Source organism: Zingiber officinale, chromosome 5B (genome assembly GCF_018446385.1).
Source record: "Zingiber officinale cultivar Zhangliang chromosome 5B, Zo_v1.1, whole genome shotgun sequence".
Classification (NCBI taxonomy): Eukaryota; Viridiplantae; Streptophyta; class Magnoliopsida; order Zingiberales; family Zingiberaceae; genus Zingiber; species Zingiber officinale.
The window spans coordinates 14145876-14206823 of NC_055995.1; the positions used below are offsets into that span (position 1 = coordinate 14145876).

At 36.3% G+C, this 60948-nt stretch overlaps 1 protein-coding gene across 2 annotated transcripts; it reads left to right on the top strand.

Moving 5' to 3' along the window:
* The first annotated feature begins 32205 nt into the window (after positions 1-32205).
* LOC121984145 (PH, RCC1 and FYVE domains-containing protein 1-like) lies at positions 32206-46100 on the top strand. 2 transcript variants are annotated; one of them, XM_042536950.1, is made up of 9 exons: positions 32206-32636; positions 34906-34992; positions 37121-37210; positions 37344-37430; positions 37506-37622; positions 41863-43923; positions 44009-44155; positions 44983-45413; positions 45558-46100. In XM_042536950.1, the coding sequence occupies exons 1-9, from the start codon at positions 32589-32591 to the stop codon at positions 45658-45660; spliced, it is 3171 nt and encodes a 1056-aa protein (XP_042392884.1). In that variant the 5' UTR covers positions 32206-32588; the 3' UTR covers positions 45661-46100. The 2 variants fall into 2 exon arrangements, with proteins under 2 accessions (XP_042392884.1, XP_042392886.1); XM_042536952.1 differs by lacking the exons at positions 32206-32636; positions 34906-34992; positions 37121-37210 and having other exon boundaries at positions 41871-43923.
* The last annotated feature ends 14848 nt before the right edge of the window (positions 46101-60948 follow it).

Below are 60948 nucleotides of genomic sequence, written 5' to 3' on the forward strand. Positions count from 1 at the left end.
TGGATCGTACGCCATTAGTGCAAGGTAGTTGGAGTGCTTCGGTTCTCTGCCGTCTGATTCATCTCCGGACAATTCGTCCCACGTCACCTTGAGGTCCTTCTTCTTTTTCAGATTCAGGCAGTCGGTCTTGTAGTGTCCCTTTTTGTTGCATATGAAATAGGTCACGTTCTTGTTGTTAGAGTTGAAGGTGGAGTTAATCTTCTACAGGTCCTTGCCGGTGAAGTTCTTCTTTCCCCTAGTGAATATTTTTTTTACCAAGTTCACCAGATGTTCTTCATCATCTAAGTCTGGGTAAGACTCATCTTTCAGTTTTAGCTTGGATTTGGACATGTCTTTCGATGATCCTGAAATAAGAGCAAGACCTTTCTCGAATTTGGCATTAGTTTGTTCGTGCAGTTTTAGTTCACATAATAAATCATCAAGTTTTAACTTTGACAAGTTCCTTGAAATCTTATAGGCATCTACGATGGAAGCCCACAGTGCATTTTGAGGAAATGCATTTAAAGCATACCTTATCAGATCCCGGTTCTCTAATTGGTGGTTAAATGTGTGGAATCCGTTGAGGATGTCCCTTATCCTCGCGTGCAATTGACTGTCAGTCTCACCTTCCTGCATTTTGACATTAAACAATTTATTTAAAAATAAATCTCTCTTTGTTACCTTGGTGTTGTTGGTTCCCTCGTGCAGTTCTATTAGTTGGTCCCAAAGTTCTTTTGTGTTTTCATGTGGGTCGACGTGGTTCAGCTCTTCTTTTGTTAGTCCGCACTGAATTGTGTTAAGAACTTTGGAGTCGATCTGTGCTTTTATCTTCATTTCCAGATTCCAATGTTCCGGGTCCATTGGGATTCTGGCGTTATCGACTGGAGCCTTGTAACCTCTGGTGATGTTGAACCACTGGTCGAAGTCGGTCTTCAGATAAACTTCCATCCACTTTTTCCAGTATGAGAAGTCATCACCGTTGAATAAGAGAGGATGGACGGTGTTGTACCCTTCAAGTTATGTCATTTGACAGTTGTAGAAGAAAAACTAAAACATGGTACTAAGACGTGGTTTTGGATTAACAGTGTTTGAGATATATTTAAAACGATTCAAATGGAATGCGAAAAATCTAAAACGATTCCCCCATGGCTTGATTGGTGGTTGCATCAATTCAAAGCATAACCTGCTCTGATACCACTTGTTGGATCGATTATGCACATGAGAGAAAGGGTGAATCACGTGGTCTTCAAAAATTCCCTTTTTGTAGTTTTGAAATCACGAGTATGCGCAACGGAAATTAAAAATAAAACAATACAAGAAAACATAGGTGGGTTTTACTTGGTTCGAAGCCTTCGGCGACTCCTACTCCAAGACCCAGGTCCCGTGGGCCTATCGATGGGTAATTCACTAAAAACCTCTTCCGATACTGATAACCATGATTTTGCTACAATCTTTTGATTCATAATGCATGTTTTAATGATCTTTTCATAGATTGAACTTATATTTACATCATATTTCATTAATTGTATTTAATCTTGGAGTTAATTGCAAATTGGCTTATAATCATGGTATTAGATGCTAATATTCGATATATTCTTTGTAGACATCAAAAGGGTCATGGACCCAATCAGATCAGACCATATTTGGGCTCAAATCTAGGGCTAAACAAAGCGATCAAGCCTTGGAGTGATTTGGACCGTTCATCCATGATCGGAGCAGATTTAAGTCATCTACTGAAGATCCAGACCATCTAACCTAATGAGGAGCATATCTCAGTCATTGATGAAGATCCAGAGATTTTGATCCAGATCCGAGATGTTCTTACCGTTGGATGAGATCTGAAACATTCTGGACCGTTGGATCAGATTGGGAGAGATTTAAAACCTGAGAAGCTACAGTGACTTCGCAGAGTTCGGGCGACATTTCTTCCACGTGATTTTCTTCCATTGTTCATCTTCGTCCCTGCAGTTTCCCTTCTACACTCCAGATCCAAGATCAAATTCCATCGTTGACGGAGAGTCTTGAACAATCCGAGAACCAGTAATCAAGGAGCAAGGCACGATTTTAGGGCGTTCTCCGTTTCGTGATCTTGATCCTGCGAAGTTCATCCTCGCCAGATTTGAGGGTGTTCCCCGTTCTGTTGACGGCGATCTTTAGATGCTGGCGAATTCGGGCATGGTGAGCTTGAAGAGGGCGTTCTCCACAAGCTATGAACAACGTTGGATGAGCTGGGAGTTCAGAACTTCACCGCCAGTTGCTTGAAGGGTGTTCCCAATAGCATCTCTGTTTTAAGCAGAGATAAGGAGTTTGAACTAGGGTTTGGTTTGTGGAATGCTCTTTCATTTTGTTTTATTTTTGAATATTTCTACCTTTTGCTCAGATCTGATGATCTGATACTTCTTTCTGCAGTTTCATTTTAGCCAAGAATCTTTGAATTTAGATTGTTGCTTTTCATTCGTTACTTTGCTGTATCAGAAATCCTTGATCGTATCTTTAGCTCTTTGTAATTTGAATAGAATAAGCAATTGCAATTAGATTCTTAATTCAAATAAGTGTATCATGTCGAGATCAAGTTTGAATTCCTTTGACAATCTATTTGATCTGTTGAAAGAAATCAAAGTTTTACTTTAATTCGAATTGAAGATACTTACTATTATGTTGTTGAGCTAGCATGATTAGATACACATTGTTAGTTTAACTTTTGGACATTTTCTTTTAGCTAGATTAAGACTAAGGCACCTATTAATGTTAGAAAATCCCAAAACAACTTTAAATTTAGAATTCACATACATTTACTAGTTATCCTTGAAAAAATATGACTTGGGACTCCTTACTACAACACTTATCTTTAGTTTAGTTGAGTTCTCAATCTTTATTAATTTGAAGCGCCTTGTGACATGCGAAATGACGACTATCGATGGATAATTCACTAAAATCTTTTTCGGTACCTCCAGAAGAGGGAATCGAATACAAAGAAATTTAGAACAAGTGCAACACCCTGCACTTGTCCTTTTGCAGTAATTAAATACACAAAAATAAATGTTACTAGCACTTATAGATTGATGTTGAAGTGCTCGTGTCAATGTCGGTCTGCCGACCGTGATCGGAACTCCTCGGAGCAATTACCAGGCACAACAGATTTACAACAAAGTAGTAGCAGGAGCCCGGAGCAATCGGAACCTCAAAAGAACACATAGTAGCTCGTATGGTAGTTGTTATTGGTTGCTTGGTCGAGCCTACCTTATATAGGCTATGGAAGGCGCCTTCCATAGCCATGGAAGGCACCTCCAATGAGACAAACTTGATCCCAAATAGCCCAACACTTGTCCGCTGTGATGGTAAAATTTTATTCTGTGGAAGATATCTTCCATAGCCATGGAAGGCGCCTTCTATGAACAGTACGAAAGCGCCTTCACTTCTTGAAGGCGCCTTCGGCACTATTCATCCGAAGGCAAATCATCTCCTTTTGTCCTGCAAAATCACGTTAGTCCAAATAGCCTGCAAAACAAGTATTAGGACAAATAATAAATGATAATAAAGGATAGTAATTAGTTCATGACCTCCTAGGACCAGGAACTAGTCAAGGTCTCAGTCTAGGGATCCCAAATGGACCTAAACTGGACCAACGCCTACTATCCCTCTAACCGGGACGTGTCCTCACTCGGTCACTCTCCTCCAGTGACTTACCTTAACTTACCAGTTTGCCAGATATATGGTCAGCCCGTCGACCTGTCTGGACTTTGTGCCAACTATTCGGTCGGCTCGTTGACCTAGCTAGACTTCGTACCAGCTATCCGGTCAGGTCGTTGACCTAGCAGGATTTCATACCAGTTATCCGGTCAACCCGTCGACCTAGCTGGATTTCGTACTAGCTATCCGATCGACTCGTCAACCTAGCTGGATTTCATACTAGATATCCGGTCGACCCGTCGATCTAGCTGGATTTCGTACCATCTATCTGGCCAACCCGTCGACCTAGCTGGATTTCCTGCACACTCAATCAAGTGGTTAGATCACGGCAGAACCTAACTTAACTTACTTATCATTCATCAAAATCCGGGTAGACTGTTAGTGCGAACCGCACTAACATAAACATATAATATGCACTTAAATAGTGAATCTATACTTATTAAATAAATAGAAAAAAAATGTAAGGTGATTGCCTTAGGACTGTTGGTGCAAGTTGCACCAGAATCAAACCTGAGTTTTGATGTTGTCAAAGGTTCAAGTTAAGTCTTGTTGTGATCTAACAAGTTGACTGAGTGTGCAGGATATTTATTCAACCAGGAAAGACCTAGTTGGAGGCTAGGCAGGAGAAATCTTAGCAGATCGTGGAACCCAGGTGCAAATCCAAGTGGGTTGAGGGGACCAGATGCTTGGCGGTGTGATTGAGAGGTCTAGAGGATCGAAGATCAAAGGAAAAGTCCTGGGGAGCCGATCAAGGCTGAGTGAAAAGTCCAAACTAGATCTGGAGGATCTAAGTTTGGCAGGTAGGTTGAGGTAAATAACTGGAGGAGCGACGGTGAGGTCGGGTTCCCAAAGGGAACAACACTAGGTCGCTGATCCAACCAAAGAAACCGGAAAGGTTTCAAAAGTTGAGATCAAGACTGTCCTACTGTCTTGCATATTATTCCTGTTTTATATTATTGCTCTAACATCTATTTTGCAGGAGACTTTTTGGCTAATACTGTTTTGCAGATCCGAGCTGATCGGTCCATCAAACCGTAAGATCGGTCGACCGAACCAAGCAGAATCAACACAGAAATCAGATCAGATCAGAACTGAGTCCAAGTCGAATCAAAGCCTGATCGGTCGACCGAACCGTAAGATCGGTCGACCGAACCATAGTGACTCAGCACAGGACAGATCATCAGCATCGATCAGCAGTAAAGGAAATAAGCTGATCAGTCGATTGAACCTGGGGATAGGTCGACTGATCCAATCAGCATTAAATGATGATCTCGGCAAAATCACGACGAACAGGGAAGGAAGCTGTTCGGTCGACCAAAAGGCATGATCGGTCGACCGAACCATTAAAGACCAGTAAATGCAAAAGATCGAGCCAGCTTCGAACTTCAGCCAGGAAGGAAGGGAGCGGGTTCAGTCAACCGAACAGTGGGATCGATCGACTGAACCTCCAGTACACCTATAAAAATAGGCTCGAAGACAGAGGCCAAATAGAACTTTCTGATCAATTCTTGTGCTCCTCTACAAGCTACTCACGCTACTCATCTTCGTCAGCTTAGCAAGCAACATCATCCGGAGTACCGACCTACACCTCATCTGCAATCCATTTGTCGGTATAATTTAATTTAAGCTTGCATTGTAATTTTATTTAAGCAAGATAGTAGGGTGCTACTATCTTGCTCCATTGTACGATTCACTTCTTTCCGAGGATTTCGGAAAGAAGGATTATAGTGCTTTACCCATCGGTGCGGTCAAGGACCGCGGGCTTTCGAGTAGGAGTCGAGCTAGGCTCCGAACGAAGTAACCGAATTGTGTCTTTTTCTAATTTCCGCTGCTTAACTTTGAGTGTTAAAAAATGATAAGAAAAGTTTTAAAAGACGTGATATTCACCCCCCCCCCCCCTCTATCGCACTATTCGATCTATCAATTGGTATCAGAGTGGGTTAGCTCTGAAATTTCTTAACCGATTTTCAAAGTAATTTTTTTAAAAACTTTTCTCTTTTCTTTTAGAAACATTTTTTTATTTTTTTTATTTTCTTCTCAAGCACTACTAATCCCAAGACGAAAGTCTTGGAAATATTTTTCTCTTAATTCTTTTCTTGCAAGGATGTCGAACTCTTATCAAGAAGGTTACAGCACCGTAAGGCCTCCACTGTTCAAAGGAGAGAACTTTAGTTATTGGAAAAATAGAATGGAGTGCTACTTGAAGTCCGACATCGAGCTCTGGTTCACAATCCTAAAAGGTTACACTCTACCAACGAAAGACGGAACAACTTTAGAACCAGAAGAATGGACTCCTCAAATGATCAAGAAGGCTCAACTAAATTACAAGGCAATCAACACCATTCAGTGCGGGCTCACAATGGAGGAGTTGAACCGAGTCGGTCCCTACGACAACGCCAAGGAATTGTGGGACTCACTAGTCAAACTACACGAAGGAACCGACGACTCGAAGGTAAACAAAAGGGATTTACTTTTAAACAATTTATTTAATATAAAAATGTTTCCTGGAGAGACGGCCTCGCAACTACACGCTCGTCTGAAGGACATACTCAACGACCTCCACCTAATCGGACACAACCTGGAAAATCGCGACACGATAAGGTACGCTCTGAAAGCCTTTCCGAGGAATGCTTTGTGGGCATCAATTGTAGATGCATACAAAGTTTCCAAAGATCTTTCAATTCTTAAGTTAGACGAGTTATTTTGTGAATTGGAATTACACGAACAGTCTAACACAAGCCATGTCGAGAAAGGTGTAGCGTTGTATGCAGGTTCAAGCAAGGAAACAAAATCAAAAATGAAGATCGAGTCAGAAAGCGAACCAGACTCTGACTCAACGAACGAAAAAGAATTAGTCAACATGGTCCGAAGGTTATTAACTAAGAAGAAGTTTAGAAGAAGCACCAAAAAGATCCCACCGAACCAGATCCAAAATAAATCAGAAGTGATCTGTTATGGATGCAACAAGAAGGGGCATTTCAAGAATGAATGCCCAAATCGGAAAGAAGAAAGACCCAAATCAACAAGATGAAAGAAGGCTCTTCAAGCAACATGGGACGAAACTTCTTCCTACGAATCTGACGCAGAGCAAACAAAGCACTCGAGCCATCTTGCATTTATGGCAAGAAACGAAGATTCTGGGTCCGAGTCCGACGAAGAGTACGAATCCGAGATCGACATCGAGTCCGACAAAAGCAACGGATCAGAAGATCCAAATATGGTAACAATTTATTCCAAGTCTAATTTACTTAAAGTAGTTAAATGTTTGTTTAAAAAATTATCAAAATCTGAAAAACAAAATAACTTGTTACTTAGGGAAATAGACCACCTTAAGCAACAAGTTAACTTGAGTGACTCGACTAACCGAGTTCAAGTCGGAACTTCAACTCAAGTTGAAAACCGTGAGGAAGAAAATTCTGATTTGAAAGGTCAAGTCGAGCGACTCAAGAAAACGTTGGAAAGGTTCAAAATGAGATCCAAGTGTCTAAATATGGTACTTGGATAGCAACGAGCCGTGTACAACAAATCAGGACTCGGTTACAAACCCAAACAAACAAACAAATCATACTTATCCTTAATCAGTCAAAATACTAGAAGGCAAGTCCAAACATGGGTTCAATCAAAACTTTTAACCAAACTCAATACTTAGGATTAGGTTTATTTTCTGTTTAGAACGGTTAGATGAAAAGGTTTACCAAACCCTACAATAAAGCATCGGAATGGATTGGGATGATAGTACGTCAAGGAAACTTTGTCGAAGGCATGTCTAGGCTGAATATGGAATTCTACCTGGTGCACTAGACTTAGTGAATCTGACCGAAACTACCCCAGTCAAACATGAGCTAGTTAGACCAAAAATTAGTATTAAGTTTTTTGGGCGGGAACAGTTTGGAAGTCTTCAGCAAGTGGTCCACCGTTGATACACAAGAAGGTCATAAGCCTCGCCACTGAACTGAAAGCTTATCCTTATAAAGCCTGCTTGATAAACGCAAAACTAAGTTTGAATCTAACATGAGTTCAATAATCTTTTTCAAACCTAATTATCAAACCTAATCAAATTCAAACTTAATTCAAACCTAATTCTAACATAATTAAATTCAAACCTAATTAATTATCAAACCTAATTAAATTCAAACCTAATCAAATTCAAACTTAATTATCAAACCTAATTCGAACCTAATTAAAAATTATTTAACTACTAAGTTATTTAAATTTCTTAAAAATTATTTTAAAACTTATTAAAAATTATTTTAAACTTATTAAAATTTATTTTAAACTTATTAAAAATTATTTAAATTTATTAAAAATTATTTTTTAAATTATTTTTAAAATTATTTTTAAAATTATTTTAAAATTATTAAAAATTATTTTAAAACTTATTAAAAATTATTTTAAACTTATTAAAAATTATTTTAAAACTTATTAAGAATTATTTTAAAACTTATTAAAAATTTATTTTAAACATATTAAAAATTATTTTAAACTTATTAAAAATTATTTTAAAATTTATTAAAAATTATTTTAAAAATTATAAAAAATTATTTTAAAATTTATTAAAAATTATTTTAAACTAATTAAAAATTATTTTAAAAATTATTTTAAAATTATTAGAAATTATTTTAAAACTTATACAAAATTATTTTAAAATTTATTAAAAATTATTTTAAACTTATTAAAAATTATTTTAAAATTTATTAAAAATAATTTTAAACTTATTAAAAATTATTTTAAACTTATTAAAAATTATTTTAAAACTTATTAAATATTATTTTAAAATTTATTAAAAATTATTTTAAACTTATTAAAAATTATTTTAAACTTATTAAAAATTATTTTAAAATTATTAAAAATTATTTTAAAACTTATTAAAATTATTTTAAACTTATTAAAAATTATTTTAAACTTATTAAAAATTATTTTAAACTTATTAAAAATTATTTTAAACTTATTAAAAATTATTTTAAACTTATTAAACATTATTTTAAACATATTAAAAAAATTTTAAAAACTTATTAAAAATTATTTTAAACCTATTAAAATTATTTTAAACTTATTAAAACTTTATAAAACTTATTAAAAATTATTTTAAACTTATTTAAAACCTTTTAAAAATTATTTTAAAACTTAATTTAAAACTTATTAAAAATTATTTTAAAAACTTATTAAAAATTATTTTAATCATATTAAAAATTATTTTAAACATATTAAAAATAATTTTAAACTTATTTAAAACATTTTAAAAAATTATTTTAAAACTTAATTAAAAATTATTTTAAACTTATTAAAAATTATTTTAAAACTTATTAAAAATTATTTTTAAACTTATTAAAAATGATTTTAAACATATTAAAAATTATTTTAAACTTATTTAAAACCTTTTAAAAATTTATTTTAAAACTTAATTTAAATTTATTAAAAATTAAATTAAACTTATTAAAAATTATTTTAAAACTTTATTAAAACTTATTAAAAATTATTTTAAACTTATTAAAAATTATTTTAAACATATTAAAAATTATTTTTAAACTTAATTAAAAATTTTTTTAAAAAAAATTATTTTAAAACTTAATTAAAACTTTTTTTAAAAAAAATATTTTAAAACTTAATTAAAACTTTTTAAAAAAATTATTTTAAAACTTAATTTAAAACTTATAAAAATTATTTTAAATGTATTAAAATTTATTTTAAAACTTATTTAAAAACCTTTTAAAAAGTATGTTAAAACTTAATTAAAAACTTTTTTTAAAAAAATTATTTAAAAACTTATTTTAAAACCTTTTAAAAAGTATTTTAAAACTTAATTAAAAACTTATTTAAAAAAAATTATTTTAAAACTTATTTAAAAACCTTTTAAAAAGTATTTTAAAACTTAATTAAAAACTTTTTTTAAAAAAAATTATTTTAAAACTTAATTAAAACCTTTTTAAAAAATTTATTTTAAAACTTATTTAAAAACCTTTTAAAAAGTATTTTAAAACTTAATTTTTTAAAAAAAAATATTTTAAAACTTAATTAAAACCTTTTAAAAAAATTATTGTAAAACCTAATTTAAAACCTTTTTAAAAAAAAATATTTTAAAACTTATTTAAAAAAAACTTTTAAAATCATTTTAAAATTTATTTAAAAACTTTTTTAAAAAATTATTTATTTAAAAAACTTATAAAAAATTTTCTAAAACCCTGCGACTTTAAATGTTCCGTTGACCAAACAAATGGTTCGGTCGATCGAGACAACGAAACAACTTTTAATCACACTTCAATTATTCGGTCGACTGAACCGTTTTATCGGTCGATCGAAAACATAAAATTTCATCCGTTCAACTACTCTCCACCCACCCTATATTTGTGCCAAAGTAAATATATCGGTCGACCGAATAGGTTTATCGATCGACCGAACGTCTGCTCACTGGTCAAAAGGACGAGGAATTTAAGGGATCGGTCGACCGAACCCCTTATCGGTCGACCGATCGACCTCTATAAATACAGGTTTCAGCAAACCGAAAACCTCATCCCCCAAATCCTCTCTTTTCTTTCTTTCTTGCATACGAAGTTTTCTCGCCGGTTTCAGTTCGTCTAGTAGCCCGACAATGCCTCGGTAACGATTTTTTTGTTCTAAATCTTTTAAAATATTTATGCACAATTATTTATTGCTATTTTTTTATATATATAGTGAAAAAAGTAGAGCTATTGCGCAATGAGAGGCTAGCTCTCTTAATCCCAGTCAGGACCCTAGGTTTTCTACTGAAGAGTTTAGGCAATCTTTTCCTAATAAAAAATTTAAGGTGATAGGTACTAGTTGTCTAGATCTCCAATTCTACCAAACCTTTTGTCCTGAAGCCATAGAGATCAATCAACACTATCAACTTGATAGCATCATCTTTTGTAGACATGCATACAATCCTATTCTCTGTTCGGAATTTTACCACAACTTGTGCGAGCTTGATCCTCATCACTATAGGACTAGGGTCACCACTAGAGAAATGCTCTTTGATCTGGATATGTTTCTTAGGTTTTTACGGATACGACCCTCAGTTGATCATATCTTTTTCAGTGCTTCCATTCCAGATCCATTACCCGCTCCATTTGCACATCTTACTCTTGATATTATGTATGCTGACTTCTTTGAGGGACCACGTCCTAAAAAGATGTCTACTGCACCACTTAGTCCAAGAGACAATGCTTTTTATAAGATGGTTGTCTCCTGCATTCATCCCCTGTCATCTAGAGATCAGGGTATTTTACAACCGGTCCATCTTTTTCTTATGTATGCCTTACGACATAGACTAGAGTTTGACTTAGGCTACTGGGTGTTTCGGTCCATTATCTATTATTCGGGGTATAGCACCTCGAATAAAGTTCATATGATCCAGTGTCATATTCTTACTGCCTATATTGCTTCTCTGGGTGTGGGTGTTCATCGGGGTGAGTTGATTGAGTTATCAGATTTTGATCTTGTCGGGGTTAGGCAATTGTCCTTGGCTGGGATTAAGACTAGCGACGAGGGTCTTGTGTATAAACGGACTCATCCACACTACATTCCACCGGCTGTCGATGATCCTATTGCTGAAGATGATCCGGTCCCAGTTACTGCACCTCCTCCAGTATATATTGATCCAGGATTTGCCATGACACCCTACTTTGATTTTCCTCAGAGCAGTTCATATGCTCCTCCTCCTCCAACTAGTGACTTCTTTACCCGTCTGCGAGATGATATTTTTAGTCGATTTGACTCCTTGGAAATAAAAATGGATGATCAGTACAGCTCTCTTCAGGGACAAATTGTAGATTTTCGTCAAGAGATGATGGATCGTAATGATGCTTTAGAGAAGGAGCAGCGGAGGATATTTGACTATTATCGAGATGATGAGGATGAGGATGAGTGATTTTAGGATCTGTTGCTTTTGATTTATTGTATCTATTGACTTAGATTATGACTAAGTTTAATCTTAAGTAATTTCTAGTTAGTAATGTCTTTTGCTAAATTTTATAGAATAGGTTCTTTTGTTTTGGAAATTATTACTTAGTTTATTTTTCAAAATTATTTTTGTAAAAAAAACCCTTTCAAATTTTTGTTTTCAAAATTCTTTCAAATTATTTTAAATTTTCTGGAGTAGCCTAGGTCTTACCGTAGAATTGCATGATCATATAGTCCTAGGAGCCAGCATCTCACAAGCACAGTAGGATCCCTTGTTTGATAACTTAGAATGAGTGAGATGCTTAGGTCTTAGCCCTAGATTTCAGATGCTTATGTCAGTGTATCGATATAAATCTGGGCTTTAAACAACATACATGAATCAATTTGAGTTAACTAGCTAGTAAAAATCTAGTTAGTACTAAATACTCAAATTAACCAACCTGAGTCACCAGCTACTATCTCGTGGTTGTTAGCCTTGAACAAAGGTTGGACATTTCATCATAAGGACAAATTTACCTTAGTTTTCCTACCCATGCTTGGACTTTTAGGAATTTGTCAATTTTAGGGGGAGCTTCAAAACAAGATTTTTAAGTTTATATCATTTTTACTTAGTGACCCAATCATTTTCAAAATATAATTTTCAATTTTTTTAAAAAATTTATTCTTTTCAAAATATAATTTTCAAAATGTTTTTCAAAATTTATTCTTTTCAAAATATAATTTTCAAAATTTTTATTGACTTAGTAAATTTTTTTATCATTTTCAAAATTATTTTGCTTCGTAACATTTTTCAAAATTTTATTCAAACTTAGTAATATGTTTAAATTTTTTTTTACTTAGTAAAGTTTTTCAAAATTTTCATTATTTTTACTTAGCAAATTTTTTTAAATTTCCTTAGTAAATTAATATATATATATATATATATATATATATATATATATAAATATATATTTTACTTAGTAAATTTTTTTTCAATATTTCATCATTTTACTTAGCAAAACTTTAATTCAAACTTTACTTCAACAATTTCTTTAGTAAAATTATTTTTAACTTCCTTTTTTTTTGATGAGTTAAACCTTCCCGGTCTCTATCAATTTTAAGGTTAAAATTTTACTTGGTTATTGAATCTACCCCTTATTTTTGATGTGTGTCAAAGGGGGGGAGATAGTGAATTCAGGGGGAGTTGTTTAACTCAGGGGGAGAAAAGTTAAATTGTTTGCTTATTTACTTTTTGCATATGTTTAAACTTAACTTTGAACTTTGGTTGCCAAACATCAAAAAAGGGGAGATTGTTGGTGCAAATTGCACCATAATCAAACCTGAGTTTTGATGTTGTCAAAGGTTCAAGTTAAGTCTTGTTGTGATCTAACAAGTTAACTGAGTGTGCAAGATGTTTACTCAACCGGGAAAGACCTAGTTGGAGGTTAGGCAGGAGAAATCTTAGCAGATCGTGGAACCCAGGTGCAAATCCAAGTGGGTCGAGGGGACCAGATGCTTGGCGGTGTGATCGAGAGGTCTGGAGGATCGAAGATCAAAGGAAAAGTCCTAGGGAGCCGATCAAGGCTGAGTGAAAAGTCCAAACTAGATCTGGAGGATCTAAGTTTGGCAGGTAGGTTGAGGTAAATAACTGGAGGAGCGACGGTGAGGTCGGGTTCCCGAAGAGAACAACCTTAGGTCGCTGATCCAACTGAAGAAACCGGGAAGGTTTCAAAAGTTGAGATTAAGACAGTCCTACTGTCTTGCATATTATTCCTACTTTATATTATTGCTCTAACATCTGTTTTGCAGGAGACTTTTTGGCTAATACTGTTTTGCAGATCCGAGCTGATCAGTCCATCGAACCATAAGATCGGTCGACCGAACCAAGCAGAATCAGCACAGAAATCAGATTAGATCAGAACTGAGTCCAAGTCGGATCAAAGCCTAATCGGTCGACCGAACCGTAAGATCGGTCGACCGAACCATAGTGACTCAGCACAGGACAGATCATTAGCATCGATCAGCAGCAAAGGAAATAAGTTGATCGGTCGACCGAACCTGGGGATCGGTCGACTGATCCAATCAGCATTTATTCAGCATTAAATGATGATCTCGGCAAAATCACGACGAACAGGGAAGGAAGCTGTTCGATCGATCGAAAGGCATGATCGGTCAACCGAACCATTAAAGACCAGTAAATGTAAAAGATCGAGCCAGCTTCGAACTTCAGCCAGGAAGGAAGGGAGCAGGTTCGGTCGACCGAACAGTGGGATCGGTCGACCGAACCTCCAGTACACCTATAAAAACAGGCTCGAAGACAGAGGCCAAATAGAACTTTCTGATCAATTCTTATGCTCCTCTGCAAGCTGCTCACGCTACTCATCTTCGTCAACTTAGCAAGCAACATCATCCGGAGTATCAACCTACGCCTCATCTGCAATCCATTTGTCGGTATAATTTAATTTAAGCTTGCATTGTAATTTTATTTAAGCATGCATTGTAATTTTATTTAAGCAAGATAGTAGGGTGTTACTATCTTGCTCCATTGTACGATTCACTTCTTTCCGAGGATTTTGGAAAGAAGGATTATAGTGCTTTGCCCATCGGTGCGGTCAAGGACTGCGGGCTTTCGAGTAGGAGTCGAGCTAGGCTCCGAACGAAGTAACTGAATTGTGTCTTTTTTTAATTTCCACTGCTTAACTTTGAGTATTAAAAAACGATAAGAAAAGTTTTAAAAGACGCGATATCCCCCCCCCTCTATCGCACTACTCGATCTATCAAGGGCATCCCTCAAATTCTAACATTCCCACTTGGCCTAAAGTCAATTGTCATGGTGTCCTAAATCGTAAGCACAAATGTGACTCTCAAACTTACTTTATGGTAGAGCCTTTGCCAAAGGATCCGCTAGATTCCTTTCAGTGGGAATTTTCTCGAGTTATATTTCTTTCTTATTAACGATATCCCTGATCAGATGATAACATCAAAGTAGATGTTTTGATCGCTGATGAGACCTCGGTTCCTTTGCTTGCGCAATGGCTCCAATGTTATCGCAGTAAATAGGTAATGCTTCAACAATGGATGGAACCACTCCAAGTTCAGTAACGAACTTCATGATCCAAACCACTTCCTTTGCTGCTTCCTAAGCTGCAATGTATTCCGTCTCACAGGTAGAATTTGCAACAGTGGCTTACTTGGAACTTTTCCAACTAACTGCGCCTCCATTTAATATGAATCTGAATTTAGACTAGGACTTGGAGTCATCCTTGTTCGTCTGAAAACTAGCATCTATATATCCGCGTATAGTCATATCACCATCTCTATAAACTAAGAACATATCCTTAGTTCTTCTTAAGTACTTAAGGATCATCTTGACAGCCACCTAATGATCCATTCCTGGATCATACTAGTATTTGCTCGTAACACTCAGAGCATATGATACATCAGGTCTTGTATATAATATAACATACATCCTAAACCCTATTGCGGATGCATAAGATATCTTATCCATGCAAATCCTCTCGTCTTTTGTGCATGGGCACATAAACTTCGAAAGTTGAATTTCATGTCTCATAGGTATGAAATCTTTCTTGGATTCAGACATGCTAAACTGGTTTAGCACTTGTCTATATATGTCGACTGTGAAAGACCAAGCAACCTTTTTGATCTATTTCTATAGATTTTCATCACGAGGATGTAAGTTGCTTCTCCCATGTCTTTCATGGAAAACGTATTGGACAACCAAACTTTAACTAATTGTAGAACTGGAAAATCATTTCCTATAAGCAATATGTCATCAACATATAATATTAGGAATACGACTACACTCCCACTAACCTTTTGATATACACAAGGTTCATCTAGATTTTATGAGAAATTAAATTGTTTGATCGCCTCATCAAAATGGATATTCCAACTCCTGGATGTTTGTTTTAGTCCATAAATGGACCGTTGAAGCTTGCATACTTTATTCTTGTTGACAAATATGAAGCCTTCATGTTGTGTCATATACACATCCTCGAGCAAATTTCCATTAAGGAAAGATGTTTTCACATTCATCTATTATATCTCATAATCATGATGAGTTGATATAGCCAGGAGTATCTGAATGGATTTAAGAATGGTCATGAGTGAGAAAGTTTCATCATAGTTAATGTCCTACCTTTAATGATAGTCTTTCGCCACCGACCTTGCCTTGTAAGTAATAATATTACCATCCATGTCGATTTTCTTCTTGAAAACTCATTTGCGTAATGCCTTCAGGTAGGTCCACCAAGTTCCAAACTTTGTTTTCGTACATAAAATCCATTTATGACTTCATGGCTATAAGTCACTTGTCCTTTTTTGAACTATTCAGAACCTCTTCATAATCAGTAGGTTCCTTATCCTCAATGAGTAACACATCATTCAATTCTCTTATAAGAGATTCATATCTTTCAGAAATATTGTGTGCCCTACTTGATCTATAAGGAGGTTGTATCATAATCGATTGTGGTTCTTGACTAGGCATCTCATTAGTGTTTATTAAAGTCTCTTGAACTTCATCAAGTTTAACCATACTCCCACTTACTTCCTATAAAAGAAATTCTTTCTCTAGGGAGGTAGCATGTTTTGAAACAAACATCTTTTGTTCCAAGAGGTGATAGAATTGGTAACACTTAGTTTCCTTAGGGTATCCAATAAATAAACACTTATTAGACTTGGCATCCAACTTGTCTAATATAGTCATCTTCACATAAGTAAGACATCCTCATATCTTCAAATAAGATAATGAAAGTAATGAAGTAGCTATAACCTCCTAATGCATGAGTTGTCATTGGTTCATATACATCGGTATGTACAAGCCCAAGTAACTCATCAACTCATTCACCCTTTCGAGGAAAAAGTAACTTTGTCATCTTGCCTTTTAAACATGAATCACATGTATCAAATGTATCTAATTCAAATGATTCAAGAATTGTAATCTTTTGCAATTCGGACATGTGTTTCTTGCTTATATGGTTAAGGCAACAATGCCACAAATAAGAGATTAATTGATTATCTATTCGGACGCGTTTATTGCTCTTTTCGATATTGAGTACGTCACTAGATATATCTAATGCATAGATGTCATTGCATAAAGTTCCGGTGCTATAAAGAATGCCATTTAAGGTTATATAATAACAATTGTTACTAAAAATTAAATAGAAACCTTTTCTATTTAAGAAAGAAATAGAAACAATAATTTTTATTAATGCTAGAACAAAATAATTATTATATAGTTCTAAGACAAGTCCATTAGGAAGTTTTAACAAATATATTTCGATGGCGACTGTAGCAACCTTTGCTTTATTCCCAACTCACAGAGTTGTTTCTCCCTTGACGAGTCTTCTGCTATTCCTGAGCCCCTGTATGTCATTACATATATGTGAGTCGCACCCAGTATCCAATATCCAAGTGTCTGGGGAAATAACATGACAATTAATAACAAAAATACTTGAAGAGGATGGGGCATTGAATGCCCTATTCTTCTTCACGGACTCAAGATAGATCTCGCAGTTTCTTCGCCAGTGTCCTATCTTGCCACAATGATGGTATACGCCCTTTTGTGTTGATTCTACTGTCTTGGCCTTTTTGCTCTTCCCTTTAGCCTGATGTTTTGGCTTCCTCTTAGAACCTTTCTTGGAGGAGTCTACTAACATCACAATTTTATGTTCACCCTTAATAGAAGGCTCCGCAGTCTTGAGCATATTTATTATCACGGAGATGGTCAATTCCAAATTATTCATCTGATAGTTCATCACAAATTATGAATGACTTTTCGGTAAACTATGTAAAATTAAGTCAATACTTAACTCATGATCCATCGTAAAACCGAGTGATGCTAAACGCTCTATGTAGCCGCTTATCTTTAATACGTATTGTACTGCAGATGAACCCTCCTACATCTTTGAGCAAAAGAGAAGCTTGGAGACCTCGAACCTTTCAGATCTAGCTTGCTCATTAAATAGCTCACGAAGATGATAGACAATATCATAAGCATCCAAATGCTCATGCTATTTTTGTAATTCAGGAGTCATAGCAGCCAGCATGATACAACTAGTAAGTACAGAATCATCCTTATATTTCTGAAGGACCAACAGTTGGTCCATAGTTGCATTAGCATCAAGATTGGTGGGAAGAGGCTGATCAAGGACATAAGCTAGCTTCTCAGCTTTAAGAACAATTCTCAAATTTTGAAACTAGTCTAAGAAGTTCAACCCAGTCAGTTTGTTCGAGTCCAAAATCAAACACAGATTAACAGAAGTCATAATTAAATAATTAACCTAGAAATACAAAAACGAGAATGTATAAGAGACATGATTTTATTTATGTAAACAATTTATATAAAAGCCCGTTTATTTATCAAATTTAAATACCTTTATTTTGAATTCGGGAGATGGTAGGTTTTCTCCAAGTGGATTGATATCCACCATAGATAAGAATAATCTTGACTTTGGCCAACAAATCATTCTTAGCTATAGCGGTAGATAACATATTTACCGATTGCATATCACTTATATGCAACTATCACATTATGCTAGCAACTAATTGATCTTCACGTAAATATCGGGTTGTTAACACATTAATAAGTATACATCAAATACACATCACCCAACTTCACCTCTATCCACATTTATCATGGCTTTGGAACAGCAAATCAACGCTTCAAGTTTAAAACCAACAAGTTAATCATGAGATTGCATCTCTATGGTTTGAACATGTTTAATTTCAAGTTGAGCTTGACTTTGGCCAACAACTTAAACAAGAACTTAAACTCTGATTTTTACCATATTAACGGAAGGTGTAGGTTTTAATATTGAGTAAAGGATTTAGGTCTCATCAACATCATGCAAAATTCTATCTACATGACATTGCATGCATGACATAAATGATAACATGGCACGTCGCACGCATGACATAAATGATGACATGATACATCACACGCATGACATAGCATGACACATCATACATATGGTAAGATCTAATCATATCACACGCATGACAAAATCTAATCATGTCATAATTAATGCATCTACATGACATATAATATGGTATGTTCCTGGCATAAATTTACATATGTTATAATTCTATTTTGGAAATAAAAATATGTTATAAATCTGATTTTAATAAATTAAGATTTATCTAATCAAATTAGGAAACCAATTTTCAAATTTAATTAACATATCTCATCTAGAATCTTTAATTATTTTGTAAACAAATTTCCAAATTAATTTCCTAACCATTTAAGAAATAAATAATTAATATTTCTTAATTTATTACAAAATGATTCAAATCCGGATTTTTTGTGATTTTTAAAATCTTTCCAAATTTGATATTTCCTCACAATTTAGGAAACTTTCTAAAAATGAAATATTTTAAGAAATCCGAAAATTCTAGAAAATATTAATTCTATAATTTAATTTAGAATATCTCAAATTCAATTTTTTTATGATTTTTAAATCTTTCCATTTCCTAACAATTTAGGAAACTTTCCAAAAATAGAATATTTTAATAAATTCAAAATGTCACGCCCCGAGAGTAAGGTTGTCCGACAAAAATCGGACAGCACCTCCCCTGTAGCAGTGACAAATGAAACCGGTATACATCACCAACAGATAATACATATGCAAATTAAATCACAACCACGCAGATAATATGCAGCCCACACGGCTGGAAAATCAAACACAACGAAAAACAACAGTAATAAGTATAAAGTAACGAAAACTCACCGCGAGCCGGCCCGGCTTGACTCCTCGACAAAACAACCCAAATACAAAATAACAAGTCCACAGCCCAATTATTACAATGCTAAATTCAAAGGTTTAACTCACAATAAAATGAAAACCAAAATCATAAAACCGTCCTCGGAAGCGACGTGGGACCGGCAGTCGGGATCCTCCTCCAAGTGTACTAGCATCGCTATCAGCTACCTGGTGAAATTACCAATGTGGGTGGTGAGTATAAAGACTCAGCGGGTAATAGAATAGACAGTGCATGAGTATCATAAAGAACAGGAATACAAAAGGATACAGTCTCGGAAAGATAAATAGCAGATAATACTGGGTAAACAAAGTATATATCCATACCTGAAATCATATCCTAGGCTAACAGTGTAAGGTCTGAGATAACATAAACTGCTACAGTACTGCTCATAACTACCAGAATCACATATAGAGTATACTGTAATAGAAATCAGTGCCCAAGCATATATAACAGGTATGTGATAACAGAACTGCATAAGTAAGCATAAACAGCATAAGCAGGTATATCAAAAAGTAGCGTATGCACGGATGGTCACTCCCGCCCACCCCTCAAGTCCATGACCCCAGTATGGACGAGAGGCCGGGACAATGACAAACTATACATCACTCCAGCTACCACTACTCTCAAGTGGCCGAGGGGACAATTGCATGGTAGCTGAATAGCTACGTCTGCGACGAGGGTCCCTGCTGCTCGCGACTCCAGCAGACACTACCCATGAGTGTGCGAGTGGGGGGCATGACAGGACATGCGGCACGCTCCAAGCTACCACTACCCATGAGTGGCCGAGCGTGCGACCCAAGCCAACAACCGCCTCAACCACAAGGGAGACAGGATCGTCGGCAATGCATGCAATGACATGATGCGAATAATGCAACAGTCATCATATATATATAAACAGAAACAGGTATGCTACATGAAGCCAGCAGGCTCAGTAAGGTGTGTAAATAAACAGCAACCAAAGCATGTAAACATGGTATCAGGTGTCTATATATCCAATACCTAATATCTAATGTCTGGCATCTGGTATCTGGTATCTGGTATCTGATACCTAGTAATATAGTATCTGCTAGTTATCAAGAATAACAACGGGAGACTGTATAGATATGAAGGTGAGCATCTCGAAGATTGAGTGGGTAAAGTATCAAGCACAAGAAATAAAATGAGTGGAGTCAAGATAAACACTACTTTATCTGGGCTACTCATGCACCAAGAACAATAACTAAAGAAACAAGTAAAAAGTACCCGCCTCTAAATGTAGGTTGAATCCAACGCCAGTTTCATCACGACACCCGCCTCGATCAAAGTCCTGTGTCAACGTATCAATTTTTAACTATATACATAGGAAACAGAATAACTAAACTAGTGTACAAGGCATGCAAATTTAAATCCGAGTTCCAGTCATTATCCAAACGAAACCGCACTGATTTGCACAACCTAAACCAAAACCCTAGTTTATGTCTTCAGATCAAACAATTCCCAACTGAAACTATGTCAACAAGAATTCCCAAATCATGCATTTAACTTCCAATCACTACCGAGCAATTATAGTCAATTCTACAACATGTATCTATATTCCAAGATCTTTCCTTAGAGCATTAATTCCTTCTGTTAACCCTCTGTTCGACAGTGAAGCTGCTGACAAATTGCTCACCAGTGGAGTATACTGCCACAGATCCAGCACCCCACCCTCTTCGAAGCAAGGACATTAGAAATGCCTCTAATCAGTACCACGCCCAAATCCACAACCATACATAATCACTTCAATCAACACCAAATCCCTACTGAAATCTAACACTTTAAACTTCAGGCTTACAATCGAAGCTAAAGGTGACTTACCCAGTGACTCACGGCCGGAAAATCCCACTGCTGAAGATATTGCTGGCACCGTACAGTGGCACTGTCTACTGTCACAAATCAATCATAGAGCCTCTACAGGGCTACACACATACGAAATCAACTCAATAAACACATGCTCACTGCCAAAACCCAACATCAACACTACAGATTTGTAACCAATACTAAAGATGCCTCACCTAATGAATCGAAGCTGGGAATACACTGTTGTGGAGACCCGCCGGTGATAACTTGCTGCTAAAGGTCCTTGGCCGAGCCTTCACAGTGATCCCCCTGCCAACTCCCAAACCAATCAGTCGATACTCCCAACCTGACATCAAATCGCAGATCTTCTGTATCCAAAGAACTCTAATCGTACACAATACCTCACTTACCTTGCTGCCGAAGACCTCCACAATCGGCGGAGAGAAACCCGACCCGATCCACTCGGCTCCAGCCTCAGGAAGATGAGGAAACTGCCTGAGGTATAAGTCCTCGTCCCTATCAAGCTCTGGAACAGGCGTTACCACCCTCGGAGTCACCGGAGCTCAGATTTGCTCCTCTCAACTGAAGATTCCCCGTGTGCAGCTGAAATTCGAGGAGAGGAAGAAGCTCTGGTGACGCTGTCGTCGAGGGTTAGAGGCCTAGGAGGTTTCGCCGACCGACGGATTCATGTCGCCGTGAGCTCGGGGGTGGAGGCGCCGTCGCGAGGTAGGGTTGGCGGAGATCGGGCGAAAGGGGAAAAAAGGAAAAGAGACGGCGATAACTTAGGGCTACTGTAGCTTCTGGATAATTAGTAGGGTTTGATTTCTCCACTTAGCATAAATCCCCTTTTAAGCCCCTTTCAAATGATAACTTCTGTTACCTTATTAGACTTAAACATTTTATCCCCTTGAACTCCTCCATACCACCTCCAAATAATTCCAGAAAAATACCTAAAAAGTCCCATAAATCAGGTTATTTTATTTTGCCGTATCTCACACAAAAATTATAGAAAAGATTAATTCTATAATTTAATTTAAAATATCTCAGATTTGGATTTTTTTTTAAAAAAATTTCAGAATCTTTCCATATTTGGTATTACCTAACAAATTAGGAAAATTTTCAAAAATAGAATATTTCTTAAAATTTCAAAAAATTCTAAAAATGATAATTTCTAAATTAACAGAATATTTCTAAATTTAATTTTTCAAAATTATATCAAAAACTTTCTAAAAATATAATTTCCTAACAATTTAGGAAACTTTTCAAAAATAGAAAAATCTTAATAATTTTTTAAAAAATTCTAAAATTAATTACAACAAAAATTATGAACCATAAAATAATTTTACGATCATATCGAAGCATGATCAGGCTCTGATACCACTGTTAGGATATGTTCGATATGATGTGTGCTAAAAACATATTTCGTAAACATGTGCAGCGGAAAATAAAACAATAATAAGTCCTAAATTATTACATCACACGCACCACATGCATACAAGGATACAACATGCCAAACATGATCGCATAATTAAATTTTTACGAAAAGTAAATTTACGCTAGGTGTACCTTACGGATGACCTGTAACAAGAAGGGCATCAACCGTAGTGATGTTATTGAACCTCGCCTCTATTCGTATCCATGCTGAGCTCTTTAAGACAACTCTTTGAGTACAAGCCTCTCCTTCGGAAGTTACTAGCCATGAGAGAAGAAAAGGGATCAAGAGGAAGAGTGAGAGAAGTACACTAGGGAGAGTTTTCTCCCTTATGGTGGTCATGGCAACAAGGGGAAAGGCTTCCCCTTGTTGGCGGCGACAAAGAGAGAGGGGAGAGGGAGAGGAGAAGAGAAATTGGGTTAAGATTTTCCAAAAACCTTACAAGCTAATTAATGATCTCATGTGTATAATTTTCTCTCAACCATATCAATATATAGCCCTCATTAATGAGTTGGATTAGAAAACTCAAATCTAACTCATTATCTCTTAACTAAAAATTAGCTTATTAACCACTTGGTTTGGTTCACAACTAAACCAAGTTAGTTCATGACTAATTCATGATTAAACCAAATATGGTCCAACTCTTCCATAAGAGATGTGACTCATCCGTGCTTCCATTGCGACAAATATTTTCATATTTGTCTTATGTATGGTTCAATCAAACATTTATCTCTTGATCTAAGAATCATATTCTTTAACTTGTTCTACGTCTTTTAAAGACTCGTTAGTGTGTGTGACCTAATAGGTTCTCAGTTTATCTTAGTCATCCATAATTAATTACTTAATTATAGAACGATCATGAGTGACACCTAGTAGTACATCATGATCCTCAATTAGCCAAAAAATTATAGTTGATCCTAGAATTAATTCTAAACCCTTCAGCAACTACAGTGAGTCGTGCCTCGTTCATTTCACTCGTCTTATACCCACTTGGTTCAGGACATGGTATATGTGTCTTGTCCCCACTAGGCTCACTACGTCACACCTAACCCAAGTAATACTTTCTCATTCTGCAGATTCAAATTACTCGTACATGTGTACAAGAGTCTCTCACTCTTAACATGTGATGCTTTTGCCAAAGACTTTGAGTAATAATCTTAACGAGTGGTTATAGGGTATACGTCTCCTCGCAATGAGCGATAAATCCTCTATGGGCTATCCAAACACCTTCGGACACTTTAACTTATACCCAATCATCCCGGGTCCACACCTCAATGAGATAATTGCTTAAGATGTCAAAGTATAAGTCTCTAGGGGTGTAATCGAGCCGAGTCGAGCCGAACTCTTGAATGTTTGAGTTTGACTCGTTTAATCGAGCCGAGCTCGAGCTTTATTTAACGAATATATTTATGACTCATGATAGTCAACGCCCAGTCAACAGTTTTCACAAGTGACTGGGCGTTGACTATCATGATACATTTAGCCCTGTTGTCAAATCAACTACAGATTACCTTATTCTCTCTCTTGCTGTCAGCCACAACGTACATCCTCCAACTTAATGTTAATAATGCCTTTCTTTAATATACCCTGACAAAGGATGCCTATATGAAGCAACCATCAGGTTTCATTGATAATATTATCCTCAACATTTTTCAAATTAAGAAAGGTTATCTATGGACTCAAACAAGCTCCTCATGCTTGGTACAATGAATTATGTGAGTTTCTCATCACTTTTGGCTTTTGCAATTCCACTATAGATACTTCGCTCTTTAGCATCAACTGTACAAGTTTCATGTTATATCTTCTTGTGCATGTTGACAATATCATCATCATCACTGGAAATGACATAAGAGTTGTTCAACATTTCATTGATCTACTAGCCAGGCAGTTCTCTCTTAAGGATCTTGACACCTTGACTTATTTTTTTGGTGTCGAAGTACTCCCTCATCCATTGGGTTTGTTACTTTTTCAACATTGTTACATTTCTGACCTTCTTGCTCAATCCAAGATGATAGATGCTTGTCCAGTTTCCATACCACTACCTACCACGCCTACCCTTACACTTCGTCATGGCACAACCCTATTTAATCCGTCTGAGTATTGTACTACAATAGGTAGCTTTCAGTACTTATCTCTTACTCATCCTGACATTGCTTATGTAGTTAACAAGCTATTTTAGTTCATGCATCATCTTACTAATGAGCATTGGAATGTTGTCAAATGCATTTTAAGATACTTATGTGTCACCATTGATTAAGGTATTTTACTTCATCGTCAATTGTCTCTTGCTCTACATGCCTTCTGAAATGCAGACTAGGCTGGAAATAAAGATGGCTTTACTTCCACTAGCACGATTGTATATCTTGGATGAAATCCAATTTTCTAAAGCTTGAAGAAACAACGCATTGATGCTCGATCCTCTACTGATGAAGAGTATCGCTCTGTCATGTCCACATCAACTGAACTATGCTAGTTGTCTGCCCTTCTTGGTGAGCTTGGCTTCTCTTCCTCCCCAAAACCAGTCATTTACTGTAGCAATGTAGGTGCCACCAATCTCTGCTCCAATCCGGTGTTCCACTCTTGTATGAAGCATATGGCTCTCGACTATCATTTCATTCATGAACAAGTTTAAAATGGTGATCTCCGATTTACACATGTGTTCTGAGGATCAACTAGCATATGCTCTCACCCTGCATACGCTTCTAATAGTTAATGACCAAGATTGGTCTCTCCTCTCGAAACTCCATCTTGTGAGGGCATATTGGTGAATCAGATACAGAGGTCTGATTGTGATTTGGTTTTTGAAATTATAAATATTATCATTATAACAATTTATATTCTGCTATAAATTTCTTATAATATATAGTTTAATTTCCAGATTTAGTTTAGTTTCCATATTTAAACATTTGTATTCTTTATATAGTTTTCTAATTCAATAGAAACGACGCAAAAAAAATTTCTACCAATTTGTTTTGTCCTTGATCCTTCAAGGGCTAGATGCATCGACGGGAGCCTCAGTAAGATTTCTTATATAGCTTGATCAATGAGTCGCTGAAAATCTCCTCTCGTCATGGTGCAGTCTCCTCCCTAGCTCTATTGCTCACAATCTGTTGGTCTTCATTAGTTCTCCCAGTTTTCATCATCTTAGGATCTCAAATCAAACATTTCCCATAGATTACACAAATTTTTGCCTATCAAAGATTACGGTCGAGTGAGTCAACGAAGAGCAACTATGAACACTTTAGCCAGAGGTTAGAATTGGCATTGAGGTTGGACTTAATATGACTACTTCTATGATCAAGTTAGCACATAAGCTACTTGGAGGGGAAAACAGAGACAATAGTATAAAAGGGTTTGGATGTGTATGTGTGCATGTACCTGCATCTGCTGAGGTGAGCCTGCTTTTATACCTTGACCCACATTCGCATCCTGAGTTGCCACGTAAGCCCCCACTCTACTATTCACGTCCTCCGTCCCTCCACGTTCTCCACTTTTCTCGATACCCATATTATCCTCTTAATCCTGAGGAGCTCTAGCACATGTAGGATTAAAGGGGTCGAGAGTGGCCAAGTTGAGGGAGCCCAGGTAACAAAGCTGAGGGAGTCAAGTGAACCGAACTGGAGGGGATCAGGTGAACTAGATTGGAGGAGTCGGGTGGCACGAGCTGAGGGAGCCGGGTGAACTAGACTAGAGGGGCATGGCTCTCTTGGGTCGGAGTTTTTAGACTTCAACTATCCTAACTTGATCCGATATTTTTGACTTACACCTTGACTTGACTTTTGACCGAGTGGCTTAACTTCTGACTTGATCTTGCCATGTGAAGGCTTCATTATCCACCACATCACTGAAGGCGTTGAAATTTCGTTCTGTTTCAATTTCCCTGTACAAAAATGGTACAAGTACAGAACTTTTCCTAGCAACCTGCATGCTCGATCAGACATGTATTTGATCAATCAAGCAAGTTCTTGACGGATCAAAGCACACCTTGATCGAAGTATAAGATCGTTGGTCTCTTGTGTTGGTATTCAAAATCGATACAAAGAAAATTAAACTAATTATGCAGCGAAATCAAAAAACTAGTTGTACCTTTTCTTTGTAGCTAAAGACCTCTCGATCTTCTGCTGTATTCCTCTCCTCTTCTTGGATGTCGTGTGGGCGACGATCTACCAAGATAACAAACACCCTTCTCTTATTTGTTTCCAAATCTCCGACCACCAAGAGAAGCTCTAGGATGAGGCACCTTCTCCTCTTCTTCTTCTTTTCCAAGCCACCGTCCACAAAGGATGCTAAGCAAGGGTCGCCGGCCCCTAGCAAGGAGAAGAGGCGCCGACCCCTAGCAAGGAGAAGAAGGTGGCGCCGGCCCTAGCAAGGAGAAGAGGAGGTGGCGCCGACCCTAGGAGGAGGAGGTGGCGCCGGCCCTAGGAGGAGGAGGTGGTGCCGCCGGCCCTAGGAAAGGAGGAGGCTCACCAAAAACAACAACAACGATGACGACTCATGGATGGGTGGATGCGAGGCTTTATATAGATGCTACAATAAGGACCTAGAGGGGGAATTGGTTTAGGCCTCCTGATGGGCTTAGGCTTCCTGTGTTCGACCCGAACACTCAACTCAAGTCCATCAATAATAACTCATACCACTAAAGGGTTATTATTGAATTACCGCACCAATCCCATATTACAATATGAGTTCTTTCTTATCATGAGTGTGTTAATCTCTCTGTGTTTAAGATATCATATGTCCATTAATTAAATGAGTTATTGACAACTCAATTAATTAACATATGATTTCAAGAGTAGTACCACTCAACTTTATTATCATGTCGGACTAAGTCCACCTGCAGGGTTTACATGATAATTCTTATGAGCTCCTCAAGGGGACATTATCAGTCTAAATAATTAGGACACAGATTCCTTCTATAATCAATAACACGCTATATAAACAGTACTATTTCCCAACTCATCGGGCATATTGATTTAACGAATAAATCTCACCCATTGATAAGTTAAAGAAATAAATACTAAGTATACGTGCTTGTTATTATATAGGGATTAAGAGGGCGCACATCCATAATAATAGAGGTTTTGTTCTTTTATTTAGTCAGTACAAATCAAACAATCTCAAACGGTCCTGCTCAATATATACATAATGTAATAGTGTAATTTTATAGTTAAGACAGATTAATACCAAATTGCACTACAACCGTTCCAATGATTTGTCCCAACCCATCTTGGTTGTGAGCTACTATTTATAATTTATAAGGAACCGATAACATGATCTTCTGTGTGGCACCACGCACCATGTTATCTACAATATAAATTAAATGGATAACTATATATATATATATATATATATATAAAATGTAAATATTTGACTAAAGTGATTTCTATTTCAAAACAGATATTCATATAGAAACTAAGTTTATAATATAAACCCCAACAATCACATATTAAATGCTTTAGGAATCTGGGTGCTTGGGAGCCTCCGAGTGCTTGGAGACATCAACTACCTCCAAAAACCTAGTGCTCAGCCGGGGAGCCAATTTGAAGACCAACCCTTAATGCTCAAGGATGTCTATCCGGAGACGAATCTTTAGTGTTTGAGAAATGAAAATGTAATGCTCTCGGATGCGTATCTAGATACGACTCTTTAATGTTAGGCAATGCCAAGTATTTAGGAATTGAGTCCGACCAATCGAGAAATAAGACCGACCACTCAAGGATTAACCCGGTACCATCAGATATATATAAATTTATTAGATACAAAAGCCCGTGCTAAAATTTTTTAATATTAAACTCTTCTACTAAACTTAAATTAAAAGTTCATCCTCGAACTCTCAAACTCATAGTAGTGGGCGATTTACCCACTTAGTTTAACAAATATTTACTAAAAGGCATCTTTTATTTTCTAAAATATATCTTCTGCTTGTCCCCATCTCAAACACTGAACTGATTTAGCTATGATTTTGCCATTGATCGGTGTAATTAGGCAACTACAAAATTATAATAGTGAAATCATTGGACGAAACTTATTAAGAGGACTAAGATTTAATTTGTCAAAAGCCGATTTCTAAATATGTATAAATTATATTTCAAATTTATTTAGTATATGAATCAAAGAAAAATTATTTACTTTTAATATTAATCACACGAAATTCGACCATCTAAATTATAAAAAAGAATAAATAAAATCAAATTACAAAAACACCTTTGCAATTGAAGGATCCACTTCCTTCACTGTTGCGGTCGCAACGATCAACTCGACAATTTGTTGGCCCTGCACATGCAGCCAACCAGTGGCACCAGAGCCATTGTAGATTCTCCACTACTGTTGGCCGGGCCACACCATGAGCAATTGAATTCGAAGCAGAACAAAAATTGTCGTTAAAATTGGGACAAGCTTTAGTTTAATTTATGCTGTATTCCAGTCTGCAAAAGTAGTCCCCCAAGACAAAGTAGCCCCTCGCTGTACTTGGCTAGCTTAACCATCGTCGTCTGATAAATAAAGCGGACAATCCCCTGCTCTGCCACCCTTTCAACGTGTCTCCCCAGACAAAGCAGAGGCAACGAGACGTCGCCGATCGCTGAGCAAAGACAAACCCGTCGTCGCCTCAAATCCGATCGCTGGAGCAGCTGCTGCCAGATATTCTCTGTGTTCCCCTTGTCTTGTTTCCTCCCCGGCCCCGACTGAAGAGAGAGGTGCCGAATAATTGTGCAGCAAAGCACGACGGCTTACAGATGCGCCCAAAAACACTGCAGTCTACAGCAGTGTGTGCAGATCGCAATGCAACCCCAATCAAGTCTTAACAAAAGAATCAGTGCATGAAACGTGAACAGTAGACGAGCTATCGAAACGTTGTCGCCCAGAACAGAGCGTCCTGGTTAATTAATTGGATTTGTAATAAATTTTAAATATTAATAAAATGACACGGGGAAATGAATTGCATTAAGTAGGAATGCCAATTTCCGTCAACATATTTTTCCATCTTCTCCATTTCTTCATTGGTGCTCCGTTGACATATTTTTCAAATAAACGTAATTAATAATGATGGGAAATACGTAATTTTGGAAAATATATTTTAATTAAAATAACATATTAGTGGGCACCTAATTTATCTAATCTCCGTGTTATTTTATTTTTTTTCTTCTTATCATTATGATTTTTTAGGATATTCACAGTCGTAAATCTTTTAAAAAAAAATTATGCTCTATCATATCATTATCGTATCAAAAATTAAAAATCTTATTTCTTTTAAAAATTATTTTCTATTATCATAAAATCGCTCTCTTTTAAAAACTTCATTTCTTTTAAAATTCTCTCTCTATTTTCTTTCTACTAATTTTTTTATAAATCTGATCTCAAGATTTTGATACAGATTTATTATAAAAACTATAAACCCCACCTATATAATATAATGAGGGAGAGATTTATATTGAGAAATTTATAACATAAATTACATACTATAAATTTCAAATTTCTTATTACAGATGCCTTAATGCAAATTCATTCCTAGGGTAAATAATAATAACAAATATTATAATAAAAAAATTATTATTGCTAGGGACTGGAGCAGAGCCAGTACTAGATATCCAGGGCTAATAACAAACTTTAAAAGTTTAAAAGCATGATTGACACATAAAAATTATAAAATCTATTAAAACCTTCAATAGACACTAAAAACAGATCCAAGACTGTACCATCTTCTCTTTATGCGAAGATTAAAGAGAAGAGAGTTATCATATAAGGAATGAAAATAGCGATCGACAACCGTTTCTAACGGAGTAAAAAAGTTTGAGAGGTACGTGGCCGGTGGCCCTAAATCCTAACTTGATTCATAGTTCTCGCCTTATTATAGAGAATGACGCTTCAACCAAGTCTCTTATATGATAAGTATGATTCGACCTGATAATAATTCAAAATTTTGATGGATGATTTCAAAATAATACTATTTAGTAGGACAAGTACTCAAGGAGGGATGATAGAACAGTACAAGGCACCAACGAGACCATTTTTATCGATGATGTGATTAGTTCACTGTCGACAAAACGAGCATATTTTTGAGGATGTTTTCCTCATCCTTGTAGAGAGAAAAGGGGGCAATATACAAAGTCCCTCCGCCCCTTGGCTAGGGAGGATAGATATATAGACATCTCTATTAGGACGGAAATAAAATAAATTTAATTAAATAATATTAAAATATTGATATTTAAATTTAAATTTGAAAAATATAAATTAAATATTTTTTTGACTTATAAAACTCACGAACAAGTTAGATTAATTGGCACCCTTTCTGTTGGGTTGATAATAAAATGATCTAGCTGATCTATATTTGATTAATTGGCACCCTTAATATCTATAGTATATAATCTTATTTTGAATAAAAAAATACTTTATATTCCTTTAGTGTTAAAATATAAAAATTTAAATATAGTTGATAAAAGCTAGTGTTAGTTTACTTTTTAAATGAAACTCAACGTACCGTGCCACTATATTTATTAGCTTTCTCATTTGTGTATATATGTATATGGATCCTTGCACCTTATTAGCAATATTTCCTAATACATATATACAATTTTTGTCAATAAATATTGCAGAATCATATTTTATTTAAAAATCTCTTTAAATATATTTTACTAAATATTTAAATGATAATTCTATGTTATTCATCGTCAAAATCCATGTATAGATGTTGGGTAGCGGTAGGTGTAGTGATGCATAAAAATAATAAATAAAATACTATATATTCTTCTGAAAATTATAGATAGGCTCTTAAAAATAAAAATATCATCAGTAAATACTCTATTTATAATAAAACATTATAAATATAATTATTGAGGTACAGTAAAAGTATATCGGTAAATTAGAGAAAAATTCCCAATCATAATGTTAACTTTACATGCAATCCCCATATCCAAAAAACTTTGTTTCCACTCCCTGCATGCAAAGTATTACTTGTTTCAACTCTCTCATGCAAATATTGATACCTAAATTGCCCCTCAGATTTTTTAGTACAAAAATTTCAAAATTGAGTACAAAAAGTCCAAAAATGAGTATAATTCTTCTTAAAGTCAGTACTTTATATTAAAAATCGAGTATATTTTCTATCAAAATTGTTCCTCTTATTTTTTAGGGTTTAGGGTTTAGGGTTTAGGGTTTAGGGTTAGGGTTTAGGGTTTAGGGTTTAGGGTTTAGGGTTTAGGGTTTAGAATCGTACTCAATTTGATAAAAAATATACTAGATTCTAAGTTAATATACTCAATTTAAGAGGATTTATACTGATTTTTAGATTTTTTGTACCTAAAAATATCATGGGCAATTTGGTAAAGATGCTTAACTGGGGAGTGAAAACAAAGATTTTAATGGATGGAGACTGCATGTAAAGATTTATTTGTCATTAGGGACTGCATGCAAAATTACCCAAAGTATATACACTTATATTATACGGGAGTAGGAAAGGCCTCAACGGTATGCTACTCTCCCCACGCCTTTGTCCGCTCAACTACTGTTTCTTCCCAGCGGAAACCTCCGCTTCCTTAACTGCCCTTCCGAGTCATCGTTTTCTTACCGCCACCTTGGTGGTGACCCTACCCCGATTTCCTTTCTTATTCTTCCTCCACTTTTACCGCCCCCTTAGCGTCGTCGCCTTTGACTTGCCTACGCCGCCTCGAAATTTCCTCCGTTGATCGCTCGCCGTGCTTGTAGCCGTCTCCGACTCGCTTCCTGCTCTCTCAACCGCCACCACGTCTTGCACTTCATCGGCCGAGGTCGGTACTGGGTATACCGGCCCCCTTCTGTTCAGGAAGGAGCCTAGCGGTGCCTTGTGTGCAGAAGCCTTGTTTTTCTTTTCTCCTTCTTCTTTCGAGAGGAGGAAACCCTAGGGTTCGTGTAAGGCCGGTTGCCGCGGAGATCGATGGTAGCTCGGCGTAGTTTCCGCTATGGATGACTCCGGGAGCACCCCGAGGAGTGGTTCCGGCGTCGGCGGTGACCTTCACATGGAATGGCAGATCTCGTTGGCTCTGGAAGCGCTGACCGGGACATTAACAAGGTGTGCACTTCGCTTTTTTTTCTTTTTTTTTTCTGCTGGATAATACTCCTTATCCGGAAATTGCGTCTATGCATTCTGTTTTTGATGAGCTTTAGCTGAAACTCTGTCGTTCTTGCTTTACGCCCGATAATTTTCGGTGAAGTGAAGAGGATGCAGGCTGCTGATTTTTTTTTTCTTTATGTTTTTTTTCCTTTGCAAGTCTTGTACCTGTTATACTTTCCAAAATTGTGTCGTTTATCTCAGTGAGAACGTATTCTTAAGTGTTCAAAATTTTTGTATGAGGTATAGTCTAGCGATTGCTATGATTTCAGAGACTTAGCTCTTGTAAACTGGGGATTCTGATCACTGTATGACAGAAAGGGTTTCTGAGCGGGGCATGATTGTTATTGCTGATACGATGACCCATATGTGAATTTTGTCAGTTGTTATGCTGCGTGTTAGCACGTGCAAATGAAGTTAACATGGATAGTTTTGTGAAAACAAATCTGAGTGGTGGTTTCATGTTGAACAATTTCTATGTGTGACGAAGCAAACCAATGACTTTCTAGAGGAAATCTGAGAATTTTTTGTTTAGGACCACTCCCGCTTAACAGCAAAAGTTGGTTGTTTGTTACCCTTTTGGGGTAGCTAGTTATATTGGTTGATAAGACATTAAATACAAGGATGTAGGTTTTCACGTTGAGATTATTAATTAGTTATGCCCTTGCCACACAAGGATTTTTAAAAAAACTTGTAGTCAGTTAATTAATTGTAGTTATATAATTAATGTATTAATTATATATATTTCTAATCAATTTAATTCAATATTTATTAGTAGTGTTCTAAATGCTAGGCGCTAGCCAACCACACCAAAAACATGCTAATTGGCCAGCCTAGGCGGCCTTGGCGCCTAGGCGGGATTAGGCGGCCTTAGGCGCCCACTAATTGGTCGAATCGTCTAAGTGACGCGGAAATAGTGCAAGATTTTCATGTTTTTTTTTATTTTGGGCTTTTAAATTTAAAGCCCAATTAAAAAAAAAACTGAAATGTTACCCTTTTTTGTGTTGGGCTTAAGTTTTATAATCCCTAAACTTTGGTCCAACAAGAAAAGAAATAGACTGGATGTCAACAAGTTGAACAATCTAGTATTTATCCAATTTAATGCTAGATTGCTGAACAAACAAAAAAGAGAGAAAGAAAGGAATATCGATGTCCTTCTTGCAAAAGATGTTTCAAATGCACAAGGTTGGATTGTGGATGGTGGGGAAGATGATGAAGTTGAACTAGGTTTCGTGATCACTTGGCAAATAGTTGATGAAGGAACTAGAGCATATGAAAATCTACCACTTGGAAGAAGCCGAAGAAGCTCTGGAGGTGAGAGAACTTTACGAGGATAATTTTGCATCTGAAGAAGAAGAGGAGGATCACAATGATGATATTGAGTTTGTGTTCGATGAAAAACAAGTGTTGAAAATTATTGAGAAGAAGAAGTAGAATAAATTTGTGATATTTTATTAGTTGTGTAATTTTGAACTCATTTGAAATTTGATGTTATTGTGTTGAAGTTATAGAATGTGATTTATTATGTAATTTATGTTGATACAATGAAATCAGCATTCGCGGCGCCTAGTCCTCGCCTAGGTAGCCTAGGGGCGCGCCTAACGAATTTTAGAACCTTGATTATTAGTATATTTTATTAATACAATATTTATGATTCATGCAAAAGGTTTGCATGAGGAGAGATTTGTTTGGGAAATTTTGATGACGAAAGATGAAAGAATGTGATGGAATATTGAACAATTTTGACTATTTTTATTAATGATTTGAAAATGGTGAGGTGGCAATGCTATTTTGTTTACTTGCGTATTTTATAACATATTTATGTAATGAGATATTAAAGAAATGATTTCAAGTCAGGCATATGTAAACTCATTATTTTTTTTGTCTTGGGTTCTTTCGTATCCTCTGCGTCTTTCGTCACTCCTTTTTTTTCTTTCTTCCTACCTTGGACTACATGAAGGGGAGCCTTGGCGCAACAATGAAGTTGTTGCTTCCTGGAAACAGCCTCTTGCAAAAAGCAGGGTAAGACTGCGTACAATGGATCCTTCCCTAGGACCCCGCATAGTGGGAGCTTCAGTGCAGGGCTGCCCTTTTTACCTTGGACTGCATCTAAACTGTGTTATATGCCTCTACCGAAACAAATTTGATGTATTACTTATCTGATGCACTAGTAAAAATCATATATGGCAAGTAATCGTCTCTATGTTTCAACTATTGTTTCTCTTCATAGATATTGATCGCATTGAAAAAGGGCACCCAATTACTTAAATATGGTCGCAAGGGGAAGCCAAAGTTCTACTTGTTTCGTCTATCCAATGTGAGTTCGCTTTAAACCTGCCTTTTATAGGAAAAAACTTCACACATTTCTTTATTCATGATTGTATCTTTGCCCTGATGTATTTTTATAACTGCTTTAGTTCATGTACATGTGTGATTAATGTTTGAGTATATAGTGTATACAATTTCCTCTAGGATTTAGATTTGTAAATGTTGCATCTTTATCTTACTGGATTCCAGTTTCATATTCTGAAGATGTTGACTGATAGGCATGGGTATAATCAATTTTCTATCATAATCGAGCATAATTGCATTATAAACAAATGTTGTAATGTAAGTGTAAGGATTCTAGGAACAGAAAGTAAAAAAAAAATTACATAATTTTATTAAGTAATCCCTTTTACATATTAGAGGAGATAAGGTTCATAGTACCACAATAGCAACTCATATTAGCTATGTATTGTAACCTTTGTGGAAAGGGGTGTCAGAACTCAAAGAGATCCCATTCTACAAAAAGGAAAGACACATCAATTTCATGACAATTCACATTGTACAATCCAACTCGGCAATAAAGTAAAGAAACATGTCTAAGAAACAAAGGTACTGCAATTATATATTTCATCCTTTTAACAAAAACATTGATTCCAACAATAAAAGCTTTCCATATGTAAACAAAGACACAAATTAATCCATGAAATCAACTATGTAAAAAGCTGCATAAATGAACAACTACAAGAAAGTTAAAGCTCGTATCCCACACGAGTCCTTAACTATCTCGGAGCGACTTTAAGAAATAAACTAGAATTGGTAATCTATGTTGGAGGGAGGTAAAAACAAGGTAGTTTATCCAAATACAAATAACAATTAAGATTTACAAGATTCAAATTTATCATAAAATATATCATTTTTATTGGGTGTACTATAGCATTTTTATTGGGTGTACCCTATAGCCATGATGGCTCAAGAGTGTGTCATTTGATACATTGGTTGAAGCCCCAGTTTAAGTACATAGATGGGCTGAAGTGCACTAATAGTTTCATCATTGCCACTTGAGAATTGGATATATTCAAAATCATCTGCATTAAGTTTGGAAGTGAGGAGTAGTCAAGGTGGTTGAGTTTGAAGAGGGAAAGGTGTATAGCTAAAACATCCAAAAACAATGGAGTCACATTCAACTGATACAACACACGCTAATTACCTTGTTTGTCTTCAAATCCTGAATAGAGTGACATCAAAAATGATAGAACAATTTAATAATCTAGTAAGTCTACTAATAGATAATAAATTCAATGGAAACTTAGGGATATAACATATTGAAAATAGATGCAACATAGATGACAAGAGAACATATCCAATGTTTGTAGCCAATGAAGAAGATCTATTGGCAATCATGTCATTAGTGGACATGTGGAGAACAAAGAAGAGAGGAAGCTTTGGGCAGGGCCAACGGAGACGAACAAATGGCCTTGGTGTGGATTTGACTTAGCCTCGGTCATAGTGTTGTAGGAACATTTCACTCATTGGAGATGGCATTGTCATTGTTGCTAGTGAGCGCAAAAGTGGCAAGGTGGGTGTTGGACTTTGACAAATAGAGAGGAGGATGATAATGTGGTGGTTTTGTATTGTGGCTTTGTCAGAGGCAGAAGTTCAAGACAATGTGAGGCAAGGTGTTGTAAAAGGGCGTACGGTAGGACGCGAGATGCTGGGATGAAATAGATGTTGGTGGGTGTGGATAGATATGTGGACGGCGACGATTGACTTGGAGATGTTATAACTGGCTCATATTGAAATTAGGGGAAAGAATTATTCCTCGTTTATATTTTAGGTAGTCCCTCTATATTTATATATGTATTATTGAAGAATAAGGAATATTACAAGTAATCCGTTCTTACATATTCGCAGATAATTCTCTAACACAATGCTTATTGGTTATAAACTTACTGCAATCAAATCACAGCAGAGGAAGGTGGAGAATTGGTACCCAAATCCCACAAGCGATCTTAGCTACAATCTACTCAAAGAGGGCTGTTAACCAACTTGGTGTCATTAATCAATAAATGAAACTGAACAGAATGTTAGGATCATTGTAGTCACATTTTATGGGTTTGACAAAAAATTTTGACCTACCAATCATGCTTATGACACTTGTTTCTTGGTTGTTTTTGTAGGATGAATCAACATTGATTTGGTTTTCTAGTAGTGGAGAAAGACTATTGAAGCTGGCTTCTGTTTCAAGGATTATTCCAGGACAAAGAACAGTATGATCTTCTCTGTGATTTTCATTTTTGATCATGAAGAGATTTAATTTTCTTGTACATTGATAAAATTCTCTATTTTTTTGGTTCTAACTATTTGGTAATTAACTATTTATTGACAATATGTCTGCCATAGTCTGTTTTTCAGCGATATTTACGCCCAGACAAAGACTACTTGTCTTTTTCACTCATTTACAATGATGGCAAAAGATCTCTCGACCTGGTAAGCTCAGAGTATGGCTATTGTGACTTTTTTTTTTTTTAATTCCTTATGATGTGTACTGGTTCTTGTTTACAGATATGTAAAGATAAAGTTGAAGCAGAGGTTTGGTTTTCAGGCCTCAAGGCATTAATTTCCGCAGGACAATATGGACGCCCAAAAATAGATGGATGGAGTAACGGACTCTATTATAATGTAAATCTTTATATTGTTATACATTATTGCCAATTATTCTATTCTTTAATGTGGTTTTTTTGTGGTAACAAAAGCTTCTTGAGTAATTGTGCAAGTTTTCTATGTTCATATTATTGGCCAGGTCTAGTGCATTCCAATCTAAGTTCAGCACAATGTAAAATTTAATATTTTATCTCATGTAGTTTACTAACAGTGGCATCGTTTGATGTTGACTTGTTTGATTAGGTGTGAGTCAGTGTTATGATGTTCTAATGATGAATTATTGTAAGTTTTGATATGGTAAGTATTTACATGTGGTGTCGAATTATGGGGCTCATGGAAAATGAGCACAGGAAACTAACTAATATAGATGATATTTCCACATGCATGCATGATAAAAACACCACCAGTTTCAGATCAAATAAAGTCCTCTCTCTTCACCCTCTTTTTCAAGTACATTTTTGGTTTCTTCTCTCAACGATCACTTTATCCATGTCTATAACAGCTATCAATATTAGAGAATATCATTTTCATATTTATTTTGCTGAGGACCTATTTGCAAATATATAACATACAGGAGTCTATTTGTAAAGATGTTATAGAGGTAGAAAGAGATTAGGTGAGAATTTGAATTTTCCCATTGTCATGGCACCAGAGCCCTAAGTGCCTTACTGTGCCACTTCTTTCCCGCTTTGTGTTTTTGTCACCAAGTTTTCTCTGTCACTAGGCACATACATCTCTTTCTCTGTCATCAGGCACTCCTTTTGTTGTTCCTCTTGCAGTTTCCTTCTCTGGATTCTTGTATAGATGTCACTCTCTGTCTCCTGTAGGTGCTTCTTGAAGAGGACACATCTACGATAGTATCCTTCTATAGTCCATGACATCAAGGGTCTCTCAGATCTTTTCACTTTGCAATCTCCTTTTATAGGTGCTCCTCTACTTGACACCTCTTCGGAAGTCTCTTGTAGCTACTTTTATGAGAACTTCTCAAATTTTTTCATCAACTTGGTCTGTGAGTGTGAGCTCCAGGTCTTCAACATTAGAAGACCTTTTGCAGTTGAGTCCTACAGCGCCAGAAGCTATCTAATTTTCCATTTGCTTGCATCCCACTCAATCTTCTTGATTTCAAAGTTTAAAATTTTGATTTTGGTACAAATTTCAATGTCTGGACAGACCAATAATGTATCAGTTCCAATTTGTATTGAAGCACAATATAGGTGGGACCATGCTGATCTAGTTTTGGACTAACTTCATCTCGTTAATCTCCTCCCACATTGCTTATTTATTACAAAATATTTTTTTTATCTATTCCATAGTCAATTATGCTGATATTATATGAAATCAACTTGAACAGTGATATTATTACCCAAATTATCTTATTTATTTGTAGTTATGTCCTTAGTTTTGTTATATCTGAATCTTTAATCAACACAAAAAGGATGGTTAATTAGGTAAAGCTAATTAGGTAAAGCTAAATTATTTTCAATTGTGTGTATTGACAAGAATTAAGTTCAATATGCTATAAGGTGAACTGAAGGGGAGCCTTGGCGCAATAGTAAAATTATTGCTTTGTGACCAAAAGGTCACGGATTCGAATCTTGGAAATAATGGTAAGGTTGCGTACAATGGATCTTTCCCCGGATCGCTGCCCTTTATGATATAAGCCGAACTCCCTAGGTGAAATAGGGTTGGTTTCACATTGATAGGGCCTAATCTGGTTTTCTATTTAGGTTCAATCATTTTTAATTAAACTGGTTTCTATTTTGTAGTAGAATAATTAGGTGTGGTTTCAGATTGATAGGGCCCGATCTGGTTTTCTATTTAGGTTCAATCATTTTTAATTAAACTTGTTTCAATTCTGTAGTGGAATAATTTTGATCCTGGTAAAATGGGACAAGGGAGGATACTAAAGATTGAGTCCTTCCTTTGCCTTCTTACTTCACATGTATATGAGATCTAGTCAATGAGAGACAGTTCTCACTGTGACTTTGACTGATGAGTGGCAAGAGTTACAATGATTTGATTATGCATATGACTGATGAGGAGCAAAGGGAGATCTGATGTGGAGCACAGACTGATTTGGTGAACTAGAGGGATAATGGGAAGACGAATAAAAGAATTGGGAGAAGAAGAATTCTGGGTAGCTCACTAACCCTTCCTCTATGTTGTCTGAGTTTAGCTCCATACCGGCCAAAGCAAAGATCTATCTGCTGATACTAGCAATACAGAATTATAATCAGGCAATGTGATCAATATGGGTGCTTTTTGCTTGTGCTTATCTGGGTTTGGTTGTGCCCATGCCAACTGAAACGGAAATGAGATTTAAAACCATCCCTTACTCTGATTTCGATTTCTTCTTCATGCTCCAAGTATATCTTCTATGGAAGTGATAAGAAAACTTATTTTGAACTCCTGGGATTACATTCTTGTTCCACCTGAAAACTTATCTGCGTACCTATTCCAGTGTCTTCTACATCTTTTGTTTAGTTTCTTAGTGCTTGATTCCTCATGTGCAAGTATCATTGTCTCTCTACGGGACCTCCTTTTTCCTCTCTCCTTTGTGATATCTCTTTCACCATCTTGGGTGTCTCTACGTGGGAATTCACAGTAGTAATGAACTCTTCAATCAAACATAGAGGCAAATCAAAAGAATACTTCAGTCAAGGCAAAATTTTAGAATGGTCTTCGTAGCAGTCAACCTTTCACTAGTAGATCTAATAATATTAGAATACTTATGCTTGCTTCAGTTGCAGGCCTCTTTGACTGCAGCATCCTAGTTTGTGCTATCCTTAATTCATTGAGGTACTTCGTTTCTTGTTAAAAGCGTATGTTTGAGTCAAAGTTCAAGGGTTTTTGAGTATGTCTAGAAATATCTTCTCTCCTCAATCCTCACAGCATTTTATCCTTCCAATATCTCATTGGTAAAGGGCATTTGTCAGGTTGTACTCTGTTTGGATAATTTTCCTCTGTACTATATATTTGTGATATTCCTGAATTTATTATATGTGAGCAAACTAAGTCATTGAATTGCTTTGCAATTTATTAGAGATTCTACTTCTATTTATGATTTGTAAACTGGGAAGGTGACTTGTATATGGCATGTGTCTAGAGAACGTTTTTTTACTTGCCTATAGCTCTCATATATATGATTGACTGATTGTTGGACCATTGATGGAAAAAAAATCCAGATCCAAATTAAGATCTTTAAAATGTGTTTTTCCCTTTCTAGATCCAGTCATCTTAGACATATTCTGTTTTTATTTGTTTCAATTTGGTTGTAATTGTATTTAATACTCTTTTAAAGAAATCATCCAATTACTTCCATCAGGGAAAATTCAGTAAGACAAAGCAATATTACCCAACTTCATTTAACTTGAAGGTTGACTTATGAAAAGCAGTTTTCTTTTACTATTCCTATCTCAAGACTTGTTTTCAAAATAATTTATTTATTTTTTTACTCTGACCAAGAAGCCTTCAGTTTTGTCCAAAATAAAAAAGTTTAGACTTTCTAATAAGACACTTCCTAAACTATTCTCCCACGAGTATTCCTTTTTAATTATCAGCAATAACAGGATTCATATATGGATCTTCTGTTCTGATGCCATGTTAATCTATTTACATGATTAATTATCTCAAAATTTATGCCGAATCTAGATTTCATTTATTCTTAGTATCCAGTAATCTGTGTATTGGATAGTCATATCACTTAGATTGATTTAACTCTTTGGCAGTTTTGTTAATTATACCACTGGAAGAATCAGTGTATTTTTTGGTCAGGATTGAATTAAAAGGTTAAGCTATTGTGAATTTCTTGCCATATACTTTTATAGGAGTCATATTTCTTTTCACGTGTGAACTAGCCAATTGGGTTTGCCAAAGCGGATATGTGGATAGGTTTCTGACTTGATTCGAGATATACTTTCTCACTAATTCCATTATATTCAAACATAAGATCTGCTTGAATATGATCTAATATTTACTTATCCAAAAGCTTTTGGTGTTAGGAAGGGCAACATTTTGATAAGTTGTCAACATGCTCATGGCAGCAAATTCAGCATAAGGTGGTATTTATAGTAAGGTTAGCATTCTAAGGCTATGATTAAGAAGAGATTTATGAATGATCAGAATTTTCATGAAATACATAATATGTGCTTAAATTTGTGGTTTTTGAAAATTTGGGCTTAGGTTTACGGTTTACCAGAAATCATAGTGTACATGTCAGATTTAGTAATCAACATGGTTCTCATATATTTTTTTTCAGGAAAACAGTAAATTTGCATTGAACAGTAGTAGCAATCATTCTATCAGTTCCATACTTGATACTTCTGAATCCAGACTAACTACAGATAGTTTGCATTACCAATCTTTTGATTATTCAATAAACTCTGAAAGATCAGATGTGACAAATATGCATGTAAAAGGAGCTTCTTCAGATGGAATTAGAATTAGCATTTCCAGTGTTCCTAGTACATCCAGTCATGGGTCTGCGCAGGATGAATTTGATGCCTCTGGAGATGTCTATGTTTGGGGCAAAGTCATTTCTGATACCTCTGCTAGGGTAAGTACTGATAGAAATAGTAATCCTTCTAGTTCAAGGACAGATATTCTGCTCCCCAAACCACTGGAGTCCAATTTAGCATTTGACGTTCATTATGTGGCCTGCGGAGCGAGGCATGCTGCCCTTGTTACAAAACAGGGAGAAGTGTTCACATGGGGTGAAGAATCTGGTGGGCAACTTGGTCGTGGAGTTTCTTCTGATACTGGTCATCCTCTCATTGTGGAATCTTTAACAATGTCTAATGTTGATTTTGTTGCTTGTGGGGAGTTCCATACCTGTGCTGTTACTGTGTCTGGTGAACTTTATACATGGGGTGATGGCACACATAATATTGGGCTTCTTGGTAATGGTACAAATTTAAGCCACTGGATCCCAAAAAGAGTGTCAGGGTTATTGGAAGGGCTTCAAGTTTCTTATGTTTCTTGTGGCATTTGGCATACTGCCTTGATTACCACAACAGGGCAATTATTCACATTTGGTGATGGCACTTTTGGTGTTTTGGGCCATGGAAATCGAGAAACAGTTTTATATCCTAGGGAGGTGGAATCATTGATGGGCTTGAAGACAATAGCTGTTTCATGTGGAGTGTGGCATACTGCAGCAGTCGTAGAAGTTATTGTAACACAGTCCAGTACATCATCTGGAAAATTATTCACATGGGGTGATGGTGACAAGAATCGTCTTGGCCATGGTGACAAGGAACCAAGGCTTAAGCCAACCTGTGTGGCTTCACTTATTGATTACAATTTTCACAAATTAGCTTGTGGCCATAGCCTTACAATTGGCTTGACCACTTCCGGACATGTTTTAACCATGGGAAGTACAGTTTATGGCCAACTGGGTAATCCCCAGTCAGATGGAAAGCTTCCATGCTTAGTAGAAGACAAGCTAGTTGGTGAAGCTGTCGCAGAGGTTTCTTGTGGTTCATTTCATGTTGCAGTCTTGACTATCAGAGGTGAAGTTTACACATGGGGAAGAGGTGCTAATGGACGGTTAGGCCATGGAGACCTTGAGGATCGTAAAACTCCTACATTAGTTGAAGCTCTCAAAGACAGACATGTGAAACATATCTCCTGTGGGTCGACCTTCAGTGCTGCAATATGCCAGCACAAGTGGGTATCAAGTGCCGAGCAATCCCAATGCTCATCATGTAGACAGGCATTCGGGTTCACCCGAAAGAGGCACAACTGTTACAACTGCGGGCTTGTTCATTGTCACCAGTGCAGCTCAAGAAAGGCTCTAAGAGCAGCTCTGTCTCCAAATCCTGGAAAACTACACCGCGTTTGTGATTCATGCTATGTAAGATTGACTAATACTGTAGATACCAGTGGATTTGTAAACAAGAAAATTTCTAAGCCCCGTATTTCCAGTGAAAGCAAAGATAGGTTTGATAGAATGGATACAAGCTTATCCAATGCTCTTTCATCCAGTAATTTAGATTTGGCCATCAGTTCTGATGCTAAAGTGTCCTTTGATGGGGACCCTTCCTCTGTGACTCAATATTTTCAAATCCCTCAAGTTTTACAGCTGAAAAGCACTTCTTTCACTGGTGGTGCAGATGTGCATCAAACTGTTCCCAGACCAACAACTAAGTCTAGAAATCATTCTAGAGCTGTTTCACCTTTTTCAAGAAAGCCCAGTCCTCTGCGTTCTACAACTCCTACTCCTACGATGGCTGGCCTTTCATTCTCTAAAAGCTTCTCGGACAATCTGAAGAAAACAAATGATTTTCTGAATCAAGAACTTCTTAGGTTACACTCTGAGGTAATCTATCCATTTTGTTAACTTAGTTAAGTATCATTAGTTGGCAGTCACAGCTATATCTTTACATGCTATTCTTATTCACTAGGTTGATAATTTGAGGCAACGTTGTGAGCGTCTAGAATTTCAGTTGGAGAAATCTGAAAAGAAAGCTGTAGAAGCCTCAAAGCTTGCATCAGAGGAATCTGCAAAATCCAAAGCTGCCAAAGAAGTTATAAAATCATTATCTGCACAGGTAGTTTTCTGTGAGATTCAGTATTCTTAAATACAGACTGGAGTAAGCTTCAGAATACATGCTTTTGAACCTTGCGTTGTGACTAGACTAGATTATTCTTTATAGTGTCCACATTAAACTTATACCAATAGTGGCTTAAGTTCATGTTTCTATGCTAAGAAAAGGTCTTGACCTTCGTTTGAAATCTCATACCATGCTAGGAGAAACAGTTGAAACGTATGATTCTAATAAATTACAAAACTCGATATTACACGGCACTGAATTGTCTCAATGAATATTATTTCATGTTAATACTTGATACCCTAATATTTAAATAATGTTTTTTTTGTAGTTTATCTCCATATAAGCTAATGTTAAAGTCGTAGCATTCTAAATGGAAAATATTTCTTCCACTTCTGATTTACCACTGACACTATAATAGCAAACCAAAAAAAAAAATGTTGCGAACCACCCAGTCATCCACAGGCGCGCATTGCGCAACGTAACAACTGTGTATATATAGAGGAATGTTACACCACAAACCCCGTGAGCGTCTAATGTAATTTTTTTTATTTGAAAATTCTTTTAGACTTAACACTATATCCTAACTCCTAAACTCTAAAGTCAAAACCCTAAATGGTTAAACCAACCACGTAGTCACGCACTATGTGCTGCACAACATAACATAACTATATATATATTCCATTAAAATTTTAATTACCACACTGCTATGTGAAATTAATTCTTACAAAGTTACCTCATCTTTCATTATAATACTGATTAACCTTCAACTGGCTTCTTCCACAAGTTTTAACTAAAGTGCACTTAAATTTTTCTTTGTTTGACAGTTGAAAGAAATAGCAAAAAGACTTCCTGAAGGAGTCGATGAAACTGATCTGATAGGATCCGTGCATTTTCCAAATGGCACTGGATCTCAGGCAATTCAATACTCTGATTTGAGCTCTGAAATCCCTCCAAGTAGTGAAATATTGGAGGAGACAAATACTATAGAAGAAATTGTTGAAGCTAATGAGACAGCTACATCCTTTCCAGATCATGCAGTTGCACACTTCTCCAGATTTGAAGATGCGTCTAAAATTCAACATAATGGTAACAGAGAAATACCAGAGACAAACACTAGTGTAGATGACCTTGATAGCCCCAAGTCAGATGGCAATCAAGTTGAGGCTGAGTGGATAGAACAATTTGAACCAGGTGTATATATAACTCTAATTGCACTTCGTGATGGAACCCGTGAACTGAAGAGAGTTCGTTTCAGGTAATTAATGAACTGTTGGGAAGATATATCTGTATTTACAATCTTAATTTTCAGTGAGTTTGTAGCAAAGATTCATTGTATCATATCTGATACCTTTTAAATTACCGTTAAAGATGGAATGCTAATGTTGATAGTTCTTTGCAGTAGGAGAAGATTTGGAGAGCAGCAGGCAGAAGCTTGGTGGTCTGAAAATGCAGAGAGGGTGCATGATAAATATAATTTCCGTGGGTTAAATATGACTTCATGAGTAAGATACATGAGTCCTATACTCTAGGAAGTGAATTCTACATTTATGATCCAAGTAAACTAGCCATTGAGAACAGCTGGAAGGGAATTCAACATGACCTAGTAGTATATATTCAAGTTAACTTTGTGAAATAGATTCTTGGAACCTTATTACAATAAGTAATCTACTTTTCCCACCACATACGTTCTCTGGAAAGTCTGCTCCCTTATGTACCATCCACGGATCATAATTTCCTTTGCGGCTTCTCTCAAATGCTCGTTGTTTTTTCTGCATTCTGCTGCATTGTAACATAAATGACACGGCACACGAGCATGGTCAGAGAAAAAAAGGGAGCATCTTTCAATAGGAATCCCTCTTTTGTTAATTTTTTTTTGAATTTCATCTCTTTATTAAATGTAACTGCGCAAATTTAATGAGTTATATATAATGATGATTTCCAAGAGCACTGCCAGTTTCAGTCTTGAGATTTTGTCGTGCAAGAGTATTCTTGCATGCCCCACGGCTTACTAACTTGTTAGTCAACTTGTGCAATGGCTTCAAGCAATCAAGTTTTGGAGAAAGCTTGCAGGTACCTTAGTCTGTGATATATGCATGCTGATTTTCTAGACACGGAATCATAATTATTAGTTTGAAGTTGTCTTATACCTTGCTAAGTTCGGTGAAAGCGATATCACATTAAGGGTAGTCACCACCATACGAGTACCTCCACAACCATTGCATAGTGCAATTCCGTAAACTGATAAGACTTACTGTTATGATTTTTCCATCGTAGACATCATATTTAATTTCTCAGTTCCTTTTTACTTGTTCTTCTTACAGCACACTATTCTCTGAAGTGTACTATCACTGTTCCTGACTTTTATCTTCCGAAATCATGACCATATTCATAGAAAGATATTGCTTTTGCTGCTTTAACTTTGAAGAAGATGAGAGATTGCTGACTTAGTTGACATTGGCACAGGAGCACAGCCTCCTTCAACAGTAGTCAAATGTGTATATATCTATCATTAATTAATTATAATAAAACATGATTATATTTTATGTCTTTATCTATTTTCATATTATATGAAAAAAAAAAAAATTTATAATATCAATTTATAATCGATCAATCCTCAAATGATCAAGAGTGGAAGGAATTATATACCTACCACTAATATGTTTACGTTGTCTGCTGTGGTTTGCATCATCAGGGAAATAATTGTCCCTTTGTTTCCCACAATTCCTCCATTTGAGTTTTTCAACCCTCCTACTTTTAAAATATCAAAATCAAGCATTCTATTTATTTTGATTAACAAAAAACCATATCAAAAGCATCTATTAGTCAAAATGGTCAATTAAGATGTAAAATAACTCATTTTATTATACTAATGGATGCTAAATATCCTGATGCCCTAAAATGAGTTATTTTGGTTAAATAATTATATCGCAGGGTGTTCGAGTATTTTTCTTCAACTTCATTCAGTACTGAACAGGGAAAGGTACCTTGTTACAATGACAATGTTGCGATGTAGGAGCCGACATAAAATGGAAACTTCCATGGCAATTTCTTTGCGTCTCCACTCAATTTAATCTCCGATTCAGTAAATCATAGCATTTCGTTAAAATATCAAAGTTAAAAAAAGAAGACGAATAAACCCTGATTTAGCACTGCCCTTTTACTGATCTGACCCAACAACGCAAACAAATCATATCAAAAAGCTTTTATTCGCTCACAGGGTTTCAACCCTCAACGCTGACCAAATTAGGCATGCACATTGCTTGATACGCCAGTGGCGTGTTGGCCCGGCTCCAAACTTTTATCCAACTGGTAGCTAAGTATTTCCAACACCATACCCTCCATCATACAATACTGCCACAGATCGTACCCCCCAGCACAATATAAATGAACACCTCCCCACGCACACTCGAGAGTCATAGTCTGACAACTCGACCATTAAAGCTTTATTTAAATCCAAACACCTTCCAACTCCCTCGCCTCGACTCACAGCTCTCGTGAAATGGGAGAGCCCTGCAGAGGCTCGGCGATGGTAACGCTGCTGCTGCTTCTCCTGGCCATGGCCAGCGCGTCGAGGCTAATATTGCACGGGCCCACCGATCATGAGCACTCGATGGCCGTCGGGCGGACGGCCAAGCCTTCAGCTGCCTTCTCCGGGTTCCTCCCGAAGGCGATGCCGATCCCTCCGTCGGGGCCTTCGAAGAAGCACAATTCCATCGGCCTGCGTTGGTAGAAAGATCAACACACATATTCTTATTTTGGCCTCTGTCTCCTAGTCGATGTACGCCTCGAATATATATATGTGCGAATGTTAAAAGTTCCTTTTTTGATATTCCTGAACCATCTACATCTTTCAAATGCTAATCTTTGCACACTCGATCGTATATGTATATGCATTTCACATATGTGCATGAAACAAATTAAACACCGCAGTTAGCTTCCTTCCTTCCATCCTGCCTAGTGAAGTTCCGGAGCAGAGACGATGGAAGGGTGGTGGTTGGTGGGCCTGGTAGTCCTGCAACCGTCTTCTCGCTCGCAGAGGGAGCAGGTAAGGCGATAGCGTAGGGGGATGGCGCGTGACAAGGCATGGCTGTCGTCAACCACGTACGTAAACAGATACTCCACAGGTCTTTCAAGCTGGTCATTGATCTCAATTCTCAAACAAATGGAAACTTAAGTTTATTTATTTATTTTTAAAAATAAAGGTTTAGTGTTTGATTCGATCAGCTAAATCGGGGCTTCTTCCAGCGTAGCTCCTGCGACGACGTACTGCGCTAGCCGTGAAATGATGGGTCGTCTTTTTGTAAACTGCGAGTGGAGTGAACGGGGTATGGGTGATAATTAGGGAGAGAAAAAATGAAAAATTTAGTCATTTTTTACCGTGGATATTTTTGTAATTGACAAGTTTTGTTTATTTATTCTCGAACGAAGAATCGATTAGTTTAGTATGGTCGACTAAACCATATTTTTTATTGTCGATTTCATAACGACACGAAAAGTATAAATTATAGTAATTGAGTGACCTTAATTTTTAGATGGGAAAATTTTTATTTCTTAAGAGATTATTTTCTTAAAAATTTTATCTCTATTTTTATATGATAATCTATCATCTTAGTACTAACTTGGTTATGCCTCCGAGAACGACCAAAAATATAAAATCATATGTGGTTGTTATTCACATCTAATCACGTGTTACGATAAGTCATCTAACCATAATTAAGGGTATTGATCTGGCGAATTCCTATAGTCCATATGTGTCCCGTGTCATTAAAAGTTATGTTGATTATATAGACAACAATGGCAAATATTCTAGAATATATGGTATCATGTGAATGGAGAAGTAATTATATGATTGTCAAACTTAGTCTCCTAGATACCCTCTGTAATGTCCTATGTTTTTCTTTCTTTTTTTTCACACACAACACATATAGATTACCAATCCTGAGAAGAAGAATCCGACCAAGGACCCTTAGAACCTTCATCTTTTAATTTATTAAACTACACAGGTCTGGTAAGACTACTAAGGTTAAGAATATGCAGTAAAGAAATCCTATGCAACTCAAGACAGTAAATCAGTTTTAGCGTAACCAAGACACGTCAAATCATTGTAAATAAAAATCCAAGGATCATAGTTTGTAGAATCATGATCTTATGCAGAATCGATTTAGGGTCAGGATCGGATCGGTCAAGATCGGATTGTAGAATCATACGATCCTACCAAAACCCCTTAAAATCTTATCATATATGATTAATAATTAGAAAAAATACCTAAAAAACTCATTTACATATAAATAAATAACTAATTTTGTATATATATGCAATCATTTACACTCAACACCTCAAATTACATTACTACATGTACAAATTTAAATTAATTTGTAATTCAACTATCATTTTCTTATACTAATAATATTTATATTTTCATATCATAAAATAAAAAATATAAAAGTTCTATTAATACAATAATAATAACACATTCAATGTAATAAATATTTCCTTGGTTTATAAGATAATTCAATTTACAGGCCAACAAAACACCTAAGAAGCTATTGAATCCTTTATTCAAATATGAACGTCGGAAATAATCTTCTAAATACTGGTTGATGTCACACAATACTAGATAATAGGTATCCAAAAACTCATTATTTTGGGAAAAAGAAATGACAGAATATTATTGATAAAAAACTAACTCAAAAATAATTAAACATATGTTTAAATAATTTAAAACCCTAATAAGATGAAAAAAAATAATAAAAAAAAATAAAATATCCTAGACATCTGAAAAGGATTTACATGATATTTTTTGGATTTGAAATAAGGTGGTTAAGGATAAACCTTGAAATTTATTAAAGATCTCTGAACGAGCTTTAATTTGATATATTATAGACCCCATGGTTCAATTCGAGTCAAAAGTTATGACCTCTTAAAGCTTCCACCGATCCTGCTCCGATTCTGCTCCGATCCTACCGATTCTGTTCCGATCCTGCTGCGATCCTATTGCAAAACTTGATTCTGCACGATCCTGGATCGATTTTGGGTTTCCGGATCGTAGAATCGTACGATCCTACGATCCGGACCGTGATTTTACAAACTATGCCAAGGACAACTACTCCCTAGAGTTATATGACACGAACGTGACACAGAAAGAGGAATAAAATAAAGGACTCTAAGACATCTACTCCCTAACACTAAATGATGCGAACTGGACTTAGAAATAAAACAAGAGTCATTGGATGTGCACTGTCTGATACGAATTAGCTCATTCATCAAGCCCCTTCGCCATCTCAATGCCTGCAACATACGAATTTAGTGAGTCCACAAGCTCATCTCAATGCCGGCAACATACGAATTTAGTGAGTCCACAAGCTCAGTGGCATTTAAACATTCATATCAAGCATATATATATATATATAGAAATTTTAGCCTGCGGTGCGGTTGCTGCGGTTTCGCTGCGGTACTTGCCACGTCAGCGAGAAAACACAAAAAAAAATCAACGCTGCTCTCCTACTCTATCGGCCTGGACCGATCAGGCTCCAGACTGATCGGTCTGGGAGTCTCCTGATCGGTCCCCAGACCGATCAACCAACTTAGAGTTGGCTTCGAAGCCTGATCGGTCTGTGGACCGATCAGGCTCTGACATGGCAAGTTCCACGTCATCGCGAGAATAAGGCATGTCAAAGCCTTCAAACAAAACAAAAAATCGCGGCCGAGCGTTTCTCCTTCCTTCCTCTACGCTAACCCTAGCACAAGAGGCGTCGGGATTTTTCTCCTTCCTCCCTCTCCTCGTGTCGCGCCTCTCCTCCCTCTCCAAATCCCCTCCTCTCTCGCCGAAGCTCATCGCGAAGCAGAGCCGCCCTCCTCTCCTCGTCTCAAAACACCTCAACACGCGAACCCTAACCGCCGAAGAGAACCCCCTCGCGCTCCCTGCCATGAGCCACCTCCTCTCTGCCAACCAGAGGAAGTCGATTTCCTCTCCCTCTCCGAAACCTGCCGCGGTCCAGCTCCTCTCCGCGAGCTGTCTCCTCTCCGCGAGCCACCTCCTTCCTGGTCGTCGAGCCATCTCCAGCTGCACGCCGTCTCTAGCTGCACGCTCTCCCTCTCTGCGAACCCTAGTAGAAGCGGCGCCGGTGCCTCGACTGGTTTCCGCTGCTGATCAATACTTTCCTCGACTGGTTTCCGCTTCATCAATACTTTCATCACGCTGGTTTCCGCATCGTTTTACTTTCCAGGTGATGGATCGATTTTCGCTCGACTGCCATACTTGATTTATTCCTATGTTCCATCCGTGCGTGTTTCAATGTATTTCTAAGTGATTATTTGCCCATTTTATTTAGGGTTTTGCGATCTCATCCGTTGCTCGCCTGGGTGGTTCCATTTCCTCTGTGCCTGCGATGTTTGGCTTTCTGATCCGCATACGGTGAATAGCTCTTTCTCTAACCATTTCACCCCTATTTTAGGGTTCTTTGGATATTATCTGTTCGCCCCTAGTAAACTGATGTGAGCTGAAAACATCAATCGCAACATTTTAAGGGTCTTGTAAGCTGACCGTTGAATGGTTTCCTGCAACTTTATTGTATTATCACTTTCAATCTGTGCATGTAACTGGTTATCTAGTTTGGGCTGGTTTCGTTTATTTTTTTGAACATATATCTATTGTGCTAGCTTAAACATAGTTTTTCCTTTATATTTTCGACTTTTGGAGAGTCTCTAAATTTAAAAGGATGTGATATACAACAATTGTCTTCCATAGAGATTAATGGTGGGATACAATCAATATAGTCAAAGCTAATAGTTGAGTCTTTGGAACTACTGGATCCATTATTGTTGATTTACCTGGTGTCAATTGCAATTACAATAATGGTGATTATAATTGTTGTTACAACTAGTGGTTCCATTATAATCTATTTTCTGCTCAAATATACATATCTCCTTGTTTATATGAGAATGTGCCATGGAAATTTAAATAATAAGAAAATTCTAAGTTGAAAATCCTATGGAACAATACAATGTGTCAATTTCATGTTTAACTTAGATGATGTTCTGTTAGGATTTGATGCATCTATATTAAAATCACTTTTGTTTTATTCTATTAATTGGAACAGTTTTTATTTATATCATGTTTATGATTTGATGTTGCATCTATATAAAATCACTTTTGTTTTATTTTGTTAATTAAAACAGTTTTTATTTATTTATCTATTGTCAAATAAGATGCGAGGGCGCCCAGAAATGGAAGAAAATAGAGTTGATGATCAGGAATTCATTCCCCAAGTTGCAGATGATCGAAAACCAAAAATTGGAATGGAATTCTCATCTCTAGAGGATGCATATTCATTCTATAACCAATATGCAAGAGAAGCTGGATTTAGTTCAAGGAATAGCACGAGCAGGAAAAACAAAATGACAAATGAAGTGACATGGAAACAAATTGTATGCTTTAAAGAAGGGCATACAGATCTAATGCGACATAATAAACATCCAAATCCTGATCAACAAATAAGGGAAAGAGCACGTGGCACAGTTAGAACGGGTTGTAAGGCAAATATTGCATTTGTCAAGAACCAGATGGGACCAGATTGGGTTATCTGTAACTTTATAGAAGGTCATAATCATCCGCTCTCAACTCCATCAAAGGTGCATTTGCTACGCTCACATCGCAGTGTTTCGGCAGCCAAAAAAGCATTGACAACATAATTTTCAGAGGCCAATGTACCAACTTGCCAACAAATCCATTTATTAGAGATAGAGTATGGAGGCCCTGAACGGGTAGGTTGTACAGAAACTGATATTAGAAACTTTGAGAGAAATCTAAGGGATGAACAAAAGGGTATTGATGCTGAAACACTTATTGAGTTTTTTGCATCGGAGCAAGAGAAGAATTCAGCTTTTTTCTTTGCCTACGAGACTGATTCAGATAACAGATTTAGTAGGTGCTTTTGGGCTGATCATGTTTCAAGAAAGGCATATGGTGTATTTGGTGATGCTATTGTATTTGATACAACTTATAACACCAACAAATATGGTTTAATTTTGGCACCATTTGTAGGAGTTAATCATCATCATCAGACAATTCTTTTTGGTTGCGGGTTTCTTAGTGATGAGAAAACTGAGTCTTTTGTTTGGTTGCTTACAAAGTTCTTAGAAGCCATGCCTAAAGGTGCACCAAACATTATCATCACTGATCAGGATCCTGCAATGACAAATGCTATTGCACAGGTTTTGCCTCAAACAGTGCATCGATATTGTTTATGGCACATATTGAACAAATTCCCAGAAAAATTAGACCCTTTGAATTTTCAAAACCATTATCACAGCATAAAGAATGTCATTACAAATTCTACAACACCTGATGATTTTGAGAAGTCATGGGAAGAAACTATCAAGAAAGCTAACTTAGAGAAAAATGATTGGTTGTCCTTGATGTATGAATTACGACATAGATGGGTGCCAGCATATTTTAGTCATGTCTTTTCTACAGGAATGTCAAGTAACCAAAGATCTGAAGGGTCACATTCATTTTCAAGAAATATATCTCAAATAAGAACTCATTAATGGATTTTATCACACGTTTTAATAGAGCATTGAGACACCAAAGACACAATGAGTTAGTTGCGGACCATATTGATATGAATGAGAATCCCAAAGTTAATACAACCTGGCCAATGGAAAGTCAAATGGTTAAGCTGTACACAAAAAAGAAATGGCTGGAGTTTCAAAGTGAAATGATCGAGAGTCATAGTTATTATGTGCAACAGACATGTGCAGGAGTTGCCTCAGCAGTTTACCACGTGATGAAATTTCAAAGTTCCTCTTCCTCAAAATCAAGAGTGCTCACGCATGACAAACAAAGGGATTACATATCGTGCAGCTGCACAAAATTTGAGTTTGAGGGCATTCCATGTAAACATATGTTAGTTTTTTTTCGTATCAACCAAGTGTTTCATTTGCCTGATATGTATATACTCAAACGATGGACGCGATATGCAAAAGTTGGAGCAATGTATGCTTTAGGAGAGCAAAATGTCATTGATGATCCAGATTCAGAAAGATATTTGATGTCGAGGCACTCGAGGTTATCCTATAAAGCTTCAGTGTTAGTTGATGATGCATCTTTGAGTACTGAGAGGACAACCTTCTTGGAAGAACAATTTGATTGTATCTACAACAAAATTCAAGAGATGTCCATTAATACAACATGCAGTGATAGAAGTCAAAGAAAAAAATCAATGGATGGGACTCTTAGTATTATTGATCCTTCTGTAGTAAGAACTAAAGGATGTGGAAAGAGATTAAAATCATCAAAGGAGAAATCAACATCAAATTCTAGGCTTTGTCGTGGGTGCGGACTTCGAGGAGTGTCACATGATAAGCGTAACTGTCCCAATTTACAACAAGGGTATGTGTTGATTCAATTTATCTGGCAAACAAATTTATTTTATTATCTTTTGTATATGACAATGTGCCAATTATCAGATCAATTGAAGATAATAATCATATCAGTCTTGACGACCCATATGAACCGGATTTGGGATCTATAGCCGGTACTATCAAAGTTTAAATTTTTTAAATTATAGTAGTTTATTGTTTATTGAGATAATAAAATTAATAAATTATCTTTATTGTTACAGGTTCTAATAACATGCGCTAAGATGTTGTAATTATCTATGGTTGGTATATCTATTTTTTTTGTTTGTATGTTTGATTGGTTTAGTGCATTTCTTTAATTTCAATACTCTTGTTAGGATAATTATTTAATTCTTGATACCTTTTTGCATTAGAGTTTCTAAACATGTGATCTTGCGTGGTCAGTGTTGCGTGGTATTTGTTGCTCATGATCAAATGTTTGTGTTGGAAGAGATTTTGAAGAGCATCTTTTACGAGGTGAAGAACAAATTTGATGTTGCCCTCAGTGTGCTTCTGCTTTGGAAATAAAATATCACAATTGATCCTGATGATCCAGCTGCTGTCTCCCAGTATGCTAAAGTCATCAAAACTTTTAAGGCAAAAGTAAGTATTTTTCTTTTGAAAAGTTATTATGTGTATAACAATTCAATGCTCCTTTGAGTGCACTAATTTCCAGTTTTACCTTTCAAAATAATTGAGTGGTATGCTGTATTTGATTCAATGCAATGCATCAAGGGAAAAGTAAGTATGAAGATGTAACTTTACTTTGATATTTGTTTTGGCGTTTTGTCGTGTCTATATATTGTGCCTTGTGTTGCTTTAGTGCTACGCATGTATGTTGACATCAGAAGTGTTAGACATGTCTGTTGTTTATACTGTATAACTTTTTTTTTTATTGGGAGCTTGGAACTAAACTAGGGAAGAGGAGGTTCCAGGTCAAGCATGTAATTGCTGAAATAGATTTGATACCTATCTAGTTATCTGAATTCAAGATAGTATTAGATGATCACGTAGCCCTTGATGCATTGCTAAGTCTATATGCTGTAAAATCTAATGTTATAATGTTTTTACTGAATGTAGCTGAAACATAAGCATGTAACAAATATAGGAACAAAGTTTATAACTTACAACCGTTGTATTCGTTGTGCTACTGTTGTTTCTGTAATATGCATGTTTAGTTATGTAACAATATTGTATATGAATTTATTTCACTTAGTGGCATATTTTATGTGAAAAATATAATATGTTTTATATCTAGTCTTAATTCTTGCATACATTATTTGCTCAAGCTTAATTGATTATTTGCATACATTAATTCTCGCAGATCATAATTGATGATTCGCATTGATGAACCAAGCTTGGAGTTTTAGGTTGCTACCTCATGTAATGGGATGCTGATTTTGTTCTGATTTTAGGCATAATTGTATTTTAATTCGTGTAAGAAAGATGTACATAAGTTGTTTGGCTACACTGGCAGAACCTTGTTTTCTTTCTTCTAGTTGTGATGAAATGATGCTGTTTTCTTGCATTAATTATATTAATCACGAGACTTTTGATTTTATTTTGCTACATTAGTTAGTTAAAGCTCCTAAAGAACTTTAACCGGAAAACTTTTGGATGACATTTTGCTACATTTTGCTGTTTTCTTCTAGTTGTGTCAAATATTGTGTACATTTATCATTTCAAATGTTACAAATTTTTATTATGAAGTTTGCTATCTTGCATAAATGTTATTCGAACCTATTGCTTGAATATTTTGGATGACTGTGAACAATGGTCCTTCATTCATGATTCTAGTGGTTCGATTCTAGTGAAACAAATGACAGCAGATGATTTGATCAGGTGAATCATAATGAATCAGGAAAATCAGAGAAGCAGCAGAAACAAACGACAAGTTGTGGATCGGTCAATCGACCGATCCATAGCTCTCTGGACCGATCAGGACTCATCCTGATCGGTCTAGGAAGAGTCTGATCGGTCTGTGGACCGATTAGACTATGGGTGGATCGGTCCACAGACCGATCCCCCTCTCGCTTTGAGTCCAGCGTCTTCTTTCTGATCGGTCTGTAGACCGATCAGATAACTCACAGAATGCTTCTGTGTGGTTACTGATCGGTCCACAGACCGATCAGATAACCCACAGAAACTTTCTGTGTGGTTCCTGATCGGTCACTAGACCGATCAGATGACTAATGTATCACTGGATCGGTCTGCCGACCGATCCAGACAACTAGAGTATCACTGGATCGGTCAACAGACCGATCCAATGTCCTTGTGTTAGTTTTAAAGCCTCCCAGCCCTAAACCCTAACGTCTTCCTGGTCCAGAGAACGAGCTACCAAACCCTCTCTGACCTAGTCCGGAGAACGAACTGCCGAGCCCTCTCTGACTTCGTCCGGTCCAAAGAACGAGCTACCGAGCCCTCTCTGACCTAGTCCGGAGAACGAGCTGTCGAGCCCTCTCCGACTTCGTCCGGTCCAGAGAACGAGCTACCGAGCCCTCTCTGACCTAGTCCGGAGAACGAGCTGCCGAGCCCTCTCCGACTTCGTCCGGTCCAGAGAACGAGCTACCGAGCCCTCTCTGACCTAGTCCGGAGAACGAGCTGCCGAGCCCTCTCCGACTTCGTCCGGTCCAGAGAACGAGCTACCGAGCCCTCTCTGACCTAGTCCGGAGAACGAGCTGTCGAGCCCTCTCCGACTTCGTCCGGTCCAGAGAACGAGCTACCGAGCCCTCTCTGACTTGCGTGCCAAGTATCCGTACTTGGACTTCTCCTCTCCTCATGATCAACCTTGATCATTAATCAGTCTGAGTTTAATTACTATCTGATACAAACTTAAATCAGTGTCAACATCAAAACAACAGCCAGGTCAGACTGTATCAACAAAGCCATCGGAAACATACTTTTCTCCATTCATGGTCACCTTGTTAAGCATACAAATATAACAAAATTTAGGCAAACAAACAATCAACCTGTCCAATGGATTCGATCTGTTGATGACCTTTCAGGCATCAGTGCTCATGTGTTTGACATAGATGGAAGTGCCTACTTGCGCAAGTGGATGAAATCTACTAGTTGGTCGTCAAGCTTGTCCATCACCTTCTGGAAGAATTGCTTAGTTAAACATGCAATTGTGTTGGATAAAAACATGGTTGTAGCTGAACTTAGTCTTGTAGAAAGAGCAGCTTTGACATGTAAAGAGAAGAGTCAAATAATGGAGAAGACTCGAGCAACAATTGATGCCGCTATGATAGAAGGGATCCCAAGCAATATCGATCTTTTCGAGGTATTAGTGTAGGACCGTTAGATTCGATAGAGGGGGGGGTGAATATCGATTCGAAAATCTCGAGTTAAGACGCAGCGGAAAAGTAAAGAAGTAAAGAGATGAACACTGTTGATTTTTACTTCATTCGGAGCCTGTGACGACTCCTACTCGAAGGCCCGTACTCCTTGAGTACTTTCGTTGGGCAATTCACTAGCAATTCGGATAATTACAATTTACGTACAAATATTGCTAATGAAAAGAAAGAAAACAAAGCTAACCGACAAACAATGAATTAAAAAGAGAGCCGGAGTGAGTCGTCGGAGCTTTGTGAACGCGCTGAGTGCAGAGCAGAGTGATTGGACTCGAGTTCTCGAAGACCGATATCTTGAAGCTCCCGCCTGGGCTTCTTTTATATGCCGCCCGGCGCTGGATCCTTCCGGCGCTCGAATGTGACGAACACTCCCAACCAAAGATGCTCCAGTGTCAACGCGCCCGGGATAAAATTTGCCTCGGGCGCTGGATCCTTCCAGCGCCGACCTCACTCTTCCCTACCCGCAAAAGCAGTGTTAGTCCGAGGCAAATAAACCTGCAGCACAGTTAGCACATTTTTAGATACGCTAAGTAATAAAAATTAGCATCAAGAGTATGACTTAGATTCCGTCTTTCCGAGACCGGAATCTAGTCACGATCTCGACTTAGATATCCGAAATGGATCTAAGCCGGATCGATGCCTAATGTTCCCTTCCCGGGAACGCGTCCTCGCAGTCACTCCCCTCCAGTGACTTACTTACCGCCAGACGTCCGGCCACCCCGACCTCGACTGCCAGCGTCCGGTCAGCCCGTCGACCCGCTTGGACTTCTCGCCAGCTATCCGGTCAGCCCGTCGACCTAGCTGGACTTCTCGCCAAGCGTCCGGTCAGCCCGTCGACCCGCTTGGACTTCTCGCCAGCTATCCGGTCAGCCCGTCGACCTAGCTGGACTTCTCGCCAGGCGTCCGGTCAGCCCGTCGACCCGCTTGGACTTCTCGCCAGCTATCCGGTCAGCCCGTCGACCTAGCTGGACTTCGTGCCAGACATCTGGTCAGCCCATCGACCTGTCTGGACTTCTCCTGCACACTCAATCAAAGTGTCAGACAACAACACAACTAACTTAACATATTTGTCATTCATCAAAACCTGGGTTAGACCGTTAGTGCTACCCGCACCAACAATCTCCCCCTTTTTGATGGAATGACAACCTGGTTAAGTTAGTGAAAGCATATGTACGAAACAACATGCATTTGTGTGGTTTTAAAGTTAAATTGGTTTAGCTAACTTAACCACCTAACCCTCCCCCTTTGGCATTCATCAAAAATAAGCAAGGGTAAATAATCATAGTGTAGAGTTACTGTAAAAAGTAATCAGATTTTGAAACATATCTAAGTTTGGTTCAAAATTGAAAGATAAAAGTACAATTTTTAACACCAAGTTAAAAAAATAGTCAAGTTGACTTGGGGGAGACAAGTTGAATTTTGAAAAGTATAAATTTAAAGTTAATCAAGTTTAACTTTTCAAGCGTGTAAAAATTTTCAAATCAGGTTTTTCAAATTTACTTTTCATGTTTAAGTAACATTTACTTTTCAAAAAGGTAAGTTTTCAACTTCGATTTTTCAAAACAAAGCAAAAATTAAACAAGTAAGAATAATTTTTCAAGAAGTAAAATTTTTGCCAAAATAAATTTTTAAGGTTAATTTGATAAAAGCTAAATTTGGAAAGTTGAATTTTCAAGCATATGTTACAAAACTGCAATATTCAACTTTTAAAATCAGGTTTAACAATTAGGTGGGATTAAACTTAGTTAAATTTAACTTTTTGAAAACTGGTGTTTTAAAAATAAGTTAGTTTTAAAGTAGATGTAAAAAAGTATTTTTCAAACACACAAAATTTTAATTAATTTTTCCCCCTGAACTTGATACTTAAAATTTTGAAAATATTTGCTAAAAATATTCAAAGTAATTTTTTTTTTTAAATGAGGTAGAATTTTCTAGAGAGATTTTAAAGAGAAGATTAAAAAAATAACGCTTAAGGGGATAATTAAAAAATAAACCTCCCCCTGAATTTGATATTCCTTTAATTTATTAATCCTCCTTATTTATTAATTTTTCTAGGGGATTTAAAAGAAGTTGAACCTCCCCCTGAATTGGTTACTCCCCTTAATTTAATATCTCCCCTTTAATACTAAGGTTTGGTTGTGTTAAATTTCAAAGCCCTAACACATTTGTCTAATTTAGTAATACATATATTATTATCTCTGTATCCTTGGCATAACTGTTTATTTGAATTTGATTAATCAATTTTAGATTCAAGTACTTAACTTTAGTTTAAGGTTAAATAAGATAAGATTTTATTAATTCAATAACAGTTAAGCATTATCAATAATTTATTGATTAGTTTTTACTTGATTTAATAATTTAATACTTAGTGAAATAATTTAAATTTCATATTACTTGATTGAGTTCGTCAATGAAAGTGTTAGTTATAATTATTATTATTAAAAAAATTTTTAAGGGATTTCTAAAACAGCATTTAAAAGGAATTTAAAATGATTTTTATAATATGTTTTATGTCAATTAACATATGTTTGATTCAGTTTTGATTTTAGATTTAAATTAATATTAGTGGTTAATTTAAGTTTAAGTTTAATTTTAAGTTTAAGTTAAAAATTTTAATTTTAATTGTAATTTCAATATTAAGTTTTAATTTAAGATTTAATTTTTAGTTAAGTTAAATTAAGTTGAAAAGTAATGTTAAATTAAGTTTTAATTTAAGATCTAATTTTCAGTTAAGTTAAATTAAAAAATAATTTTAAGGTTAAAATGATGTTTAAGATTGAAAATGAGTTTAAAGTCAAAATAATAATTTTTAAAGTGAAAATAATCTATAGAAATAATTTATTATTATTACTATTTTTTTTTAAGTTAAAAGAATTTTATTATAGTGAAAAAATAAGAAGAATTTTTCAAAATGATACATAATTTTTTTTTTTTAAAATAGTTTTAAAATGATTTTTAAAAGTTTTTTTTTAAATAATTTTTGAAATAATTTTTAAGTTAAAATGATTTTAAAAATATAATTTTTATATTAAAATA

Excerpts from the sequence above, each read along its gene's own strand:
- LOC121984145 (XM_042536950.1), top strand. The coding sequence starts at position 32,589 with ATGGCAGATCTCGTTGGCTCTGGAAGCGCTGACCGGGACATTAACAAG. Across the intron at positions 37,431-37,505 it reads GCAAAAGATCTCTCGACCTG|ATATGTAAAGATAAAGTTGA; the intron begins GTAAGCTCAGAG and ends TCTTGTTTACAG. Across the intron at positions 37,623-41,862 it reads GTAACGGACTCTATTATAAT|GAAAACAGTAAATTTGCATT; the intron begins GTAAATCTTTAT and ends ATTTTTTTTCAG.